Source organism: Sceloporus occidentalis, unplaced genomic scaffold (assembly GCF_023333645.1).
Source record: "Sceloporus occidentalis isolate IW3139 unplaced genomic scaffold, rSceOcc1.0.p SCAF_254, whole genome shotgun sequence".
In the NCBI taxonomy this organism is placed as follows: Eukaryota; Metazoa; Chordata; class Lepidosauria; order Squamata; family Phrynosomatidae; genus Sceloporus; species Sceloporus occidentalis.
In genome coordinates, this window is record NW_028317234.1 from 237,635 (window position 1) to 309,723 (window position 72,089).

Here is a 72,089-nt window from a genome sequence, read left to right on the forward strand (position 1 = left end):
CCTTCATGGCCTGGCTGGAAGCAAAATTCTACACCTGTGGAGTCTATCATTTCCAAAGTTGCGGCCAGCATGTCTAACCCACCAACTACCCAGCCTACACCGTCACCTTAGAAAGCCCGAGGTCCACCTTCGGAATCCGACTCAGAGAGCCTGGGGAAAAACAGAAATACCTCCAAACGCCCCTGGAAGGGCAACAGTGTATCAGCGAGGAAAGGCCTGCAAAGAAACCTAGGTCAGTGAGCACTCGAACCCTGACCAAGTGGCCGGGACATTCACTCTGCGGAGTGCATAAAGATCAAGTGGACCCCTTGGCCATCCTGGATGAAAGGCGGGCCAACTCTTCAGATGAGTCAGTGACCTCGGATCACCTGGTTTCAACCAGGGAATCTGCATTTTGCTTCGTCCACAAGTACAGGGCGGATGAGCCCCACCACTTAGAGCTATACCAGATGGCAACTACAGCCATTTCTCCTACTTCGAACCTGGCAGACCTACCAGTGCTTGACCCTGCAGGGTCTACTTTATTCGAACCCGCAAATATGCGGCACCCAAGGGCAACAGAGTGGGTCCCTCCGGATCACATTGGGCGTTATCTTCACAAATGGTTAAGCTGACCCCTCCTCAAGGAGGTGCACAGTAAACTACGGGCTGAATGCCCATGCCCTATGCTCCCAGACAAGGTAGTGGCTACACCCAAATTCGACCCCAAGGTAGTCGCTCTGCTCTCAGTCAACAAAAGAGACCCCAGAAAGGGCCTGGAACAAGGCCTCAAAGGAGCCCAGGACAAGCTACCTCGTGGGGCCCGTGACACAAATCCTGTCGCTTGCAGACAGATCCCTACTCCAAGGGGAGGCTTTGGACCCTAGGCTCATCTGAGACTGGGCTCCCCTTACCGTGTGTCTGCTGGGCAATGTGAATGTGGCTATAGTCACGGAACAATGCAAGGAGGCCCTCCTCCGTATGGACCCAAGGTTGGTGGAGCTGGGTTCAACAAACCTAGGAGCAGACGCCAATGGGCTTTTATTCAGAGACGCCTTCATTAAGGAATTGAATCGCCACGTGTCCCTTCTCACATCCTGGAATAAGGCTAAGCTTTCTATCAGGAAGGTGTTTCCCACATCGCCTCGTTTTTCCACCAGGGCTGGATGACCGCGGGGCCAGGTCTCCAGCCGCCCTTTCTTCTCAGGCTCCAGGGATTTCCCTCAGGAGGTCCTCGTAAAGAGGCAGAACAAGCGGCAGAGGACTGGTTTACCAGACTGGACTTGAAGGATGCTTACCTGGCGGTGCCGATCCGACCGGATTTCCTGCAATACGATTGGGGCGGTCAGATATGGCTGTCATGTCCCGCGGCGCAGCTCGTCACCCGAGTACCCGCTCCTGGGTACTCGGCACTTACCTTATCCGCCGCCTGTCCACCGCTGCCATTTTTCCGAGCACCCGGGTGTAGCGGGCGCTCGCGAAGAATCCTCTTCTGTGGGTCCTCTTCGTTCGCCGGGAGGGGAACAGAGGGCGGGCGCGCTCACCACGCCCCCTTCTTATCCCCTGCCTCCATGGCGACGAAGGGACGCACAGTACGTGACGTCACCTACCGGGGGCAGGGCGAGAGGGAGCGGGAGGTTTAAAACTGAGCACTGACTTGTATTCAGTGCTCGGTTATCGTGTGTTCAGCGCTCACTGCTGTATCCTGCAAGCTGCCTGGCCTGCCTACCCTCTGTGGGTCTGGTCTACTTCATGGTGCTCATTATCCAACTTGTCATACCTGTACCCTTGTGGGCCTGGTCTGCTAAATGGCGCCTTGTGTTCTATGTGCTATACCTGTTCCCCAGTGGGCCTGATCTGCTGCATGGTGTTCCTGTACAGCCTGGGTGTCTAAACAGCGTACTACTGGACTTTGACTTGCTGTAACCTTCGTGTCCAAGTGCTTCAGTCCTGCTTTCTAATAAAGCCTGTTTATTCACCACCATCTCCTGCATACTGGGTTCCTTCTCGGTTGCCAACGTTACAATGGCAATTCAAGTGACTACCTTTCGGACTCAGCTCAGCCACATGGTGCTTCACAAAGCTCCTACAGCCAGTGAGCTTGCGAGGGATCAGCAGGGACATTCTTACAGGGGCCATGATCCATTTTTAGGTGGGAGAGGTTTTTGGACACTATTTAAGACCCTATCTCACTCCCACTTCTGGCTCAGTTGTTTGGCATGTCACTACAACTCAGTCTTGTTTTGTCTGCTCCCTGCCAGTCCCATGCACCAGTACCATCTCTATTCCATCTTCCTTACTAGATGTATTACCGGTTCTGAACTTGGATTGCTGTGTCCACTTTATTGTGTATTAACCCCTGGTACCCTGCTTGGATTAATTAACTACACTGCATCAGCTACTCCTTGTTCATGGTTCCACCATTTAAACTAAGGTAGGCCCTTTCTCCTGCACCTCCTTACCTCTCTTGCAGATTTCACTGGCGGTAAAAAAGCTCCACAGCGGTAAGCTGTTGGCCCGTGTAAGGCAGCCGTTGGGCGAACAGACACCCCCCTTTAAGTACACTACTGCATCTCTGAAATCCTTCTTTAGCCTAACACATTGCATAATGTTGCATTTTAGATGTTTCCTATTATTATTATTTATTGTTTTATATAGTGCCATTAAATTCCATAGCGCTGTACAATGGGTAGACAGAACATAACAAGTAGTATGTAACATAAAAATTTGACTTACAGAAACAACAGGTGAGGAGGGCCCTGCTCAAAGGAGCTTAGATTCTAGAGGGAGTTATGGTATATTACTCAATAGGTAAAAGTGCCAATGTTAGGGATGGACCAGCCACGCTAGTGTAAGTATTGCAGGATAGAGACTAGAAAAGGTAAGCTAAAGGAGGGCGTTAATGAAGGATTTTTTGAAGGACCGAAGGCCGGGAGAGCATTCCAGAGAATAGGGGCAACCCTTGAGAAATCTTGTAAGCGTGCATGAGAGCTAGGAGTCAGAGGAGAGGATAGAAGGAGATCATTGGATGAGCGGAGAGACCGGTTAGGAGTGTATTTAGAGATGAGTGAGGAGATGTAGGTAGGGGGACCGCTGTGAAGGGCTTTGAAAGTAAGAAATGAATCCTAAAGCTCACAGGCAGCCAGTGAACAGAATGACAGAGGGGAGAGGTCTTAGTAAAGCAATGGGAGATGATAAAGCAATGGGAGATGCCAGATAAAGTCTGGCAGCAGCATTCATGGGGATTGTAGAGGGGTGAGACAGTTAAGAGGAAGACCAGCTAAGACAGAGTTACAATAATTAAGGCGGGAGATGATAAGGGCATGTACAAGAGCCTTAGTGGCATCCTGTGTTAGGAAGGGACGGATGCATGCAATGTTTTAAAGAAAGAGACAGAATGAATGTGGGGGGTGAACGAGAGGGAGAGTCAACGGTAACACCAAGACAGCGAGCATGAGGGGACAGGGAGATGATAGCACCATTAACATTGAGGGAAACTGATGAGGGAGTCTTATCATTGGAGGGAGGGAAGATGAGAAGTTTGGAGAGATTAAGTTTCAGGAAACATGCAGACATCCAGGTGGAGACACAGGTTAACAATATCAGCACAAAAGATTCACTTGGGGGCGCTCATACAAGAAAAAGAAAGGAAAAAACAACAATAATAGTGCAGACTGTTTCAACCAACAATACAAAATATCTGTATGTTATTGCACTCACAAAAGTGTTTGAATATTCAAGCTTTTTGGGTATATCTTGTATTCTCTGGTATGTACTGGAAAAAAGAATCAAAAGCCTAATGGTGCAGTATGCTTATCTGATAAGAAATATAAAATATCAGTTGCACTCACATAAGATGTTGCATATCCGACCATGTGCAAATCAGCATAATTATTTCCAAATGGATTCTCAGCTGGTGCTCCTCTTGTCCCTCTGGATATAGATAGTATGAAAAATATATACCGTATTGGCTCAGATATAGGCCGCACCCGCATATAGGCCGCACCCTAAAAGTTAGGTGTTTTTTTAATGAAAAAGGTTTCTGCCCCCCCTGAGATATACTGCCACTCTGTCCCGAAGATGTACCCCCACGAGATATGCTGCCACTCTATCCCCCCGAGATATGCTGCCACTCTGTCCCCAAGATGTCCCTCCCCACACCAGACTTACCGGTGCAGACTCCACGGGGTCTTGCGGGGCCGGCGGGGGACATCTACACATAACACTTCAACTTCCGGTGCCGGCACTTCCGCCGTGGGAAGTACCGGCAAGGAAGATTGTTCACGCAGACGTTCACCAGCAGCGGCGATGCGAGCAGAAACAACCTCCGCTGCCGGCACGTCTGCAAGATGTGCTTTAAAAATCTCCCTTCCCGGGACTCCCCCCGTGGGAATTCCCGGCAACGGAGATTGTTAAAGCACATCGAGCAGACGTGCCGGCAGCGGAGGTCGTTCACGCTCATCGCCGCTGCCGGTGAACGTCTGTGCGATGCGCTTGGACAATCTCCCGTGCCGCCACCCCCCCCGTGGGAAGTGCTGGCAGGGGAGGCTGTCTGAGCACATCCGAGAGTAGGATACAGGTCCCCTGCACCGCTGCGGGGGATCTGTATACTAACCCCGCTGCCTGCCCGGCGCCCGGGACTGCATGTCCCGGGCGTCGGGCGCTAGACCCCGAATACAGGCCGCACCCCCACTTTAAAGACTTAAAGTGGGGGAAAAAGTGCGGCCTATATTCGAGCCAATACGGTATTTATTAAGGGACTAGCCCTCACTCAATAGATAAAATCAATTAAATAAAAAGAATAAGAATAAATAAAAAGTCCATCTGATGAATTCTCGAAGGTCCTCAACGCGTTTCGCCACTGGGTACGAGCAGAGAGGTAGCAAGTGAACCAGGAGAGAACAGTGTCACGGAGACCAAGACCATGAAGAATTTGAAGGAGAAGAGGGTGGTACACAGTGTCGAAAGCAGGAGAAAGGTCGAGTAGGATTAGCATGGAGTAGTGGCCCTTGGATTTAGCAGTGAGTAGGTCATTAGTAACTTTAGTAAGGGCGGTCTCAGTAGAGTGTTGAGGGCGAAAACAGATTGAAGAGGGTCAAGTAGCTTGGAGGTGAGAGGAAGTAGAGAGATGGGACGGTAATAAGACAGATCAGTCGGGTCAAGGGAGGGCTTTTTCAAGATTGTAGTAATGGTAGCATGCTTGAAGGATTATGGGACATATCCAGTAGTGAGGGAGAGGTTAAGGATGTGAGCTAGAGTAGGGACAAGAGCAGATGAAAGACTGGGTGAGATGGGAAGGGATCGGGTCAAGGGGGCATGTGGTTGGACAAGAGGAAAGAAGAAGAGCATGTACCTCTTCTTCAGCGATTTAATGTAGTGAAGGGAGAAGAGGTCAGTGGGTAGGAGGGATAGTTTCAATTTTATTATTGAAGTATGTGGAATTAAGGTTAGTGGAAGGGGTAGTAGGGATAGGTTGAAGAAGGGAGTTGAAAGTGCTAAGGAGTCGTTTAAGGTTGTGAGACAGGGAGATGAAGTAGGTTTATTTAGCAAGGTTGAGAGCAGAGTAGTAGGAACGTAGCATTAATTTATAGTGCATGACATAGTTCAGACATGGAATGAGACTTTCCCCAAATACGTTCAGCAGTGCGGGAACAGCAGTGCCAGGGTTGGAAACGTGAATGTCATGAAGAGCGAGTAGTAACTGGGGCTACATCCTCAAGAGCAGATGTGAGAGTGGAGTTATAGAGAGAGGTAGCGTTGTTAGGGCATGACATGTTTGAGATAGGAGAGGGAGTAAATTGGTTGAGAATTTCTGAAGGTTAACCCCTTCCGGACCGGGACGTACCTGGTACTTCCTGGTCATACGTCACCACCAGACCAGGACGTACCAGGTACGTCATCCCCAAAAACCGCCCCCACATCGCCTGCAATCGTGTTTTCAGCTGCCACAGGAAGCTTCAGGAAAGGGGGTTGAGTGTTGATTGGGTCCCCACACAAGTGTAGAGACCAGCTCCAACCCTCCCCTGCTGCCTGATCGCTCCCTGAGAGCGACAGTGCAGCATTAACCCCTTCAATGCTGCAATCTTCCACTGTTGCACTTATGGTGTGCAAGAAATAGCTGCCTGAAAACTGTCAAAATTACTGTAGTTGAATACCTTGACTTGTCTACTGTTCATAAACATATAATTTTGTGGGGTAACTTACAGTAGGGGGCTTCCAAAATGTCCCAAATGAGATATGGGCCCAGTAATCCAATTTCTGAAAATTCCAAATTTGAAAACTCAAATGCGCATGTTCCAGTTTTGCCCTCATAGCTTCCTCAAAAAATGCATGAACCATGCATGTGAGGCCTTGTTGGAATCAGGGGATGTTGGTGAACAAAATTTGGTGTTTTCTTCCAGTGTTACACATATGCTGTGCAAGAAATTAATTGTAACATTGAAATTTATAGAAACATAGAAACATAGAAAGTGACGGCAGATAAGAACCGGTAGGCCCATCCAGTCTGCCCAACCTCTGAGTACTTTCCTTTAGTACTTGGCCTTATCCTATATCTAGCTTGGCCTTATGCCTATCCCATGCTTGCTTAAATGACTTTACTGTATTAACATCTACCACTTCTGCTGGGAGGCTATTCCATGCGTCCACTACCCTTTCCGTAAAGTAATATTTTCTGATGTTACCATTAAACCTTTGCCCCTCTAGTTTATGCTTGTGTCCTCTTGTTGTGGTAGTATTTCTCCTTTTAAATAAACTCTCTTCCTTTACCTTGTTGATTCCCTTTAAGTATTTAAATGTTTCTATCATATCCCCCCTGTCCCGTCTTTTTTCCAGGCTATATAGGTTAAGATCCTTTAACCTGTCCTGGTAAGGTTTATCTTGTAATCCATAAACCATTTTAGTAGCCCTTCTCTGCACTTTCTCCAACATTTCTATATCCTTCTGGAGATATGGTCTACAGTACTGTACACAATACTCCAAGTGAGGCCTTGCAATATTTGTCCTATACTGGTCAAAATAGATGAAAATCTTGGCCATACTGGGTAGTTTCCAAATCAGGACAAGTTAATGAATATATTTTGGATAATATTTTCCCATTGGTTCAATGTGTGTACAATTTGTATGTATACAAAACTGTAAAAAATGCGTTTTTTTCATTTTTTCCACACTTTTTCCAGTTTATTTCAAACAAAACAATGTACTAATATACTTAATATGGTTTCAAATGAAAGCCCTACTTGTGCTGAAAAAAACAATATATGATTTGTGTGGGTGCACTAATTGATAAGAGAGAAATTACAGTTGAAGAAAGACATAGCAAAAACACAAAAACGGCTCTGGTCCTTTAGTATCAAAATCCCGGTCCTGAAAGGGTTAATAGAGCTTAAGTTAATCTCTGGTTAGGCGAAGTTGAGGTGCAAGGGCGCCAGTAGGAGACAAGGTTAGAGTGCAGGATAAGAGGTGGTGGTCAGAGAGGGGGAAAGGGGAATTAGAGCAGTAAGTGGGAGCGCACATGCTAGAAAAAATAAGGACCAGGGTGTGACCATCATAATGAGTAGGGGAGTTAATATGTTGTTTGAGATCAAAAAAGGAGGTAATAGAAAGAAACGTTGAAGCCATTGGACTCAATGGGGTATCAACTGGGATGTTGAAGTCTCCAAGGATAACAGAAGGAACATCAAAGAAGAGAAAGAGAAGAAGCCATGAGAAGAAGTGGTCAAAAAAATGTTAGCCGGGCCAGGGGGACGGTATATAACTGCAATGCGTAAGAAGATTGGATTAAATAGTTGGATAGCATGGAGTTCAAATGAGGAGAAAGAGAGTGATGGAGCGGAGGGAATAGGTTGAAAAGTACAAGTTGGGGAGAGTAGGAAGCCTACCCCACCACCCTTCCTGTCATCAAATCTGGGAGTGTGAGTGAGGTGGAGGCCACCATAGGAGAGAGCAGCAGGAGAAGCGATGTTACAAGAGGTTAGCCAGTTGAGAGCTTGAAGGTGCAGGGAACTAGAGGTAAAGTGGTCATGTAAGGCAGTTTGTTACAGAGAGAACGTACATTCCAGAGTGCAAAGGTTAAAGTTTCTAGAATGGTGAATGGGAAGAATGGGGAAGAGAGCACCACAGGAGGGCCATGATTTGGGAAAATATCCCCAGCTGCTAAAAGAAGTAGAAGAGAGAGTGAGAGATGGTGGGAATAGGACTTATGTGAACTGAGAGATTGTTGGGAGTGACGGGAGGTGGGGGAAAGTGAGGAGGTGAAGTTGAAAACTGCTTGGGAAGAGAGAAGGGGAAGAAAAAGTAGTGAGGGAGCAATACAGACATAGTGTGGGGGTGCTGATGCCTGGAGAGAGATAACTGTTCTACTGATAATAGATAAGAGTGAATGAAGGAACAAAAGGATTGTGAGCATAGTAACTGGATAAAGATGGTGATGGGGGTAGAATGGTGGTGGAGCAAACACATTAAGCAGTAGGCAACACTTGATGACAGTTCAGTGGAGTATTGATCACAGGGAGCCTCTTTGTCCTTCCTTGTTGTCCTCCTAGGTAAACTCCAAAACAGTGACACTTAGGAAAATTGGCACTTGGATGGAAAGTGGCACACAGATGGAAAGTGGCTTGTGCCTCCAATGTAAATTCTGATATAGGGATGGCTGCTTGTTAATTATTTACCAGTTGATTAATTACCCCGCAATAAAATCACAGACACATGGGTGAGAGGAGAAGATAGCCAACAAGGTACAAATATTTCAATGTAGACAAATCAAAGGACAAACAGAGTAATAATACAAATGTAAAAAGTGGAATACCCGGACAATTAATTAATTAAGCAGGGCAGCCTGCAGCGATGCTGATTACAGACAGGGATACATTATCATACATTATCACTTGTGTTTTACATTGTTTTACACTAGTTTAAATGTTTTCACAAATCAGATGGCAGCTGTGTATCAAAAGACATAAAAAGTGGAAAAAACAGCATGGAAAGTCATCTGATTAATGCCCCTGCTGGTATCTAGGATTGGTATCTAGGATTGGTTAGCCATTCTTTGGCAATTCTAGTGGAATAAAGTCAACCACTGAAAGTGAAAATAACCAAACAGTTGTATATATTTCATCAGGCGAAATATGTTGTGTAAGGAATAAAATAGTTACATGTTTAGAGCCAAGAACATTTTCATTTATAATCAATAATAAAATACTTTTTTAAGTTTAATAATAATAATCTGTATTACTATGACATTTAACTATAAAATTGTATCTGAACTGATAAATTGCTTCTTATTGGAGATGTTCTCAGTTAGTGAATCAAACTATTTATTTGCCAATAAGTAGTGATATTTTCTGGCCTTACTATCTTCCAGGGGGGCTTTAATCAAAGCATGGGAATTACCAGGCTCTGCAACAAGCCAATTATACAGCAATTCAAAAGCACCAAGGTCAAAATGAGTTGAAGTAAAATCAATCCAAAAATGCATTTCATTCTAACAAGACTTTACTCTGAATTAAATCAAATACACCTGAAATAAATGTGGAAACTGTAAAAAAAATCATGATGCTAAATGTATATATTTTTCTTATTTATAGAGCTGTTTTGTCATTATATTGAGAAGTCTCATACAACCAGTTTTCAATGAAAATAACTGCAAAATATTTAAATATACAATGTTGCAAAGTGTATTTTTATATTTGTATAGTCAATGCTTTGATATCAATATGTTGGCTCTGTATACCAGATCTAACTTCTGATGGAACAAACAAGTTAAGAACCTGGATCATATAAGAAAAGCCTGGCAAGAGATCCCGTTGAAGGACATCAATGTCTTGCCCTGCAATTCAACCAGAGATGCTTGTGAGCACCTCAAGTTAAAGGTTAACTCGACTAATCAGACTAAACTCCAGCTGCATGTTAACACTTGCGAAACAACTTGCAAATTCCCTAATTATTATTTATCTTTTATATATAGCGTCAAAAATGTATGCAGCACTTCCTATAATGCATGTATTAAAGAGGGCTGACAAAACTAGAATTGACAGACTAAAACAATCCAAATCTTTAGGTAAAGAGGGCCCTCTTTACAAGCTTACACTCTAGAGGGAATGAGAAAATCTGTGATTGGTTTGTGAGGGCATGGAAGTGCTTCTAATTTTATAATTTTTCAATGAAAACTTGCATGATCTTGCTTGAACCTTGCAAACTAGCCCTCCCCATATTAATATAAAAATAAATTAGATAAAACAAAACAGGGGCCCCCTCATGTGCAGTAGGGGTAAATTAAGTGCCTAGGGGTATATGTCCCTACAATGGGTAGAAGGGCTAAATAAAGCCCCTAAGGAAGGTATGGACCCCCCAGTTGATCTGTACTCAATTTAGATGCTTTAGCATGACCTCAAGAGAAAAATTCACACCACAATTTGAACGGAAACAATTTTGTAAAGAGGAATTGTTCAATTCTTCTTGACCATTGTACAGGTCTGGTCCACAACTACAGAAAACATTAAGTTGATTTTATTGCTGCTAAGGAATGGTCAACTAGTTATTGAACCCAGGGTTTCACATACTTTTTCCTGTAACTGTATATCCTGCATCCTCACATACCCTTAAACTGTATGAGGACAAAGAACATTAGGTGATGAACAATTCACTTTGGTAATGCATACCATTTACAATAAAATAGTACCAATTTACACTGTCATTATTACTTAAGTAAGAACCTTTGTAAGCATCATTATATATCAATCTTAACTTTTTGTGTATTTCACTTACCATCATCTAATGGATTCAAACTGTATAGCTCCATAATCACATTAATCCCTTTAAGCATAATTTATTTTCCTGCCTACATTACGCATTCTTCTGCCTGAATGAGATTTAATAACTTTTCATGTTAAGACACTTAAACTATATGCTTTCAGCATCATATAGATTAAACATAACATTATATTTTACTTATTTGTCATTTTATGCTCTCCATAGAATTTTCTTTCCTCAAAAGCATTCCCTTTCCTGAAAGCTAATTCTTGCTTGGATCTTTTTGTCCCAAAACAGTCATATTTTTTTTGACATGGCTGTTCCTTATATAAGACAAATAGCTGCAAGCAGTCCTGATTCGTGGGCTGTACATGCAGGTAAAGGGGTACAGGCTGGATATACACAACCACATGTTATGTTTTTATATAGTTATAGCATGCAGTCCCATGAACTGCTTTTCAGTAATTATATGGCTCTATTGCCTTCCGGACCACCAGGATTTGCCAGATGATAAGTCGGAGCTTGGCCCTGCCCCTATACCAAGCCACAACCACAGAAGAGGGAGTGCTCCAGGTAGGCTTTCATGAGATGTTGCCCTTGTGTGGACATTACTCTTCCTCAGTTGTCCTGGTGTGGGACATTTGAAAACTGATTAGATATATCTATGCTTGGATCAATAGGATGTATATGAAGCATTCCAGAGCTGCTTGCTTTGGATGCCCCCTTTCATTTGATGGTTCGTTAGGCTGGCCTGGCTAATTTATCAGATTGGAGCTGGGATAGTTATCAAGCAGAAAAGACATATGTCTGGAACTGGTGATAACTAACAATGTATTGTTTTTGTCAAATATAAAATAAGGGTGTATTTGGGGAACAGTGACCATAGTACAGTGACACTTGAGATGAATTCACAAAAGCAAACGGATACCACTAAAACAATGAGTTTTAGGAAGCCAACTTTAGCAGATTATGGGCATCCCTAGAGCCAATAGACTGGATGATTTGTTCTCTGGAAGAAACACAGAAAATAAGTGGAATATCTTCAAACTAATACACTGACAAACATGTCCCTATGAGTGATAATACAAAAATACTACAAAGCAAGTAAATTAAAATCAAGGTGGCTTAATAGCCAGCCAGAACACAAGGCACTTAAAGCATATAAATCAAATCAGCAGCATCTTTTATAAAATACAAAGATGCTAACAAAAATTGGAAAAGGGCAATAATAAGAAAATAAGAAATATATAGTCATTGACAGCAATACAAACCACAAAAATATTTAAAAAGATTAATGACAAAAAAAAACTATGAAAGGAAACTGTTGGCCAATTGAAAAATAAACTGGTAAGTTGTTTATTTAAGATCAGGACAAGAGTTTTAAATCAATGTTTTGCCTCTGTGTATACAAGGAAAAACCAACATGATTGGTTCACACAGGACAAAGTAATAAAACTACTAAATAAAGTTCAAATAGGTAAGGCTCCAGGGCCAGATGATATACATCCCTGGATACTTAGAGAACTTCTGCAAGTACTCTGTCTTGTCTGGCATGGTGTCAAAAGACTGGTAAAGCAGAAGTGTTATCAATATTAAAAATTGGATCAAAATCGCAGCAAGGTAATTATAGACCTGTGAGTCTGTTATCTGTGGTGGGGGGAATTATTTTAAAGATGGTTAAGTGATAATATTTAGGAATACATATCATCCAATAAAAATGATTTTGTGGAAGAAAGACTAACTTAACCGCGTTTCACAAAGAGGCCAGCAAAAGTATAGAACTAGGTTTTTCAGTGGATGGTTTATTTGGATGTGGCATTTGAGATCTGATACTGACAAATGCAAAGTTATACATTTTGGAACAATAAATACATGTGCAAATTATACCTTAAATTATGTTGTGTTGTAGAAAAACATTAAATGAAAAGGACTTGGGGATTACTATAGACAATAAACTTAGCAAGTCATTTCAATGTCACTCAGCTGCTGCAAAGGCCAGTAAGATATTGTCATGCATAACTATGGGGTATTGACTCACATCATATTGTAGTAATTTAAACCTCAACCCTTCTAAACCCTTCTACCTATCATTCCTGCTTTTGACCCAAAAAGTATTCTTTTTCAAACTTATGTTTAATTCATATAGTGATCACATTTATTTACACTGTAATATACAATATTCAGTTGTAACAACTGGAGTACATTTTAAAATAATTCATTATATTAGTCTGCATTCATATTAAAGTGGAGGTGATACATACATTCACTTGCAAAATAAATAGAATGCCATAATTTATTATCATTTACCATCTGTACCAAAGATAATTCTTGAGGACACAATAGGAACCACAAGCATCTGATTACTAAAGTAATTGCATGCAAAGTATAATATTTTTCAGAAATACATACACTTTCATCCAAGTGTATAATTTAAAACTAACGATTTGAAACGGAAAAACTGTACCTTCCCTATCGTTGAAGTACAGAGAGACCTTTTTGATTTGCATTTTATCAAAACATTTTGTACATCTGTTTTATACACATGGGAAGAGCGGCACAAGTTCACAATGAAGTATGAGAAATCTTAATATAGTGCAGCCGCAAGCCATCTGTTACAATATATCATTACATCCAAATTGTGCATTGGATCCAGTCAAAATGTAAAGTTAAGCCAACTTTTCATTGCAATAATAAGGCTGTCTACGTCCGTACAGTATCTACAGGGCTTGCTGCCCTAGGCCTGGCCAAGGCAAGCTAGCTGGCCCTAGCTGTTCCTGGATCTAGCTTATACTGAGGGTCATCTGCTTACAAGCACATTATGCCCCTGAGCTACATTTATGAAGAACACGTGGGGAAGACTGATACAGTGTCATGTGCACATCATGTGCACAGAAGCATTTTTGCTAATATGCTGTGGCCATTTTTTTCTTTTCTGAAACTGACAGCTCTAACTGCCGTGAGAGGCCACTCATCACAGACCACCCTAGGCCAGAATGTTCAGCTGCCTACAGTTACAGAATCCAGTAACAGCAATCTTTTCTAACAGCTACTCCAGATGTGAGAGATAAAAGTATTTTCCTTGTTCCAACAGCTAGCTTACTGTAATTCAAGCTATGTTCAGAGGGAAAACTACATATCTCTAAAATATTCACAGGTACAAGCTATGATTTAAATACGTGAACCTGGTTATCCTGCAGGCTTTGATTTTGATAATAACATTTCATTATCCTACTCAAACCCTAACAGCAATGATCTAGTCTCTGGGCTCGGATTCAGAGTTTGGGCACACCACGACTGATCACTTCCCTCCTAATCCCCACCCACTCTCCTCCTACTCCCCACCTACTAAAGCTATATGGGGTGTTGGCTAGCCCTGCCCCTGCGTCTGTCTTGCCCACCTCTATGAACAATTATCCCCATACCTATAGCATGGCTAGTCCTGCTTCCACACACAACTAGATATGATCCGTCACAAAGCCAGTACTCCAGAAGAGGGAGAACTCCACATAGCTTCCTCAGGAAGGTGTTCTTGTAGACACATAACAATATTTGGAAAACTACTGTACTGCAGCATACAACACCTTGGGAACTTCAGTGTGGCAAATGTATGAAATATAAATATTCTTCAAGACTTTCCCCAAGTTTTCAAAGCCATCCCTTGACAATGCATTAGCCTAGTTTAGGTAGGAATATGAAAACTTTATGTCACTGCAAGATTAGAAGTTTTCAAGTTAACATAAAAAATGGGTTCAGCAAGAAGGGACATTTCACCAATGGTGTTCTGTACCCCCAACATTTCAGGTGTGCAAACTGTGGCATCTTTGTTGGGGAGGTGGCTTTGGTGCCCAGAGGTGGGTAGGAGAAGGACTACCCACCAACTTTATCCCACAGAGCCATATCACAGTGCTCCACTTCAAAACATCATAAGGTAGCAATGTGGGATGAGCGATTTTGCCTTCCAATCAGGGGAGATCAGATTTCCCATATGGCCCAAAAGCAGGACAGCTTAACAGTGGGCCTGCTCAGCTGGACAGTGTCTGAATATCAGGACTGCCCCATAGAAAATTGTATGGTTGTGAGTTAAGCTGTTTTGATTCAAAAATTTTGGATCACCGCCTTAAAGGCCTGCTGCAGGCCTATTTTACATACCCTGCAAGCATGCTTGACCTCCCAGTTATTGACCTTTGGCTTGCTACCTGGACTATCCTGTCTGTCTCCTGTTCCACAACCTTGGCTTGTTAACTCTTTGTGATCCTGTACTACCTGCCATGACTTTATTGTGTGACCCCGAAAATGACGTTGACCAAAGATTTCTATTGCAACATATTACACAAAGAGACTGCGGTTACATTTCTCTGACACCATAATCTGAGCCATTGGATACATAGTTGTGCCATCTTTTGTTGAGCTACCATGCAGGAAAAAAATATAGACAAAGATGAAACAAAAAAGAGAATTTTATAGAATTTTATGCTGTCAACGAAAAGGATGCCAAACTACATGCTCAGTGAGAAGCAGTAATGTGTTTTTCCATTACACAGATTTAAATGGAAAACTTCATTGTTTTCGCCCTGGAGATGCCAACAAAGGTGGTGAGTAACTTTTTGCAACTGTGACAGACTGGTTTAACATGTGCAGAGAAGTTTGCACTGCTTTGTTGAAGCAAGGGGTCAAATCATCCCGTTCAAATAGGTGAAACCAGGCAATACAATCATGGGTGGACTTTAAGAGGTGAAATTTGGAGGTTTCAGTCGACCCAATGACAGGAGCTGACAACGAGGCTATCTTGGTTTGAGGTGAAATCGACAATTTTAAGGAAAATGAGGTATAAGTCAACAACTTTTCCAATCGCTTGTGCTGGAAAATTTTAAGTAAAAGACCGAATGAAGATTTATGAATTTTATAACATTGTTCTAATTTGGGTGTTTTTTGGGTGTTGTTGAAATTTGTGAAACTAATAAATATGTTCCAATAACACATGCATTTTATTGGCAGTAGAGCCGGTAGAGTGCACGATGTATGCAAGGTTACCTTGTGGATTTGACATTTTTCACCATCTAAATATAATGTTTTGTATGGTTTCTTCAAATATAAATGTTGATTTTGGTCTACTGTGTTAGAACTTATTATTTTTAAATTATATTTGTTAAATTCTGCATCTTCACCTAATGGAATACAATGTTAGATACAATGTTCAAAATTCAACAAAATAATTAATGCATCCCATCTACACTACTACCCCTATATTTACTAAAATTGCATGTAATGAAAATAGATAGCAGACTGAAGGTAATTTCATATATTCACCCATAACTGCACCCATATATTTATATATGTAATAGTGTAGTTTTTAATGCTGGTATATGGCTAACATCTATTTTTCCATCATATGGTTCACATTCTACCTATATAGCATACAGGTTATAATTAGGTTTTCAGATGGCCGGTTTACTTAAGGAAAATATCACAATTCAAAAGCTGCGTTTTCATAGTACTTATATGTTATTAAAACACAAAGCACATAAACTACAGTGTAGGTTGAAATAACACCATCTATATTACTTATGCTCTACTGTACACAGAATGATATATAATTAGATGCCCAAAATAGAACAAACATTTAAAAGAGACAGAAAATAATAAAAATAATAAAAAGTTTGCATCTATGAATAAAAACACTAAATAACAGATTAGTAAAGGACACAAAGCATATGCAAAATGATGTACCAGAGAATAGGTCCAAGTACAGGTCCATGAGGTACCCCACTGGTAACAAGACCTTGCTCCGAATATACACCATTGACTACAACCTTCTGTTTTCTGCCACTGCCTAATCCATTCAACAATATTGGGATCTAAGCTCAGTTTATTGTTAAGTATTTTATGTGGGACAGTGTCAAAGGTCTTACTGAAATCCAGATACGCAATGTCTACTGCACCACCTTGATCAACTACGTAATAATCAATACGATTAGTTTGGCATGATCTTTCTGAGCTAAACACATGTTCTTCAGATGTTCAACAATCCTATCCTTTAACGTAGTTTCCATTAATTTCCCCACTACAGATGTAAGACTTGCTACTGGCCTGTAGTTGCCCGACTCCTACCTACTGCCTTTTTTTGTGAATGGGCACAACATTCGCTAACTTCCAATCCTCTGGGACGACTCCCGTTAACAATGATTAAATTCATCTCTTAACTGTTTTGCTAGTATACCACCAAGCTCCTTTAATAACTTGGGTTGTAACTATCTCCCTCTAGATATTGCTGTGGATTTGGAGCAGCCACAGAATTTCCCTATAGCAGCACAGAAAATTATACCTTGCACTACAGCAAGTACTGTAAATATCCCAATTTTTGCTACTCGTGGACTTGTTGCCAAATAAATGTCTCGGTATGATCTCATAGCATCAGGATGTGGCAGTTTGCTACAGATATGTACATGCACATGGCACCAAAACAAAATCACTGTTAGTGATTTTCATTGTTCACCTTTGGCCATTACACCCCGACTGTTAAATTTATCACCCACACCAGTGGGGTTGATCACTCGCCTGGGTTAATAGGAAGTGATGAAGACGGGTGTAGATCTTGTGAGTTTCAGACAAGGACATACAAGTTATCTTACATATAGTCTAATGGAGCAGACCAACACCTTTGCATTGTGAAGGATGAATGTGACCACATTAAATGTTAACAAAAGCCATCTGTTCTTGCCAATTGAGGTAAGGTGTTTATAAGCTCCTGTTATCATTATTACTGACTCTGATATGATGTTATCTGACAACTATGCTCTTTTGTATATTATCCATTACTTATTCTGTTCACTTTACTATTTAACTATACAGAGTTATGCAGAACTGGAGAAAGCAGGTAAAATATTAATTTTACCTATGTTACATTACATGCAATGCCTGTGTTTCATACATATTTATTGATCCTGGATTAATACAGTACAGACTGTTGGCTGTGTATGATAGGAAAACAAAGATATAATGGAATAAAACAGTAATGCTGTAATATTGCATTAATGTGACTGAAAGCAGGAAAAGATGCAATAAAGTTTTTTATTTGTGTTTTTTTCCATCAAATGGTCTAGTTATCACCTTAAGTACCATATTTATAAAGCAGAGGGAGCACATTATAAAAAATAGATTGTGTGTACTATTAAATATTTTAATGAAAGCATGGTAGGCTCTTTACCACTGCTGTATATGAAATATAACAATAGGGAAGGATCATACAAAGGATAGAGTGCCTTCCATATGTTTATTTTTCATATACTCTCCTGGTCATTCCCTGTTGGCATTTACCAAACATGAGGGTTGGCAGAAATTCTAATTCACTATTAACAACTAGCATCTGCACTTGCCTAAATTAACAATCAAACTCCCTTGATTGCAGGAGAGTCGAGTTGATGCAAGTTAAAAACAAGCAACTTATGAACACATTTTTGTGACGCACTGTTAAGCAAAGGTGACAATTGCCCTATTTGATTAAATGAAAACCTTGGGGTATAAATATTGGCTCCCTTTTTTAAAAAAAAACTAAAAACTTTTAAACAGTTTAAAATGTTTTTTAAAACATCTTGAAAATTTGCCATTTTAGGTAATGCAGAATGCCATTCAAAGTATACCATCGCCTGCAGTTCATGTGCTCATGTGCTATAAAAGCAAGTTATATGCTAGTAAATTTACAAATTGCTTTTTGAGTGTTACCATGCGAGGGCAAATGACCTTACTTGAATCTGATCAGTCAAATTAATCTTTTACAGAATAGACTTGAGATAATTAATCAACGTGTTGTTACTCACCTGCCCTCGGCTCCCATGTTGCCGCAGCAGCCTCCACGCAGGAGAGGGAGACCCCCCTCCCGCGCACGGCCATCTCCGCAGCAGCCTCAACGAGGGAGAGGGAGACCCCCCTCAAACGCACGGCCACCTCCGCAGCAGCCACCACGAAGGAGAGGGAGACCCCCCTCCACCGCACAGCCACCTCCGCGAGGGAGAGGGAGACCTCCCTCCACCGCACGGCCACCTCCGCCACGAAGGAGAGGGAGACCCCCCTCCACCGCACGTCCACCTCCGCAGCAGCCGCCGCCGCCGCCACGAGGGAGAGGGAGACCTCCCTCCACCGCAAGACCGCTTCCACTACCTTCCTCTGAAGTGCCGCGCAGGAGAGGCAGACCTCCTGGTACACGGCGTCCTGCTGCTGAATTTATGAAGGGAGATTACGCCATCCACAAGATGGCCGCGATTCACTGACACCGGAAGTGATGTCATGAGGGGCTGATGGGAGATTCAGACTTCCTCTGCGGTTCTCCATTTAAACCCCTCAGACCAGTTTCACCTTGACTTCTGATGGTCGTCTATGCCTTGTGCTAGCACCCAGATAGCGTTTACCTTCTTGATTCCTGTGTTTGACCTCGGCTTGCCTGACTACGTTGTTATCCTGTATCCTGACCTCGGCTTGTTTATCGTTTATCCTGATCTCCTTAATCCTGACCTCGGCTACGTATACCGGCTATCCTGTTCTCCGGAATCCTGACCTTGGCTTGTCTGAACTGCTCTGTCCTGGAGTCCTACCTGACCACGGTGTCTCCAAACTACTTGTACGTGACACGTGTTCTATATATTCATATATGATTTTAAAAACCAAAGAGACTCTTCTGGGAGTATGGATAAGCAGGGAAAAGAAAAAATGTCGGTGCGCTAAGCTAGTCTCAGGCTCAAATAATACAAATGTATAATATAAGGCCTACCAAACAGTGTGAGCATGCTGCAAATACAGTGTGTTGGCTGTACAATGTATACAAAAAACAAAATACTGTCTGCGCTTCTCACCCTAATAAAGTTGGCAACAAATATATAAACATAATATAAATGAGAGGTTTTGGTTATATGAATTGGCCAAAGCATAATTAAGCTCACCCGCCACGTCAAGGCACACTCTCAATAGGGTGAGATCCTACTCTCACCTCCTACATAGTGGGCACACAAAGCAGTTTATACTGCTACCAAAACCAGATTAATGTGTTGGGGGAGGTGCAATTAAACCTCCTCCCATTTAACCCCTGGACAGCAAGCTGCAACCAGACTGATGAGGAGCCAACAACCTCAAATATGTGCAAACAGGGAAAAGAAAAAATGTCGGTGCGCTAAGCTAGTCTCAGGCTCAAATAATACAAATGTATAATATAAGGCCTACCAAACAGTGTGAGCATGCTGCAAATACAGTGTGTTGGCTGTACAATGTATACAAAAAACAAAATACTGTCTGCGCTTCTCACCCTAATAAAGTTGGCAACAAATATATAAACATAATATAAATGAGAGGTTTTGGTTATATGAATTGGCCAAAGCATAATTAAGCTCACCCGCCACGTCAAGGCACACTCTCAATAGGGTGAGATCCTACTCTCACCTCCTACATAGTGGGCACACAAAGCAGTTTATACTGCTACCAAAACCAGATTAATGTGTTGGGGGAGGTGCAATTAAACCTCCTCCCATTTAACCCCTGGACAGCAAGCTGCAACCAGACTGATGAGGAGCCAACAACCTCAAATATGTGCAAACAGGGAAAAGAAAAAATGTCGGTGCGCTAAGCTAGTCTCAGGCTCAAATAATACAAATGTATAATATAAGGCCTACCAAACAGTGTGAGCATGCTGCAAATACAGTGTGTTGGCTGTACAATGTATACAAAAAACAAAATACTGTCTGCGCTTCTCACCCTAATAAAGTTGGCAACAAATATATAAACATAATATAAATGAGAGGTTTTGGTTATATGAATTGGCCAAAGCATAATTAAGCTCACCCGCCACGTCAAGGCACACTCTCAATAGGGTGAGATCCTACTCTCACCTCCTACATAGTGGGCACACAAAGCAGTTTATACTGCTACCATGTATGGATAAGCAACCTGATAGACCACCTTGACATTGTTACTCTACAACATTTATATCTTATGGCACTGTCACCAGATCTGCAGAAAGCTGCAATCTGTCGCCTACAGCAGCTGTCACAAGCTTGAGTTCATACGATGTTGATTTAGAGTATTCTGCACCATCTGGTGAAAATTTTATATATGCAGTTTTGTATGTTATTCCTTTACCGCAGTGGCGTACCTAGCGCGGGGCGGGCGGCCCGCACCGGGTGCCGCTCTTCAGGGGGGGTGCCACGTTGCCGGCACCAGGCACCCCTCCACAGACGGACAGTAATGTCCGCCGCTGGAGGAGCAGGCTCGGTTGGGGGTCTCCCTTTAACCGGCCTAAAATCACTCAAGGGAGCCGGAAGTCTGTTAAAGACCTCCGATACCGCTCCCTTGCGATGTGTGCGGCAACTGCTGCTGTGCGCCGGGGTTTGTTGTCAGATCCCGGCGCACAACTCTGAAGCGCGCACCGCCATTCGTGCCCTCTGAACCGGAAGAAGACAGAAAAAGAAGAGCGAAAAGGAGGAAAGGTAGGAAAGAATTCAGGGGGAGGGGGTAAAGAGTGAGAAGGGAGGGGGTAGAAAGTATATTGGAATAAATAAACAGTGAGAATGAGTGAGAGAATAAATGTGTGTGTGGATGCATTGTGAGAATGAGTGAGAGAATGGATGAATTGTATGAATGAGGGATAAAATTAATGAGTTTGTAAGAATGCATTAAATGTTAGCAATCATACTCCTATCATGCCAAGTCAGCTAGTACATGCAGGAATCTGGGTATGCCTGGGCATGATAGGAGTGTGATTGCTGTTAACAATCATATATATATATATATATATATATATATATATTGTTGTTTTTTTTTTTTGGTGTGTTACTTACTTTAAATAAAAGTGTGAGATTTTTTTTTTTATGGTGGGGGTCATAATCTGTTTCGGCCGGGTAAATGCTGCATTTTCGGTTTCAGTCCAGAATTAGTTTCGGTGCATCCCTACTACTAAGCCAGACAATGAAGTGGTAGGCCTACACCACATCAATGTTTGGCTTAGTATATAGTGATAAGAGATATGCTGCACTATTGTCAATGTCTGGCACAATGTATAGTGATAGGGATTATGCTGTACCACCGTCAATGTCTGCCTCTGTATATAGTGATAGGTGTTATGCTGTACCACCGTCATTGTCTGCCTCAGTATATAGTGGTAGGTGTTATGCTGTACCACCGTCAATGTCTGCCTCAGTATATAGTGATAGGTGTTATGCTGTACCACCGTCAATGTCTGCCTCAGTATATAGTGATAGGTGTTATGCTGTACTACCGTCATTGTCTGCCTCTGTATATAGTGATAGGTGTTATGCTGTACCACCGTAATTGTCTGCCTCAGTATATAGTGGTAGGTGTTAAGCTGTACAACCGTCAATGTCTGCCTCAGTATATAGTGGTAGGTGTTATGCTGTACCACCGTCAATGTCTGTCTCAGTATATAGTGGTAGGTGTTATGCTGTACCACCGTCAATGTCTGCCTCAGTATATAGTGATTCGGTGTTATGCTGTACCGCCGTCAATGTCTGCCTCAATATATAGTGATAGGTGTTATGCTGTACCACCGTCAATGTCTGCCTCAGTATATAATAATAACAGTAATGCTGTACCACCTTCAGTGTCTGCGCCAGTATATAACGATAGAAGCTATGCAGTTTTAAAGTGTGTGTGTGTGGGGGGGTGCCACATACAGGATCTGCCCCAGGTGCCAAATACTCTAGGTACGCCCCTGCTTTATTGGATATTTTTGTGTTAAATATATGATCTTACACCTCTGGTGTGGAAACATGTCAGATGGAATCCAACCAGTTGATTTATCACCTGAACAGTAATGTTATTATGCTATAGCTGTCACTTACCATGCAGAACAATGACATTTAGACTCCGCTCCAAACACAAACTTGCTTTGTTGCTTAACCCCTTCGTGACAAAGGCTGATTCTATTTTTTGTACCCTTCGTGACAATGGCTGTTTTATCGTTTCTGCGGTGTTTGTGTTTAGCTGTAGTTTTCTCTTAACCCATTTACTAAACCCACACAAGTTATATATTGTTTTTTTCAGGACAAGAAGGGCTTTCTTCAGACACCATAATTTTTTTCATATGATGTAATTTCCTATAATAAAAATAATAAAATATGACGAAAAATTGAAAAAAAAACACATTTTCTCACTTTTATTTGAAAAATCTTTTATTCATCATAAAAAAACTACTGAAAAAACCTGCTAAATAGATTCTACTATTTGTCCCGAGTTTAGAAATACCCAATGTTTTTATGTTTTTTTGCTTTCTTCTACACGTTATGGGGCAATAAGTACAAGTAGAGTTTTGCTAATTCAAAACCATTTTTCTCTGAATCTGGTAATTCTGTCTCTATGTGGTATTTGGGGCATCTTTGAAGCCAGCAAATTAAATTTACCCCACCAAACCATATATTTTTGAAAACTAGACACCCCAGGGTATTTTAGATGCTGATAGTTTAACCCTTTCCATGCACAAATCCTACCACCAACCCTTGTCAAAGTTTGTGATAGTAATTGTTTTTGGTGTTTTTTTCACATACGTTGTACTTCAGGTGTGAAATTACAGCTCCATCTCCATATGTGTTCAGCAACATCTCCTGAGTACATTGATACCCCACATGCATGGGTTTGTCAGATTGTTTGGGGGCAAAAGGGCCACATTTGGAACATGAGCAATTCAAATTCAGTAGGAATTTTACATCTGGGTAAAGAAAAATGCTTGTACCCAACTATCAGTAGGGACAGGTTACAAGAAAGCCTGGCCTATCTCCAAGAAGGGATTTGATCTAGCACCTTAAGTGGTCCCTCATGCCATGGAATGGACACAGGGTTCACTTGACAGTGCAAATAAAAACGCTTAAAAATGGAGGAGCAAATAAAAGCTAAAAAACTGTAAATGTAACAAAAAATAAAATAAAAAATATACAAAAATGGAGCAGGAACAAAAAAAAATTAAAAATGGGAAACTGTGTGATACAGCTTGAAGCAGTCACCGACACAGAGTGCAGGTTTTCCAGGGCAATCTGGACAGTAAAATGTAGTGTCCTTTCTTTGCCCTCTGCTGTAGCATACCCTGCATCTCTTTTGGGGATTCTGCTTCTTTGCTGTAGGGGGGATTTTAAAAATAAAATGGGTAGCCCCAATTCTGTTGGTTCCCATCACTACTTGGGGACCAGGCGCATCACGGTACAAGATACCTGAAATTACTTCGAGCTGAAACTGCAAAAAAGACAGCTTCAGCCCAGTGTCTGCTTTTTTGTGCAGCAAAAAAGCGTTATAGGTTGCAATTTGCATTAGATAAATTGCAACCTTCTTGTACCAGGCCTTTGTCTTCCTCATAATGAGGTAGGGCTGTAGGAGTTGATCTGACAGATCAACTCCACCCATGTGCTTGTTATAGGCCCTGATGCACACTGGCTTTGTAGTGACCCCAGCTCTGCCACGGACAGAAACCTCCACGGTTCTTTCATCGTGGATGGTGCTCAGCATGCACACCTCTTTTCTGTCCCTGAACTTCAATGCCAAAAGCTCCTCTTGGCGTAGAGCTGAGGTCTCCCCCTTTCCTAGCCGGGTTCGTACCAGGTGTTGTGGGAAACCCAAGCGGTTCTTTTTTATAGTACCGCAAGCTACCGTATCGAAACAATACAGCAGCTTGAACAAAGGGACGCTTGTATAGAAGTTATCTACATACAAGTGGTAGCCTTTGTTCATAAGGGGGAATATTAGGTCCCAAACAATCTTGGCACTGGTGCCCAGATGGTCTGGGCAACCTGGAGGGTCAAGGTAGCTATCCTTACCCTCGTATACCCGGAAGGCATGAGTATATCCTGTCTCGCTCTCGCAGAGCTTATACACCTTCACTCCATACCTAGAGCGCTTGGAAGGAATATACTGCTTGAATCCCAACCTTCCTTTATATTTCATCAGGGATTCATCCACGCAGATATCCCTTCCAGGTGTATAAACCTCTGGAAACCTGGCAGCGAGATGGGTAATCGGGGGCGGATTTTGTAGAGCCTATCAAACTGGGGGTCCTCCTTAGGGGGGCACAGGCTGTTGTCGCTAAAGTGCATGAAACGAAGAATCATTTCATACCTTTGCCTAGTTATAGTTTGGGCATAAATGGGGGTACTAAAGATGGGGCTGGTGCTCCAGTAGGAGCGGATGGAGGGCTTTTTTATAATGCCCATTAACATTGTGAGTGCCCAGAATTTAAGAAATTCTGGCACGTCAATGGGAGTCCATGGCTGTTTTGCCCAAAAAGAATTAGGGCTAGCAGCACGGTGCTGCTGGGCATAAATGTTTGTTTGTGTGACAATGTCTCCCAAGACATCGTCTCCCAAAAAAACCTGCACAAATTGCAGTGGAGTGAATCCTGTAACATCAATATTGATGCCAGGAATTCCAGAAAAAGGAGGGATAGCTGGCTTGTACCTATTAGGCGCTACCCATGCCTCTGGTGCACTGCCACGACTACGTGTGGCAGGCGTCCTAACAGCCACAGATACATCACTAGATGTATCTGTGAACTGACCAACGTCAAAATCTGACGCTGTATCTGTGGCCAAAAAGGCATACGCCTCCTCAGCCGTATACCGCTGCATGGTAACAATTGCAGCAAAAATAGTGGGGAAGGAAAGGGTTAATGGCTATAATAAAAACGAAAAAAAAAACTAAAAAAACTAAAAAAAATATGTAAAAAAAAACAAACCCCAAAAACAATTGCCACTATGCAAGATCACTGTTTATGCAGTGATCAATGGCAATGAAGGGGTTAATATTATATGGGTGGCTCTTATAAGAGCCTTTGGATCAATATATATATATATTTTTATTAGAGAATACCTGAAATACCAGAAAACACACCGATCTGTCTCTCTCCCTCACTAGAAACAAGTGAAGGAGGGAGGCAGATCCAATACTGATCAAAGGCAATGTTTAGAAAACATTGCCTTTGATTTAGCAAATCATGATCACTCTTATGAGTGATCTGACCACTAGGGGTGTTATTCACTGGATGTCCATGACATCCAGCAACACCCCCCCCGATGATGACAGCAGGCTCCGCCCCCCGGCTTGATGGGCTCCGCCATCTTGAAACACCGCGTGTGTTTCGAAGACGCCGGCACCGGGAAGGTAAGTTGAGCATTTAGGAAGCGATCGCGAGTCACTTCCTTTGCTAAACAGGTGTTGCAAAGATGCCTCGATACTGAGGCATCTTAGCAACACCAGCTAAGCAAAGGAAGCGACTCGCGATCGCTTCCTAAACCCGTTTTTTCGGCGGCGGGCGCCGCCATGTTTGAAAGACGTGCAGTCTTTCAAACATGTTTTTTTATTTGCTCCTAGGAGCGATCGGGGGGGGGCGGGAATGTTTTTTTTTGGTGTTGCTCAATGCCTCGATGTCGAGGCATTAGAGCAACACCGTTTGAGTGAAAAAAATCGATCACGGATCGATTTTTTTCACCCGTTTAAAGACGTGCCGGTCCTGGCACGTCAATTGTCATAATCGTCACGATTTTCGGTGACGTGCCCGGACCGGCAATTGTCATCAAGGGGTTAACTATTAATCATTCTTAAGAAAGTGACCCCTTAGATATGTTTCATTTTATTTACTTCTTCTTGGGGTCCAAGAGTTAAAGGTTTTTAGCTCCTGATGGCAAACCTACGGATTTCTGCTCCCGTTATCTACGCAGCATTGCAGGGGTTTACGGGAGCGGAAATCCGTAGGTTCACCGCCAGGAGTTAAAGGGCCATAAGAATGACTTTATTGGTCCCTGGCAGGGGCCTCCTCTAGCATCAACCAATTGGTTGACGCCAAAGGAGGCCCCTGCTGGTGACTAATAGAGCCGCTTGCACAGCCCTTTAACTCCTAACGGAGAACCTATGGATTTCCTATCCACCATGTTCATATGTTCAGTATTCAGATTTAACAACTAAAACGCACCCTTCTTGTTCGTTTTCATGTTCGCCCGTATACAAATGTACAAGTCTACTTTTCACCCTGTTCCTCAGAACACTCCCTTGGGTGTCACTATTTCGACCTAGGTTGTCCGAGTCAGTAGCACTCCTCTATGTGCCAGTTATCTCAGCTTAGGTGTGCTTCCAGTGTGCTGATTGTTTCTGACGTCAGCTAGCTTTTTAATCTGGCTTGTCCATTACAAAGTCCAGGCAAATGCACAAACTCAAGGGCATACCAAGACATTTTTGGTAATGCTATGCTTCCAACATTTGGGAATGGTTTTGGGAAGGTCCTTTTCTATTCCAGCATGAGTGTGCCCCAGTCAGTGGCGGAACATCCAGGGTTGCAGGGGGTCGAGACTGTGACCAGGCCCTGGAGTTCTGCCAGTCAGGGGGGGGCCCAAGTGGTGCCGAGCGGTCATTTTCAGCAACCACTCGGCGTCCTTCTATCTTCGCTTCTCCCTACAGCCACCTGCCTCAGCGCTGCCCCAACTGCAGTGGTGGGAGCGTGAGGCGTCTGTCTCAGTGGCGGCGCTCAGCAGTGAACCGCGGCAGAGCAGCGAGACAGAGGCCTCCCGCTCCCACCACAGGACTGCACGGTAAGTGACCTACAAAGGGGGGTAGGGGGAGGGTAGATAGTGAAAAGGGAGGGGGTAGGAAGAGGTGGTGCGAGAAGGGGGAGAGGCGGTAGGTAGTGCGAGAAGGGGGAGAGGCGGTAGGTAGTGTGAGAAGGGGAAAAGGGGTAGATAGTGTGAGAAGGGGGAAAGGGGTAGATAGTGTGAGAAGGGGGAGAGGCGGTAGATAGTGTGAGAAGGGGGAGAGGCGGTAGATAGTGTGAGAAGGGGGAAAGTGGTAGATAATGTGAGAAGGGTGGAGAGGGGTAGATAATGTGAGAAGGGAGGAAGAGGGGTAGATAGTGTGAGAAGGGAGGAAGAGGGGTAGATAGTGTGAGAATAACAAGTCTCTGCTATTAGGCGCTGATTGATTCCTGTGTCAGGCTGCCAGGTGTCTGAAGGCAGATGTGCTGCAGTGAGTTTGCCATGTGGTTCCAGTTGGATTACGGGATCCAGTATACAACAGAAGGCCTACATCTATGGAATAAGAAACTAAAGCTTCCAGACTGCACCAGATATCAGAGGAAGGTACTCAGGATTAGTTACAAGCACTGAGACCATCACTACCCATTTCAAGGGAAGTATTACCTCCATCAAGGGCCCCAACATCTATGTGCACCAACATTACCCCAGGGGACTGACAAATATACAAGGTTGGGCTCCTAATTATTTGGCGAGGCAGGTGATTTCCCTGGAGTAATTAATAGGTGGAGGCACTGCCAAACGGTCATATTAACCCCTAACTCTCCACTATGCAGAGGCCAGGATCTCCTGTAGGCACCAGCCAGGATGTACACACCATGATGGATGTCAGGCCCAAAGTAAAAAGTGTTACATAACAAATGAAATGATGAAGTCCTCCTGAGGCTTCTAGTTACGCCCCTGGCCCCAGTGCACAAAACAAGGTCCATAAGGACATGGTTGCATGAGTTTGGTGTTCAAGAACTTGACTGGCCCACCCAGTTCCCTGACATCAACCACATTGAACACCTTTGGGATGAACTGGAACGGGGATTGCAGGCCAGGCCTTCTCGTCCAACATCAGTGCCTGACCTTACAAATGCTCTGTTGGATGAATGGGCAAAAATTTCCACAGAAACACTCCAAAATCTTACGGAAAGCCTTCCCATAAGAGTGGAAGCTGTTATAGCTGCAAGGGGTGGGCACTACATATTAATGACTATGTACTTAGAATGTGATGTCATAATATGCAATATATATATATCTTTTTTGGTTCCTTGTATGTCTCTACGATTTTTATGTGTATGCCTTATCTTTAAGTAACACAGATATAGGGGCGCATGTACATGTGGGGGGGGGAATAAAGAATAATAGTGCAATAATGTCAAATAAAAATTATAATATGAATGTGTAGTGGGTGCACTCACAAAAATACATATGGTATACAGGCTCTTCAGAATAAAATTTTCTTTATTTCTTCTGTTTCTAAAAAATCTATATAAAAGAGAAAAGGCCAATGGTGCAGTATTTTCCTGTGATATTGTAGGAAAGTTAGATTGCACTTACAAGGTAGTAGGTTGTGTCAGGCACTTCAACTCAAAGTCCGGGGGTAAAAAAATAATAATTTCAGCTTTTATCCGGAGTAAAAGTTTTGTAGTATCCGTGAAGATTAAGCGTCTATTTATATATCCTGTCCATGTTCCGTTCCGTCCGTCGTCTTAGCTTCCGGGTGTGTCGTCATCACGCTATCTCCGTCGCTGCCAGGCAACCGGGACGCTTTCAGAGTTCCTCCCTCCTGCATCTCCGGCGTCTCCAGGCAACCCAGATGCTGTGTCTGTCCGAATCGTGACTCCTCCTAGTGGGCGTACGTTAGTCCTTTCCCCTCACTGATGTAGATGTTTCGGATCATCGCGGTAATTCTCAAGCGGATCGTCAATAAAGATCTTTTGATGTTGCTCGTTTCAAGAGTATTTTTTGGGGGGAGAGAAGGGATATGTCAGGGATCTTATTGTAATGATGTATATTCAATTCCAGGGTGTGTAAACGGGAGCCCGGAACGGTGTAAGGAGAGAAAAGAGAGAGACTATACTCAGTGGCGTCTCCAGGTTTCATATTTAGGGGGGGCACATGGGGGGCCAGGGACCAAAGTAGGGGGGCCAATTATAAAACGGTACATATACACTATATATATATATATATATATATATATATATACACACATTAGACGTGCATTTTTAACTACATAATATGCACTTATCTCTTTGAAGTAAAGACTGTGATTAAAATATGATTTCAAAATAACAGCTAAAGTGACAGTTATTTTTCATTCTTTAATATTAGCCCCTGCTGACAATATATATAAATATTAGACCCTGCTGCAGATATATAGAAATATTACACCCTGCTTCCGATATATATTAATATTAACCCCTGCTGCGGATATATTAATATTAGCCCCTGCTGCGGATACATACTTATATTATACCCTGCTGCCGATATACATAGAAATTATACCCTGCTGCCAACATATATTAATATTAGCCCCTACTGCCGATATATAGTATTAGTCCCTGCAGCCAATATATATAAATATTAGCCCCTGCAGCCAATATTTATTGATAATAGGCCCTGCAGCCAATATATATTAATATTAGCCCCTGCTGCCGATATATATAAACATTAGTCCCAGCTTCCGATATATATTAATATTAGCCCCTGCAGCCAATATATATTAATATTAGACCCTGCTGCGAATATATTTGCCACACTGACTGCAGATCAGGGGAAGACAGTGAGAGTCAGTGCAGTGTTCCCTCCTTCTGACTGCACCGTGACATTGAGAGGTCCTCTCCCCTGTAATCATTCCCAGAGTCCCTTTGTCCCCTCATTCACTAAACCATAGCGCTCTTTTACTTACACCCTGTAGTTCAGGTATAGATCAAATAAACAACACAAGGAAACAGCACATGCAACTGAATGAGATTAAAAAAAAACTTGTATTTGCAGGTATACATAAATAATGTATGGAAACATAGCATTGCAGGTATAAACCAACAGAACACACAAACCCAGCATTGCAGGTATATATCAACTGGAAATCACATGTACACTCAGCACTGAAGGTTTAGATCAAATAATCAACACATGGAAACAGCACTCCAGGTATTGATCAACTGAATAAGACATGCAAATCCTATATTTCCATAAACATTAATAATGTATGGAAATATAGCCGATACAGATGAACAGAATGACACAAAACCCAGCTTTGCAGATATAAATCAATTGGAAATTACATATAAACTCTGCATTAAAGGTATAGATAAAACCCCCTAAATTACAGGCATAGATCACTGGTCACACACCCCAAAGCCAACCCTGGTGTCCACGCTGCCCACATAGAACCTGACCAGCACCTAAGTTACACATTATGTCAACTTTGTCCCCAAACAGCTGAACGTACGCCGTTTTTGTCCCATAAAGACCTCTCCCTCCCAATCTATCCTATCTACCCCCTCTCCCTCCCAATCTATCCTATCTACCCCCTCTCCCTCCCTATCTACCACATCTGCCTCTCTATCTACCACATCTGCCTCCCAACCTATCCTATGTACCCCTCTCTCCCTCCCAATCTATCCTATCTACCCCCTCTCCCTCCCAATCAATCCTAACTATCCCCTCTCCCTCCCAATGTATCCCATCCACCCCCATCTCCCTCCCAATCTATCCTATCTACCCCCTCTCCCTCCCAATCTATCCCATCTACCCCCCTCTCCCTCCCAATCTATCCTTATCTATCCTTATCTACCCCCTCTCCCTCCCAATCTATCCTTATCTACCCCTTCTCACTTCCTATCTACCTCTTCTGACTCTCTAACCCCCTCCTAACTTTGTAACCCCCCCTTTGAAGTTCACTTACCTTGGGCTTGTCCAGCGGTGAGATCGCGAGGTCTCTGTATCCCTGGTTCTGCCGGCTTCACTGCTGGGCGCCGGATATGACGACATATACCGGCGCTCGGCTTGAAATGCCGGCACTGCGAACCAGGAAGAGGCCTCTCGGTCGCGGAGAAGAGTGAGAGGCGCCGAATGGTTGCTGAGAATTTATTCCTCAGCAACCTCTCGGCGCCTCTCACTCTCTCCTCCGGGTCTAGTAAAAAAAAAAAAAAAAAGACGGCGTTTCGATTGGGGGGGCACACCGGGGGGCACAGCATGATGTAGGGGGGGCCATGGCCCCCTCTGGCCCCCCCCTGCCGACGCCACTGACTATACTCCTACGTATAGTGTGGAGATAAGACAAAAAGTATAGCAATAGATCTAATGTGAAATGTGTTTGTAGAGAGACATATACTTGAGACATTTAAGTCTCATTTAGGTCTGTAAATAGAGAGACATATACTGAGACATTTAGGTATGTTATTAAGTATTATAACTAGAAAGGGAGATATATACTGTTTATACTTATATATTTTATGTAGTAATTAAGTAACCTATTGATTATTAAATCATATTTAAAAATAAAATTCATATTTGAAAATAAAACAAAACAAAAAATGAGCCAAAGAATAAGGGTAAAAATATTTATATATATTTATATATTTATATTTATATATATAAGACAAGAGCAACAATGATATTTCCTAATATTTATTTCTAATCAAGTGTAACCTAAAATTAAATTTGTGTGATATTTTAAATATTTTCATGTTTTAAAATATTTTAAAAATTAGCAGCTATTTTAAACTATTTTAGTAAATATTTATTAAAAATTATATCTTTTAGATCTTACTATAAACGGAAATGAATTAAAATGGATTGATTAAATAAATCAAAATTAATTAAAAAATTAATTATTAAAAATACATAAATTAAAAATATATGTTAATAATCAGTCTATAAAAGTGAGTGTATCTAGATCCGTATTTAAGCCTCCTTTTTTATATGTCTGAAATTTAAAAATCCATTCCGTCTCTTTTTTGGACAGTACTGAATTTATGTCACCTCCTCTCCAATGTGTTTTTACCAGATCGATGCCTATAGTTTTAAATGGTAATGAGAACGTTTTGCATGTGTTACAATATCTAGGTACACTGTGTTTTATATTCTCATTCCGTATTCCTCCTAGATGTTCTAATATTCTGACTTTAAGTTCTCTTGTCGTGCGGCCGATATATTGTTGGCCACATTTACATTCCAGTAGATATATCACATTTTTAGTATTACAATGAATAAATTTTTTTATTTGATATTCCTTCCCTGTGTTATTACATTTAAAAATTGTTGTTTTCTTTTGTTGGGCACTACAAGTTCTGCACACTTTACACCTTCCACATCGGTGAAAACCGGGAGATTTGTCTGTTAGGAAGTTCTGATGATCTTTCTTTTTATCTATAGTAGGTAACACACTAGGGGCTAAGATGGTCTTTAGGTTGGCTAATTTTTTATAAATGATTTTCATCATAATCATAACCATCCTTATTTGTTTGTTTTCTATTGTGATTTATAAATTCTTCTCTTCTTTTTTTTCTGTATTGTTTGTAAACTATCTGTTAAGAGATCTTTTGGATAATTCCTTTCTTTAAATTTATTTAGTAGGAGGTGACTTTGGGTCATGAAGTCTTCTTCATTCGTACAGTTTCTGCGTACTCTAGTGATTTGCCCCTTTGGTATATTTCTAAGCCAACTCGGGTGGTGGCGACTAGAAAAATAAATAAAACCATTGCCATCTGTGGGCTTAAAAAAAGTATTGGTATTTATTTTATTATCCTTGATAAAAAGGGTAAGATCTAAAAAGTCTATTTGTTGTTTATTTACACATGATGTGAAGTTAAGATTATATTTATTTTGGTTAATATACGTTATAAAATTCTGTAAATCTTCAGTATTTCCTTGCCATATTATGAGTACGTCATCGATGTACCTTTTCCAGAGAACCAGATTCGCGCCGAACGGATTGTTGTTCCAAATGTTGTTCGCTTCCCAATCCGCAACATAGAGATTGGCATAGCTCGGCTCGAATCTGGTTGCCATGGCAGTACCGCATGTCTGTAGATAAAAAGGTCTCATTAAAAGAAAAATAGTTGTGTGTAAGAATAAAATGTATACAGTCAGTGATGAATTTGCTCTGTAATGTGTCCATATTAGTATATTAGTATCTCCAGAAATAGCCTTGGTGTTTGATGGCACAGATCCATTGTCAGATTATCCATTAGCCACACACATTCTAATAGATAATTTAGCAACTACCTTACCACCTGCTTAACCCCTTAACCCCTTGATGACAATTGCTGGTCCGGGCACATCACGGAAATTCAAGTCGATAACGACAAATGACGTGCCAGGACCGGCACGTCTTTAAACGGGTGCAGAAAGCGCTTTCTGCACCGAAACGGCGTTGCTGTAATGCCTCGACCTCGAGGCATTCAGCAACGCCATTATCGGCACAAAGGGGCCATCTCTGGCCCCTCCCCGGGGCGTCAACATCCGCCATACTTTGTATGGCGGCGGACGCCCGTTTTAAAAGCGTTTAGGAGGCGATCAACGATCGCCTCCTAAACTTAAATGGTGTCGCTGGAATGCCTCGATCAGGAGGCATCCAGCGACACCAAACACTTACCTGGGGATGGACTGTGAACGCTCCGGAGAGCGGTCACAGCCGCAGCTGCCGGTGATCTTCGCCATCAGCAAGCCCGGGAAAAAAAAACAACAAAGACTAAAAAGTTGGCTAGACGGTCTCCAGACCCTCTAGAGAACTCTGGCTCCACTTGCAGGTTTAATATAGGTACTGCATTCAACCATGCAAGTCAATGGAGCTCAGCTTTCTAATCACAGTGTGATTAGAAAAAATAAATTAAAAATAAAATAAAATTAATAATAATTAGAAAAAAAATAGTAAAAAACCAGTAAAATTTAAAAATAATTTCCCACTATGTTAAAAAAATAAAAAAAGGCAAAAAAAATATATATATATATATATAAAAAATATATTTTTGTGAGCAAGTCCTAAAATTAGCACATTAGCTTAAAACAATTCTCGCATGGAAAGAGTTAAAATACTGGCATATTAAATGCCCATGGGGTGTCTACTTTTAAAAAATTTATGATTTGATGGGGTAAATTGAATTGGCCGGGTTCAACAAGGTCCCAATTAACACGGGGGGAAGGATGGCCACACATCTAATTTCCAATTAGAAAAATGCACACGTACCAAATGTGGCCTTTTATTGTATTTATTAGTTTTCAAATACAGACAGACAAACGAGCAGGCAAAACAAGATCATTCCAATAGCTGTAACATAAACTCATTGATATTTTAGGAATAAATTCTAAAATATATGTAAACAAATATGAAATTTATCTATACACATTCATAACTTAGATGGCTAGCTTGCAGCCCTAGATTTAAACAGGGCAGTTGAGGCTTTCGAAAGGTATAGAGAGAATATAAAAGATAGAAAATTGCCAAGGAGTCTAAACTATTAGGATCAGACCATATCATAATAAAAATTTCGCCAAGGTAACCAGATCTTATCATACTTTTTTAAGTTATTATGAGTTCTGAAGAAGCCTTTCTCCATTAGATGTTGATATTCGATTTGCTTCAAAATTTGAAGCCGAGCTGGAACTTCTTCTGATTTCCAGTTACGGGCCAAACATATTTTTATTGCTGCTAATATATTAATGGATAGGTCGAAATTAAATTTATTTTGAAGGGGAATATCTATATGAAATAAAAACGCTTGAGGGGTTAACTCCCATTGTGACCTGAAAATCTTCTGGAACAAAACCATAATTTCTGATTTTAGATTGGTTAATCCGCTACAATCCCACCAAATGTGAGTCATAGAACCCAGTTCCCGATTACATCTCCAACATAGATTGGGGGTAGTTCCTAGCATTTTATGTAGGATTGAAGGCGTATAGTACCATCTATGGAGTATTTTATAATACTGTTCCTGAAGGTTAATACAGTGAATGGCTTGCCTTGTTTTGGTCCAAGCAGAGTACCAGGTTTCTGACGGATAAAGAATATCAAATTCAGCCTCCCATTTCACAATGGTATTAGGCTTATTCGAGGTTGAATTTTTTTCTAATAGTTTTCCTAATTTGGCTATTATGTTTTTTTTGAAGTGGCCCTCAATAAATAAATCTAAATCCGTTGCAGGAGTCCAAGTCTTAGATTTAATAAAACTTATAAATCTTCGAAAAGAAAACTGCACCCTATTTGGAAGGGAGAACTTCTCTTGGATTTCTGAAAAAGATATAACTTCTCCTGGGGAGAAAATATCTGCTATTTTTTTTATCCCATGGACCTGCCATATTTTAAAATCTATATCATTCAAAAATAATTGTAACACTTCTATAGGCATGCTAAGTGACCATAGATCTAGAGAAGCAAATTTTGCTTTGAAGCTAAGCATATTTTTTAGGATATTTAATATTAATGGGTTAGAGATATTTAATTTCTTTATAGCTTCAGGGTCAAGCCAATAGGAATAAGCTAGATCGAGGTCATTACATTTCCATCTTTCATAGATTCGCCAAGGTAATTCTTGGTCCCGTTTGGTATCCCAGGCTAAACAATGACTGAACAGACAAATTTTATATAGATTAGAAATATTAGGAAAATTTAGTCCAGCCTGAGCCTGGCTTTTACTTAATATAAGTCGTGAAACTCTAGACTTCCTCTTTGACCAAACAAATGCTGAAAATATTTTATCAAATTGATTCAAGATCTTACTGGGCACTGCAAGTGGAATAATTCTAAATAAGTAAATTAACTTAGGTATCATATAAGATTTAAGTGTATTTAGCCTGCCCAACCAAGAGATTTCTAAACGTTGCCACTCATTGAGTTGGATTTTCATACTATCAAATAGTGTCAGATAATTATGGGTTATTATATCACTAAAGTTATTATAAATTTTAATACCTAAATAATTGATATATATCCCTCTCGCAAAAAAGGGAAACTTTCCCTTCAAACTCATTAAGTAGGAAGGGTCCATATTGAAATCAATAGTTTGTGTTTTGTCAATATTCAATTTATAGTTAGAGTATAAACCATATTCTTTTATAAGGTCAATAACTTCAGGAATCGATGTATGTGGCTCAGTTAGAGTAAGCAAAATATCATCTGCATATAGACTGATTTTATGTTCGATTGGGCCAGTTAATACACCTGTAACCTTAGCCGATTGGCGAATTATAGCCGCAAGAGGTTCTATAGAAAGGATATAAAGCAGGGGAGCTAGTGGGCAGCCTTGCCTAGTCCCATTATTAATATTGAAAATATCGGAGCTTAGATTCATGCCTAGGATTTTAGCTTGGGGATTTTGATATAAGGCTAAAATATTATATAAAAAGTCCCCTTTCATGGCAAAAATCTTAAGAGTTTCTTCTAAAAATGACCAATCAACCCGGTCAAACGCCTTTTCGGCGTCTAAGGCGATAAAGGCTGCCGACGATCTGGACTCGTTTATTTCATATATAAGATTTAAAATTCTGCGAGTATTATCTTCCCCGTTCCTTTCAGTTAAAAACCCAGTTTGATCTGGGTGAATTAAAGCTCGTATTACCTTTTTTAATCTCTCAGCTAGAATTTTTGAGAAAATTTTGATATCTAGGTTTATCAGCGATATGGGACGATAGTTTGTCACTTTGCTTGAATCTTTCCCTGATTTAAGAATGGGTATTATCGAAGCCTGAAGCATTTCTAATGGAAAGCATTTATTCACTGGAACCTCTTTAAACATTTTCAACATTAATGTAGCAATAATTGGATTTAATAGTTGGTAAAAAGGAGCGGAGAAGCCGTCTGGGCCGGGAGCTTTAGCCTTTTTTAAATTTCGTATAGTATTAGTTATTTCAATAAGTTGAATTGGATCACTTAAAATATCCGATTGTATAGGGGACAATTTAGGGAGATTCAAACTGCTAAGAAAGGTTCTAATCTCTGATTTATCTTTAGTTAGACCTGGTAAATTATATAATGATTTATAATACAGCCTAAAAGCCTCCCCTATTTGTTTTGGGGATAAATAAAGTTTATCATTAAGGATAATTTTATTAATCCTATTTTTACTAGTGCGGCTTTTGATCTTATTTGATAATAATTTGCTCGCTCTATTGCTGCTGTAATACCAATCTTGTTTTAGTCTAATTAAATTCCTGTTAGAACATTCGATTAGCTTATTTTTTATTTCAAGTTGTATTACCTTTATCTCTCTAATCGTTGGTATAGATGGATTTAATTTATTAATCGATTCCAGTTTTGCCAATTGGATATAAAGATCTGAGAGCGTCGCACCTTTAGCTTTCTTAATAGCAGCCCCTTGTTTTATTATAAAGCCTCTCATCGTGCATTTAAACGCACACCACAGAGTTGTATCGGAAGTTTCCCCATTATCGTTAATTGCTATGAAATCTTTGGCCAGAATACTAAGTTTTTCTTGAAATAATGGAGATAATAGCAATGATTCATTAAGTCTCCAGTTTGACCTAGATTTAAATTCTTTCTTATTTTTAATTTCAATCATTACTGGAGCATGGTCCGACCATGTCCTGACTCCAATGGTAGCAAAGTTACAGATTTCTAATGTTTTGCTATCCGACAGAAAAGTGTCTATTCTTGAATAAGATTGATGTACGGCAGAGTAAAATGTAAAATCTTTTACCGAAGGATTGTTTGTCCTCCACATATCAAATAAATTGTTCCCTGCAATACATGATGAAAATGATTTGGCCAAAGATTTCAATTTAGCATCGGGATAATTCCCGTGTTTCATAGTTTTGTCCAACTTAACATCTTGGATACAATTCATATCCCCCCCTATAATCACATATCCTTTTGCAATTGCATATGTTCTATCAATTATCTTTTCAATATATTTAACCATAGAAGTATTCGGGGCATATATGTTTACAAAGGTATAAGTAACATCATTCACATTACATACAAGGATCCCATATCTACCTTCTGAATCACACTCATAATGAATTTTATCAAATTTGATTTTGTCATTTATGATAATTGCAACTCCTCTTTTCTTCTTATGATCAAGGCTAGATACAAATACAGATGAAAATTTTTTATATTTCCATTGAAGGGGGGATCCTTTTATCCAATGGGTTTCTTGTGCAAAACAAATGTCAATATTATCTCGGATCAGCAGATCATACAGAAAACTTCTTTTATGCGGAGAATTTAAACCTTGGCAATTGATAGACATCAATCTAAGTGTCATTTAGATTGCTTGTCTTTCTCTCTATCAGCCTCTGACATCTCGTCTTACATGTAGATTCAAAAACATATACATTCATACAATTAATACATATACAACTTCTATGTATTTTTTGCCCCGTCATTATAAAGGGCTGATCCATGCGTAGGTGCCGACCATGGTCCTGGATCTTAAATTTTAGGGCAGGAGGAAAAAAAAAAAAAAAAAAAAAAAAAAAAAAAAAAAAAAAAAAAAATGTATATATGTATATAGTGTATAGTGCATCTTCTACTTATTGGGTTATTCCCACTTAAATGTGTAAGATTCATAGAGATATGTATGTATTACTTGTAATGAGTGTTATCGTAAATTAGGTCGTGTACTACGTCTTCGACGTATAACAATAGTGTGAAATATATAGACCTGTGTATAATTCATAAGTGAAGAAATGTATGCAAAAATAAAAAAAGGAAAATGTATATAGTGTATAGTGCGTGCATCTTCTACTTATTGGGTTATTCCTACTTAAGTGTATAAGATTCATAAAAATATGTATATATTACTTATAGTGAGTGTACTGATAGATTAAATCGTGTACTACGTCTTCTACTTTAGCGGGTTAATCCCGCATGAAAATAATGTGAAATATATAAACCTATGTATAATTCATACGTGAAAAGTATGTATGCACAAAAAAAAAATAAAAAAAAAAATAAGTAAATAAATAAATAAATAAATGAAGTTTGTATGAGCGTGTCATATATATGATATATAATAATCTTCTACGTTAGGGGGTTATTCCCACGTGCAAATATGGTAAAAATTGTATAAGACTGTGTATGATTCTTAACGTGAAAGAATGTGTGAGTAGAGAGAGAAAAAAAAAAAAAAAAAAAAAAAAAAAAAAAAAAAAAAAAATGGAAGCGGACTGTTTTACTATCCTATAGGGACCATAATATACCTAATCTTTTCATTTTACATTCAATAATATAAATTGCTTTGCTTCTACTGGATCGGAGAATGAGAAAAACTTTGAGTCATGCAGAATATGAAACTTCAAAGGGGAGCCCCATTTATATTTTATATTAGCATCGCCAAGCATCTTAATGCAGTCCTTGAATTGCCTCCTAAAGGCTCTTGATGTATAGGAAATGTCTGAAAGGAGAATTATATCCTTGTATTTTTCTAGGCGTGGATTTTTCCTAAATTCAGATACAAATAGGTTTTTTATATAAGGATTATGGAAACGAGCTATAACGTCTCTTGGGGCTTCTGAATTCTGTAGATCTTTTGGTTTGTTCATCCTATAGAATTTTTCAAATGGGGCATTCCCCACTTTATCTTCATTGACAAAACCCAATACAAGTTCCTTTAGGTAATCTATTAATAGTGAGCTTTTAATTTCTTCAGGGATCCCTCTTAATCTCAAATTTTTACTTCTAGATAGATCTTCAAAGTGAATTAATTTAATTTCCATTGCTTGCATATTTGATCTAAGATCCTTATTTTCTTGTTTCAGGGACTCAATTTCAGATTGTAGCCCCTGCATTATCGTAGATTGAGCAGTAAGCTTATTTGATATGTCTTCCATCCCTAGTTTTAGGGCATCTGTATTAATTTTCATCTCTGCGCTTAGTTTAGAGTATAGCTCATTTATATTCAAAACTCTAGTAAATTGTAGTGGCTCAAGCTGTGAGGACTCCAATTGAGCGTCCGTACAAATATTATTTTGTGGATCTAGAAGAGATTCAAGCGACGGTTTTGATGTGTTGTTCCCAGCTTTTGGAGAGTAGTAATTTGTCAGAGTCTTTGATTTATCGATGCTTAACCGTTTTTCTTTGTCTCTTTCCTTTTCCCTCTCTCTGTCTTTCTTGGGCGCCATAATTTAAATAATGGATTAGAAGAGACCAAATTAACTATTGATCTTTCTTTCGTGACACATAAATATATTCAGATGGCTCTTAAGAACTTGATATACCAAGCCAAAATGTTAGTGGAGAACAGTATCAATAGGATTGTACAGGTTCTTAGTATGATCACCAAGATATTAGAGAAAAAAAAAAAAAAAAAATCGTTTGAGGAACATCAAATCAATATAAAATAGCTTGTTGTACTTCAATATATCATAAAGCGGCTTCGGAGGGAAAAATAAAGTTCTCTTTAGTGCTTAGGTGTGTAAAGGCATAGTGTGGAAGTCCTCAAGACCAGGGTTCAATGCAGTATTACATATCCCGGTGTTTACCGGTATAACTATTATAACCAAATCTGGATAACTCTTGTACCAGAATAGAGAAAAAAAAAAACACTGCTCACCCTTCTGTAGCGATATTGTGGCGATGTCAGATATAATCAAAACGCCTTAAAGATCAGGCTATCTTCTGTTGGCGCCACGCCGCTCGCTCTTACCGACAGACGCCACAAATATTCTTCTGGCGGCTCTACACCGCTTAATCTGCCTTCCCACGGCGTTCATGCCGTGCTTACTTCACTTGCCGCGGCGTTCTCACCGTACTTGCCGCGGCGTTCTCACCGCACTTGCCGCGGCGTTCTCTCCCACACCGCCTCCAATCCTCTCCTACAGCCCGCTTCACTGATCGCCCAGGTCCAGGCTCCCACGGTCCCGGCGCCAGCAGCGATTAATCGCTAGATCGCCGCTCCGATCATCCGCCCAAGGTCCAGGTCGGCACCAGCCGCCGTGTTACGCAGCACGTAGGACGTGCAGCGTGCTACGTCACCACATCCATCATCCGAAGTTAGTGTATTCCTAATGGTCTCTATACCCAATTCATGAGGGATAACTGTATATAGTGAAGTAACATCCACTGTTGCCCATATATAGTCTATCGACCATGTAATATCTTCCAAAGTTTTTAGTATATGTGTTGTATCCTTTATATATGAAGGGCTCGTGGTAACATATTTCTGAAGAAAAAAAATCCACGTACTGTGATACATTGTTAGTTAGTGAGTCTATTCCACTTATAATTGGACGTCCAGGAGGGCTTGTCATATTTTTATGTATTTTCGGTAGAAAATAAAATATAGGTATTTTTGGATATTTTGTATCCAGAAAATTAAACATTTTTATTTAGAACTTTGTTGTTGTGTCCTTCCTGTAACAATACTCTCAATTCATTTTGGAATGTTTTTTTTAGGGTTAGTATGGAGTTTTTTATAGGTATTTTCATCATTTAGGATACGTAGGGATTCATTTAGATAGTAAGTTCTATCCATGATAACCGTGGCCCCTCCCTTGTCGGCTGCTTTAATTACTATTTGTTTATTATTTTTTAGGGCCCTAAGACTTTCCTGTTCCACTTTTGTCAAATTGTGTTGTCTCTTATTCTTTTGTTCTATTTCATTAAATTCTTTAAGCAACATATCTGTAAATACTTCAATATGGACACTTTTATCCTGTTGGGGGAAGAATTTTGACCTAGGTTTTAAAGATGTATGTATAAAATGATCTCCCTCTTGGGGTTTTATGTTATTAATGTTTTCATTTTTCAAGAAGAATCTTTTAATTGTAAGTTTCCTTAGAAATTTCTGGGCATCTATAAATGAAAGCTATTGGGTCCTCTGTTTGGTGCGAATTTGAGGCCTTTGTTCAAAAGAGACAGTTCTGTTTGACTTAGTTCATGCTTTGATAGGTTAACTATTTCATTCTTTTTATGTTCTTTTTTAGATGTTAGTTTATTTCCCTGTCCTCTTGATCCTCTGAATATCTTATAGCTTTTCTTTTCTTGACTGGAGAACCCGTGTAGGTTGGAAAATTCCTCTTGCTGTCCTGAAATGTTGGATAGTGGGACTGATCTGTCTCCAAATGCCTTGTTCTTCGGGATTGCTCCCTGTCTAAAAAAGACTTTTTTTTAAAAAATATTTTTTTAAAATATTTTAAAACATAAAAATATTTAAAATATCACACAAATTTAAATTTTAGGTTACACTTGATTAGAAATAAATATTAGAAAATATCATTGTTGCTCTTGTCTTATTAATATTTTTACCCTTATTCTTTGGCTCATTTTTTGTTTTGTTTTATTTTCAAATATGAATTTTATTTTTAAATATGATTTAATAATCAATAGGTTACTTAATTACTACATAAAATATATAAGTATAAACAGTATATATCTCCCTTTCTAGTTATAATACTTAATAACATACCTAAATGTCTCAGTATATGTCTCTCTACAAACACATTTCACATTAGATCTATTGCTATACTTTTTGTCTTATCTCCACACTATACGTAGGAGTATAGTCTCTCTCTTTTCTCTCCTTACACCATTCCGGGCTCCCGTTTACACACCCTGGAATTGAATATACATCATTACAATAAGATCCCTGACATATCCCTTCTCTCCCCCCAAAAAATACTCTTGAAACGAGCAACATCAAAAGATCTTTATTGACGATCCGCTTGAGAATTACCACGATGATCCGAAACATCTACATCAGTGAGGGGAAAGGACTAACGTACGCCCACTGGGAGGAGTCACGATTCGGACAGACACAGCATCTGGGTTGCCTGGAGACGCCGGAGATGCAGGAGGGAGGAACTCTGAAAGCGTCCCGGTTGCCTGGCAGCGACGGAGATAGCGTGATGACGACACACCCGGAAGCTAAGACGACGGACAGAACGGAACATGGACAGGATATATAAATAGACGCTTAATCTTCACGGATACTACAAAACTTTTACTCCAGATAAAAGCTGAAATTATTATTATTTTTCTCCTGAGGAAGCCGAGAGGCGAAACGCGTTGAGGACTACTTATCTTAGCAGTTTTCGGATTTTTTACTTTTAACCCCGGAATTTGAGTTGAGATGCCTGATACAACCTACTATCTTGTAAGTGCAATCTAACTTTCCTACAATATCACAGGAAAATACTGCACCATTGGCCTTTTCTCTTTTATATTGATTTTTTAGAAACAGAAGAAATAAAGAAAATTTTATTCTGAAGAGCCTGTATACCATCTGTATTTGTGCACCCATTACACATTCATATTATAATTTTTATTTGACATTATTGCACTATTATTCTTTATTTTTTTTCCCCCACATGTATCTGTGTTACTTTCTGTTGAACACTGAGAGGAGTTTTGTTCTGGGCCGCTGCAGTACTGTGAGGAAGTACCTTTACATATTTTTTACTTATCCTTTCACCTTAATCTTTGATCTGGTGTTTATTTCTTTACCTTTTGGTATGCCTTATCTTTGCATGATGGGGTGTATATTGTACAAAATCTTTGAATTCTATTATCACTATATCTGCCAGTGCTTTATATTTAATAGCTTCTTGTGGAAATTGGCCTTGTCGTTAGAAGCACCACTTCATATGTATTTGTTTCTGCTTTTTGATGTCCTGTCTTTTTTCTGATTTGTCCAAGTGGTCTTATTATCTCAAAGATCCATAGATTGCAATATTGTACAATGTATTTTAACAGAGCCTGTTTTATTTGCTCAGCATATTTTGGATATAGTGGTATCACAGACAATGTATAACTTGTGCCATACAGTTTTGAAAATTGCTGAATATTTAGGGAAGATCCAACAACATAAGTAATACAGTATATTGTAATGTTCCGAGAGAGAGGGATCCCATATGCAGAAAGGTGGGGGTAGTCATGGGACTTAGGTGAATCCACAATAGGAAAAGGCCAATAGAATAAACAGGTCACTGTCAGAGAAAGTAGTCAGGAAACCAATTTATCAGCAAGCAACAACACAGAGTAAAGTTCTATAGTATGTACCACACAAGGGCTTAGAATAGAGTGAGCAGGCGATTTAAATATGGTGCCAAACAACTAAGCCTGATGATAAGCCAATCACAGCAAGATTGAGTGAAGCCTTGCCCCCAGAACATGATTTTGCAACCTTTTTATCACAGCCCGTGCGCTCTCAGCAGACCCGCAGCACGGGGGCAGGACAGGACCTCCTCCAGGACCCCCGCAACACAGGAGGTCGCCTCACCTGAGGGGGTCGAGCACGAGATGAACCGGCGGCTGAGGTCCCGGGCGGACCCGCTGGTAAGAGTTGTTTTGCTATTGTCACGACTAGAGGACCAGCAATGCAGGAACTTGGCAACATCCATCGGTTACAGGAGCCGAGCAGGATACAGGTAGCAAAAGGCAAAAGAGTAGTCGTTACACGGAGCCGAGGTCAGGAGTAGGCGAGGACAGGTTAATCAAAACAAGACGGGTCAAACGCAGGAGATAAACAGGAACGTCAAAAACAAGCCAAGGTCAAAAGCCAAAATCACAAAGTAAGGAATTTAATAAGCACAGCCAACATGCACAAGGCACTATCACAGGCAATGAGCTAGTGCAACAGCCAGGTTTAAATAGGCATACTAATTGTATTTCCCGCCCCGCATAAAACAGAGGCTTGGAACGCATAAGTGTAGTGTTTATAAGAGGCCACACGGTGGCGCGCGTGTGTACAGAGCGAGTCCATGCAGTCTGTGTTCAGGAAACCTGCCAGCGGCTACAGGTGTCGAGGGGCTTCAGTAGAACGGCGGTTCGGGCGGACAGAAGGTAAGTACCCCGTAGTTACACTACCCCCCCTTAAAAGGGAGCCGTGCTAGCGGCCAGGAGCTGGTTTGGTAGGATGACAGCGATGAAAAGCACGAATCAGATGGGGCGCATGGACATCAGCAGCATCAATCCAAGATCGTTCTTTTGGTCCGTATCCCAACCAGTGGACGAGATATTATAGTCTGCGTCTGAATATTCTCGTATCGATGATAGTCTCCAGCTCATACTCATCAGGACCTTGGACCAAAACGGGTTTCGGAGTGGACAGCTGTCGAGAAAATCGATTACGTACAACAGGTTTCAATAACGATACGTGGAAGACGTGTATTCGCATGTTGGACGGAAGTTCCAGGGCGTAAGAGACGTCATTTATTTTAGCCAGGACTTTGAAGGGACCAATGTACTTGGACCCTAAGGTCTTTGTGTTCTGTCTGAGATATAAATGCTGTGTAGAAAGCCAGACAAAGTCCCCCGGTGATATCGGTGGTCCTACGGAACGACGATTATCCGCAGCCCTTTTTTGAAGTAGCTTGGCTTTAGTGATAGCCTCCGAAACTTCTATCCAATGTTGTAGAGATTTGTGATGGGAGTCGGCAGCAGGAACATCAGAAGGGAAACTGTTGGGTGGCCATAAGTTAGGTTAAAATCCCATGGCCGCGCAGAAAGGAGAGGTCTTGAGAACTTCATGGTATGAGGAATTGTAAGACAGTTCAGCCAGGTGAAGTAATGATGCCCAATTGGACTGATCCTTAGTGACATAGACGCAAAGGTATTGTTTTAACATTTCATTAGTCCGTTCGGCTTGCCCATTGCTTTCAGGATGATAGGCAGAGGAAAATTGCAGACAAATGCCCAGGTGGACACACACGGCCCTCCAAAATCTGGAGATAAATTGCGAACCTCTGTCAGAGGTGATGCTTTGAGGAATCCCATGAAGTCGAAAGATCTCTTAAAATTATTGTTGCTAGTTCCGCAGCAGTGGGTAACTTGTCTAGCGCAATAAAATGGGCTAGTTGTGTCCAAGGCCGAGTAGGGGTTGGCAATGGTTGGAGAAGGCCAGTGGGCCTCTTTCTGGGTACTTTGTATCTTGCACAAACGTCACAAGACTGTATGAATTCCTCAATGTCAGTGAGCATAGTGGGCCACCAAAAACGTGGTTGTAGGAGAAAAACGCACATTACGGATTCCGCGATGCCCAGCTATAGGGGAATTGTGGGCCCATGACAAGACTTTGTTGCGATGTATAGGTGGTACGTACAGACGATCAGGAGGAACTGCCAGATCTTTGGGTCGGTAGCGCTGAGAACGAGAGATGGATTTGGAGAATGGCAGTCGAGATGTTGGTAACGATACGACTGGACGGAAAAAACGTATTTTTGTTCATTGGGTTACTTCCCAGATAAGCTTTAATGTGTTTTCAGTGCACATTTACAAGTTGCATGGCAGCTAAAGCTGTATATTCTATTTTTTACTCTACAAATGTAATTAAAGTGGCAGATTGGTTCCTGCATTTCACTGGACGGAATGATGGTCTCATCTTTTACAACAGTATTCGGACCCTCGAATTGTCTAGATAAAGCATCAGCCTTGATAGTCTTTGATCCAGGGCGATAGGTAATTCGAAAATTGAAGCGAGTAAAAAATAAGGCCCAGCATGCTTGGCGAGGATTGAGTCTTTTAGCCTTTTCCAGATAAAGTACATTTTTATGGTCGGTAATTATAGTGATCGGTGTCTCCGTCCCTTCCAGGAGATGTCTCCACTCTTCTAGAGCCATCTTGATGGCCAACAATTCCCTATTTCCCACATCATAATTAGTCTCTGCGGCTGAGAATTTTTTAGAAAAAGAACCGAACAAGGATGAATTCTGTTGGTCTTGCAGTCTCTTTGAGACAGAATGGCACCGGCACCCGTCTCTGACGCATCCACTTCGAGAATAAAGGGCAAGGAAGGGTCAGGTCTGTGAAGAACTGAAGCAGATAGGAAGACTCTTTAGTTTTTCAAAAGCCGCTACAGCCTCGGTAGGCCAGTTGTTGGGAGTGGCTCCCTTACAGGTTAAAGCAGTAATGGGAGACACTATGCGAGAGAAATTACGAATGAAGTGGCGATAATAATTGGCAAAACCTAAAAAACGTTGAATTCCTTTGAGATCAATGGGCCTCTTCCACTCCTTGATGGCTGTAACCTTCTCCGGATCCATCTCTAATCCGGTGTTGGATATTATATATCCCAGAAACTTGACATGACTGAGTTCAAACTCACATTTCTCAGCTTTGGCGTACAGGAAATTTTCTCTTAAACATTGCAACACCTGCCGAACATGTCTCCTATGGTCTTCTAGAGTGGCAGAGAAAATCAGGATATCATCTAAATAAATCATGACATGAGACAGAAGCATATCACGGAAAATGTCGTTGATGAAATTTTGGAATACCGCGGGGGCATTACAAAGTCCAAATGGCATCACCAAACACTCATAATGTCTGAATCGGGTGTTAAAAGCGGTTTTCCACTCATGTCCCTCTCTGATCCTGATTAAATTGTACGCACCACAGAGATCTAATGGGCAATGGGTATTTATTCTTTACGGTTACTTTATTCAGCCCCTATAGTCTATGCAGGGTCTAAGGGATCCATCTTTCTTTTTACCAAAGAAGAACCCTGCACCCGCTGGGGAGGAAGAAGGGCGTATGAATCCCTTTTCCAGACAGTCCTTCATATATATCGATAAGGCCTGGTTCTCAGGGCCAGAAAGTGGATATGTGCGACCTGAAGGGGGAAATGTCACTGGAAAGAGTTTGATGGCACAATCATGAGTGCCATGAAGGGGTAAAGTATCCGCCTTCTGTTTCGAGAACACGTCCAGATAATCCCAATATTGAGTAGGAACTAGGCCTTTAGGATCAAGTGAGGGGCTTTCAAGAATAGAGTTCACCTTTATGGGACGTAAACAGAATGTTTGAAAACAGCTGGAACCCCAAGCTGTAATTTGTCCCTCGCTCCAGTTAATCGTGGGGTTATGTTTCCTCAACCATGGTAATCTAAAAATAACCGGAAGGTTCGGACTGGAGAGAACGTCTAAGCAAATTTGTTCGCTATGAAGGAGACCCACAACCAGACGAATACTAGGCGTCTCGTAGGCTATGATGCTGGGACCGAGAGGTGTCCCATCCACTGCTGCCACGGTACTGCTGTGAGATTTGGAAACCAGTGGAATACCCTGGAGCAGAGCCCAGGTCTGGTCAATGAAGTTTCCTGCGGCAGCGGAGTGAATAAAAGCTTGTGTGATGGGTACGAGAAATCGGGTATCAGATGGCAAAGTCGAGGCTTTAACATTGCTCAGTGGAATGCCTCGGTTGTCCATTAAGCTTGGGCGTTTTCCTGACTTCCTGAGACAGTTCAAAGCCATATGACCCTTTTGCCCACAATACAAACAGAGTCCCAACATACGTCTCCGCTGTTCCTCAGAATCACATAGATGGAGAAGGGGACCAATCTCCATGGGTTCAGGAAACGGGGTAGTAGATTCTATCATGATGGGTGCGGAATGAGGTCATGGAACCGGGCGATATTTTCTTTCATTCTCTTTCTCAAGACGTCTCTCCTGACCCCGTGCATCTGACTCTAGACACAAGGCAATAAAGTCCTCCAGTTTCTCGGGAAGATCTCGATAGGTAAGGGCATCTTTGATTGAGTCATTTAACCCCCTGCTTTCAAAGCTTGAGTGTTCCAATCAGTCTCATAGGCGAGAGTACGGAACTCAATCGCATACTGGGCCACGGACCGTTTGTCCTGTTGAAGTTCCATAATGTTTGCCTCAGCAGATTCAACACGTCTAGGAGCATCAAACATGGCACAAAAAGCAGTGAGAAAGGCATCCGCATCTTCCAACAGTGGTGAATAATGTTCCATGAGGGGAGAAGCCCAAGCAAGGGCCTCACCTCGGAGTAAGTTAATAATAAACGCCACACGGTTGGCATGAGAGTAAGAAGTCTCTGGTTGGGTTCTGAAATGAAGTTGGCATTGATTCAAAAAACCCCTACATTCACGAAGATCCCCAGCATACTTTTCAGGAACAAGCATCTTAGGAGGGTTCCCACCTGTAGCCTGTCGGTCTCTGAAGGAATTGAATCTGCAGGGAGTGCCGCTGAGGACACAGAGGAGGGCAATGGACCGGAGGTGGTTAAAGATCGGAGTAACTCCGTAATAGAGTCTATCTTTGGTTCCAGCGACTGAAGGTGGGAAGCATGCAAAGCCAGGACTTGATCTTGGTGGTCTAGACGAGAGGACACACAAACCAAGTCTGCGGGGTCCATGGTATGGCCTGTGATAATCTGTCACGGCTAGAAGAACAGCAATGCAGGAGCTTGGTAACATCCACCGGTTACAGGAGCCGAGCAGGATACAGGTAGCAAAAGGCAAAAGAGTTACACGGAGCCGAGGTCAGGAGTAGGCGAGGACAGGATAATCAAAACAAGACGGGTCAAACGCAGGAGATAAACAGGAACGTCAAAAACAAGCCAAGGTCAAAAGCCAAAATCACAAAGTAAGGAATTTAATAAGCACAGCCAATATGCACAAGGCACTATCACAGGCAATGAGCTAGTGCAACAGCCAGGTTTAAATAGGCATACTAATTGTATTTCCAGCCCCGCATGAAACGGAGGCTTGGAACGCATAAGTGTAGTATCTATAAGAGGCCACACAGTGCCGCGCGTGTGTACAGAGCCAGAGTCCATGCAGTCTGTGTTCAGGAAACCTGCCAGCGGCTACAGGTGTCGAGGGTCTTCGGTAGATCGGCGGTTCGGGCGGTAGAAAGTAAGTACCCCGTAGTTAAAGCTATTGACCACATGTAATGGCATGAGGCCTCAGTTGACCGTCCTCTTAACTTCTTAGTGAGTAGACCCAAATTATTTAAACAAGTGGTGTTTGGTAGCTATTTATTTGTTATAACATGAGGCAAGGTTTGGTGAGAGGGTTTAAGACCTAAGCAATTAGGAGAACCATACACATCCATTCACCAAAGTGCTAGTGTTTACGAGTTGGCAGAAAATGTACGTTTGCAGCAGCAAAGTTGCAAGAGTCCAAGTTATGAATGTCACCTCTCTAACTACTTAAAATATCTTTAAAATAAATATATTTAAAGGGCTTTTTAAATATTATTTAACCAGCATCCCCATTAGCAAGGGATTGGGATACAAAAGAGCATACACCCTCTCCATGGTTGTTTGACCACTTGACCTCTTAGCGAATAGACCCAACAACGTACCTGGGTTTCAAATAACATCAGTCTTGGCTTGGTATCCTTATTATGAAAAATGTTTTGGACTTAAAAACCTTATCCCAGAAAGGCCTTCTTTAAAGCTCTCCTACTATTGGAGATTATCTACAATTTGCATTTGTATGTTCCCGTCGAAATTGTTCTTCTTAATGTGCTTTCTGGTTTTTTTATAGGTTAATTTAGGGATTTTTTAGGTGTCTGGCTGTCATGATAATTGATTTTAAGGATCTACGAAAAACACACAGAGAGAAATTAATACAATTCAGCCTTTTAAAATCTTGATAACACCAGTCTGGCTGCAACTTCTTTTTGGTGTTATCATTTTATTTTTGTTCATTGGGTTACTTCCCACATAAGCTTTAATGTGTTTTCAGTGCACATTTACAAGTTGCATGGCAGCTAAAGCTGTATATTCTATTTTTTACTCTTCAAATGTAATTAAAGTGGCAGATTGGTTCCTGCATTTCATGTGTTTTATTGTGGAACCTCCAACTGTTTTTTTTGTTCTGGCAAATATTATGTTTTAGCTCCCAGTAACTTGACTTGGGTTTAAAAACATTTTTTTTTTGTTTTTGTTTTTTTTAGAGCTGTGCACTAAGATTATTGGGCATTTATTGGGGATGCTGCACTGGTAGGCCTAAAAATAAAGCAGTGCACCCCCCAAAAGAAAGAGAGTTGAGTTTATGTGCGTTGAGAAAAGCAAGCAATGTGCATATTCATTGATCTACAAGTTGCATCTCCTCCACTCCCTAAACATCAATAAATGAAATAATTTTTAAGTGAAACATGGGTCTTCATTATCACCTATTAACCAAGGAGAAGATGCCCCCCCATCATTTTGCCACCCGCCTGGAATGTGGACAAGGGACTAATTAAATAAACCTCGCTGGTATTGTCCCCCACCCCATGTCCTGCTGAGAGATGGGGGGGTTAAAAATGTTAAAGTTACATTGTGCATTGCTTAAATGGTGTCCATAGACTTCACTTGGGCCCTTCCAAGCTGATGGAGAATGCAATGCATCTTCTGCTCAGTAATAGCTGCTGGTGAATGGGAGTCCATATACATGCACCTGCAGAACCAGAACCTATTTGTTTAGTCTGCTATTGGATGCATAGAAATCTCTTTTATCTGAATGTGCTGTGCAATACTATACAAACGAAAGCAATATTCTTACTTTCAGAAAAAGTTAACTATTAATTCAAAAACTGTTAAACATAAAACTGTGTTTATTCTTAATATAATAAAAATAAGTTGGACTAAAAAAACAGTCTTATAAAAAACATAATGGCAGTTGCCTTTGTGTATTCTAACCCATTTACTTAAATCATGTAAGGATTACAAAGAAAGAAGTTTGTCTTTTTACTAGAGTTTGCAATTGGTTTAATCTGTATTGGTCACTACTACTTGTCAAGAAACAATAGTAACTAAAAAGTCATAAAGTAAGGTGACCACAGTGATGGACTAAAATATCAGATTAGATTAATCTCTTTCTTATTTATCCATATATATCTATATCCATATTTGGTGAAAAATTGTTTATTTGATATTTATACACTTTTAGTTAACAAATGTTAAATAAGTTTTGCCAGTTTGACCATGCCCTATGCCATGTAATAGCTTGCCACCATCCTTCTAATTCCAGCCTATGATATTTTTGTTTCAAATTCTAAGCATTTTTTGGGGTGCCGGTGGAGTCTTTGTTTTTTGTTTTTTTTTGTGACAAGCAATCCTTGCAAAAAAGACCACTTGTCAAACTTTGCAAACATAATCTTCAATGTGGTCAGAGGGGGGCTATAATGCGTATATTAGATCATGTATCATGGGAAGGCTGTCAAATTTAGCCTAGGGGGAAGGAGCAATCACAATTAATTAGGTCAATAATAAAGCCTGACATGAGGCCTATGTCAGATACAGATATAGAAAGCGATAAAATAGAAAACTCACTAAACAAACACATAAAGAATCCAATTATCAATACAACCTGACTGTCACGACCGCTTACACAATGGCGCACACCGCAGAAGTTTTTCTGCCCAGAAGCCAACCACCAAAGGAAACCCTTAGTGACAGGTTGCTGGGACTTAGATGATCCCAACAGTGAGGAAGCCAGGTGCAAGCGGATAATAATAGGAATGAGTTGGATGCAAGGGATATGAACAGCAAACGCAGAAGCCAGGAGCCAATACAGCAATACCAGGGAAATAACGGTCAGGATGGTCAGGGAAGCCGGGTCAAAACACGAAAGTGGGTAGTCCTACAAGCCGGGTCAGAAACGGAGCGGGTAGTCAGACGAGCCAAAACTGGAAACCAGGAGACACAGGATACGGTACAGAATCGTCAGGCAAAGGATGGTCAGGCAGGCAAAGGGTCAAAAATCCTGAGATACTCAGAGAACAAAACGACAGGAATCAACAGCAACGAAGACCACAACAGGGTGCCAGACAAAGCATATCCGGAGTTTTTAAATCCAGCGCCAAATCACAGGCTCCGCCCTCCAGCCCGTGACACAGTAGTTCTGGAGGATCTCCCAGAACCCCGCCTCTGAAGCAGACCGGCCACACCCCCTTCCATACTACCAGGAGGAATAGCACCGGACCGAGCGCGGGTAAGTACCGAATGCTGGGAGTCACTGCTTCGTCAGGCAGTATGACGCCCGTCGGAAGGAAGACTTCCAGCTCCCGACTTCGGTCCTCGATGGCGGTGGTTGGACTCCCGACCACCCGCATCGGAGGAGTTAATGGATACCTTTGGTAACCGCCGTGTGCCAGCAGAATTCTGTATGCGCGCGTGCGGCACCGAAGGGGTGATTGTGACACAGACATCCTAGTGGCCAAAAATCTTAAAACCAGAGCATGCCAGCCCATCCTTCCTCTGCATACGCAACTGAACATGAACTAGAATGGGGAAAACCATACATGTTTATTGTAACAATATGTATGTTTTTCTCCTTTATTTATTTCTTTTTATCGGAAAGGCTTGTCTGAAGAACTGGGGTAGTCCCACAATGGTTGTTTGAGCTGATGGGAGGATATAGTATCATTGTTAGGTAAGAGAATGAATAATGAGCATTATAAATTTGAAGAAATGTGCTAGTTAGGCTTTTATTGAGGTTAGAACGTTTAATATCCTTTGTTTACATTATTTTAAGAATACAGTTAAATTGTGGCCAAACTTTTTTTTAGTATCAGTTTTGATTTGGTTATTTTAATTCTCCATCTATTTCACATCACCCGATGTTATGACACAATGTCAGTTCTTTATTGACAGTAACACCCATCATTTGTTTTTCTTTTTTTCCTGATAGAGTTGCCTAATACAATGCACTGATACTGGATTTTTCTTCCTACTATTATTGGTTATAATGCCCCTTACTGATAATGACTGGCTGCATCATGTGACCGTTAATAGAACGGTTTGGTTCAACTAAAGATCACAGTCATGACAATAGGATTACTTTTTTTCCAAATAATTGTTCTATTTAAAAAATTTAATTTAAATCACTGTTTTTTTTTCATGTGATATCAATTAAAATATCCTACTCTATATCTAGTGTCACTCAAATATTCTGAAGTAAATGTGTATAATATGCACCCTCCAGATTACGTCACTGGCTAAAAGAGGGAAAGAGTGTGTTGTCCCAGGAGCACAAGTCAGCGGAGGTAGTCGGTCGCACTATCCAGCTACGTGACAAAGGACCATTGCCTTGAATGTTAGAAGATGCCAATAGATGCCTCACAACCAACCCTACTACCACCAAAACTCAGACCAATTAATTGATATATGCTACAGCCAGTGGCGTCTCCAGGTTTCATATTTAGGGGGGGCACATGGGGGGCCAGGGACCAAAGTAGGGGGGCCAATTATAAAACGGTACATATACACTATATATATATATATATATATATATATATATATATATATATATATACACACACACACACGTTAGACGTGCATTTTTAACTACATAATATGCACTTATCTCTTTGAAGTAAAGACCGTGATTAAAATATGATTTCAAAATAACAGCTAAAGTGACAGTTATTTTTCATTATTTAATATTAGCCCCTGCTGACAATATATATAAATATTAGACCCTGCTGCAGATATATAGAAATATTACATCCTGCTTCCGATATATATTAATATTAACCCCTGCTGCGGATATATATTAATATTAGCCCCTGCTGCGGATACATACTTATATTATACCCTGCTGCCGATATACATAGAAATTATACCCTGCTGCCAACATATATTAATATTAGCCCCTACTGCCGATATATAGTATTAGTCCCTGCAGCCAATATATATAAATATTAGCCCCTGCAGCCAATATTTATTGATAATAGGCCCTGCAGCCAATATATATTAATATTAGCCCCTGTTGCCGATATATATAAACATTAGTCCCAGCTTCCGATATATATTAATATTAGCCCCTGCAGCCAATATATTTGCCACACTGACTGCAGATCAGGGGAAGACAGTGAGAGTCAGTGCAGTGTTCCCTCCTTCTGACTGCACCGTGACATTGAGAGGTCCTCTCCCCTGTAATCATCCCCAGAGTCCCTTTGTCCCCTCATTCACTAAACCATAGCGCTCTTTTACTTACACCCTGTAGTTCAGGTATAGATCAAATAAACAACACATGGAAACAGCACATGCAACTGAATGAGATTTAAAAAAAACTTGTATTTGCAGGTATACATAAATAATGTATGGAAACATAGCATTGCAGGTATAAACCAACAGAACACACAAACCCAGCATTGCAGGTATAGATCAACTGGAAATCACATGAACACTCAGCACTGAAGGTTTAGATCAAATAATCAACACATGGAAACAGCACTCCAGGTATTGATCAACTGAATAAGACATGCAAATCCTATATTTGCAGGTAAACATTAATAATGTATGGAAATATAGCCGATACAGATGAACAGAATGACACAAAACCCAGCTTTGCAGATATAAATCAATTGGAAATTACATATAAACTCTGCATTAAAGGTATAGATAAAACCCCCTAAATTACAGGCATAGATCACTGGTCACACACCCCAAAGCCAACCCTGGTGTCCACACTGCCCACATAGAACCTGACCAGCACCTAAGTTACACATTATGTCAACTTTGTCCCCAAACAGCTGAACGTACACCGTTTTTGTCCCATAAAGACCTCTCCCTCCCAATCTATCCTATCTACCCCCTCTCCCTCCCAATCTATCCTATCTACCCCCTCTCCCTCCCTATCTACCACAACTGCCTCTCTATCTACCACATCTGCCTCCCAATCTATCCTATGTACCCCCCTCTCCCTCCCAATCTATCCTATGTACCCCCCTCTCCCTCCCAATCTATCCTATGTACCCCCTCTCCCTCCCAATCTATCCTATCTACCCCCTCTCCCTCCCAATCAATCCTAACTATCCCCTCTCCCTCCCAATGTATCCCATCCACCCCCATCTCCCTCCCAATCTACCCCCTCTCCCTCCCAATCTATCCTATCTACCCCCTCTCCCTCCCAATCTATCCTATCTACCCCCTCTCCCTCCCAATCTATCCTTATCTACCCCTTCTCACTTCTTATCTACCTCTTCTGACTCTCTAACCCCCTCCTAACTTTCTAACCCCCCCTTTGAAGTTCACTTACCTTGGGCTTGTCCAGCGGTGAGATCGCGAGGTCTCTGTATCCCTGGTTCTGCCGGCTTCACTGCTGGGCGCCGGATATGACGACATATACCGGCGCTCGGCTTGAAATGCCGGCACTGCGAACCAGGAAGAGGCCTCGCGGTCGCGGAGAAGAGTGAGAGGCGCCGAACGGTTGCTGAGAACTTATTCCTCAGCAACCGCTCGGCGCCTCTCACTCTCTCCTCCGGGTCTATTAAAAAAAAAAAAAAGCCGGCGTTTCAATTGGGGGGGCACACCGGGGGGCACAGCATGATGTAGGGGGGGCCATGGCCCCCTCTGCCCCCCCCCTGCCGACGCCACTGGCTACAGCTGCTGTAATCCTAAAAATGCTCAGCTCCACAGAAGGAAAAATACAAGTTCATGTAACTTCATGTGAAGCTATAAAGACTGCTAAACAAAGGATTACAGCAGTGGCTACCAGACTAAGGAGATACTAAGGACAGCACCTAGCCCAGACATGCTCCATACCTACTGGCTGAAGAAACCGACAACAGTACATCAACGCCTGGCAGCACAGATAGACCACCTGCTAGCTACAAGCTTCCACTAAAAGCGGCTAACACAAGGAAGGACAGTGCTGATCATGAAAGACCATCATAAAGGTACAACACCGGCCAATAACCTGCCTCCCAAAAACATGTAAAGTCCTATCAGGCATTACAGCCACCAAGCCAGACATGAGCACACATCAGGGCATTGGGAACAACATCAGAGGCTCCAGACACCAGTTGACAGAAACTGAGCAGTCGCACAACCTCGATTGAGTACAGGAAAGCCTAAGACTTAATTGAGAATATATATATATATATATATATATATTTTTTTTTTTTTTTGTAAATTGTCAAAAAATGATAGGTAGGTAATAACATTTGAAATGAGGATAGATATTGTTATATATTTTTTTTTCTACCTTTTGATTTCCGTTGAAGTAATATATTATATGAAGCAATACAAATGTTATAAGCAGATGGGAAATTAAATGAGTTCCTAGAAATCTTTCCAAAGACTACATAGATGAAGTAGTTTTGCACATTTATATTAGCTGATTCAAACTCTTTTATGATGATGCAGTTTTCAAACTTTTCTTGTTTCATTTTCTGCTTTTCAGACTTTTCATTTTAAATTTGTTCTTTTTTTATTCTAGGAGAAATAGAAAAAAAACAAATTTTTCTTATGTTAAGGTTTTTTTGTGAACTGAAAGATGAGGACACAATAAAATCCAAACATGGGAGCACTTCTATGGCATCTGGTCAGTCATGCAAATTCCAGAAATTATTATTTATTGTTTTATATAGCGCCAACAAATTCCGTAGCGCTGTGAAAGTTGAATTATCTCCAGAAATAGCCTTGGTGTTTGATGGCACAGATCCATTGTCAGATTATCCATTAGCCACACACATTCTAATAGATAATTTAGCAACTACCTTACCACCTGCTTAACCCCTTAACCCCTTGATGACAATTGCTGGTCCGGGCACATCACGGAAATTCAAGTCGATAACGACAAATGACGTGCCAGGACCGGCACGTCTTTAAACGGGTGCAGAAAGCGCTTTCTGCACCGAAACGGCGTTGCTGTAATGCCTCGACCTCGAGGCATTCAGCAACGCCATTATCGGCACAAAGGGGCCATCTCTGGCCCCTCCCCGGGGCGTCAACATCCGCCATACTTTGTATGGCGGCGGACGCCCGTTTTAAAAGCGTTTAGGAGGCGATCAACGATCGCCTCCTAAACTTAAATGGTGTCGCTGGAATGCCTCGATCAGGAGGCATCCAGCGACACCAAACACTTACCTGGGGATGGACTGTGAACGCTCCGGAGAGCGGTCACAGCCGCAGCTGCCGGTGATCTTCGCCATCAGCAAGCCCGGGAAAAAAAAACAACAAAGACTAAAAAGTTGGCTAGACGGTCTCCAGACCCTCTAGAGAACTCTGGCTCCACTTGCAGGTTTAATATAGGTACTGCATTCAACCATGCAAGTCAATGGAGCTCAGCTTTCTAATCACAGTGTGATTAGAAAAAATAAATTAAAAATAAAATAAAATTAATAATAATTAGAAAAAAAATAGTAAAAAACCAGTAAAATTTAAAAATAATTTCCCACTATGTTAAAAAAATAAAAAAAGGCAAAAAAAAAATATATATATATATATAAAAAATATATTTTTGTGAGCAAGTCCTAAAATTAGCACATTAGCTTAAAACAATTCTCGCATGGAAAGAGTTAAAATACTGGCATATTAAATGCCCATGGGGTGTCTACTTTTAAAAAATTTATGATTTGATGGGGTAAATTGAATTGGCCGGGTTCAACAAGGTCCCAATTAACACGGGGGGAAGGATGGCCACACATCTAATTTCCAATTAGAAAAATGCACACGTACCAAATGTGGCCTTTTAGTTCCCCCCAAAAATGACAAACCCATGCATGTGGGGTATCACTGTACTCAGGAGATGTTGCTGAAACATATTGGGGTGTCGTGTGACAGCGGCATATACCAGGAGCTGTAAATTCATACATAAAGTAGGTGTGTGTGGGAAAAATAAACACACAAAAATACTACTGCAAACTTTGAAAAAATGCTGGTGGTAAAATGTGTGCATGCAAAGAGTTAAAATACCAGCATTTAAAATACCCTGTGGTGTCTAGTTTTCAAAAATATATGGTTTTGTTGGGCACACTGAAATGGCCCGGCTCAAAGATGTACCAAATAGGGGATGGGCAGTGGATCCCCAAATGCCAAAGTTCAACATTGAAAAATGTGCATGCCCCAAATGTGGCCCTTTTGCCCCTGAACAGCCAGGCAAAATCATTCATGTGGGGTATCACTGCGCTCAGGAGATGTTGCTGAACACATATTGGGGTGTTTTGTGATAGTGACATATACGAGAAATGTTTAATTCATACCTGAAGTAAAATGTGTGTGACAAAACAAATGCAAAAAAATGACTACCACAAAGTTTGACAAAGACTGGTGGTAGATATGGTGCATGGAAAGAGTTAAAATACTAGCATTTGAAATACCCTGGGGTGTCTAGTTTTCAAAAATATATGGCTTTATTGGGCACACTGAAATAGCCCGGCTCAAAGATGTACCAAATAGGGCATGGGCAGTGGATCCCCAAATGCCAAAGTTCAACATTGAAAAATGTGCATGCCCCAAATGTGGCCCTTTTGCCCCCAAACAGCCAGGCAAAATCATTCATGTGAGGTATCGCTGTACTCAGGAGATGTTGCTAAACACATATTGGGGTGTTTTATGATAGTGACATATACCAGAACCTGTTTATTCATACCTAAACCAAAATGTGTGTGAAAAAACAAATGCAAAAAAATTACTACCATAAAGTTTGACAAAGGCTGATGGTAGAATAAGTGCTTGGAAAGGGTTAAAATACCAGCATAATTTTTTTTATTTTTTTGTTCACACAAATTGTACTTTAGTTATAGATATACAGGTTCTGGTATATGTCACTGTCAAACAACACCCCAATGTGTATTCAGGAACATCTCCTGAGTACAGCAATACCCCACATGCATGGGTTTGTCAGATTGTTTGGCTGGTAAAAGGCTACTTTTGGGGCATGCGTAATTCAGGTGGTCATTTGGTCATTCTGCCTCCATCTCCTCTTTGGGATATCTTTGAAGCCGGTTAACTCAATTTAACCCAGTCAAACCATATATTTTTGAAAACTAGACACCCCAGGGTATTCCAAATGTTATTTTAACCCTTTCCATGCACCAATTATACAACTACACTTTGTCAAACTTTGTAATAGTAATTTTTTTTATTTTTTTCCCCACACAAATTGTACTTTAGGTATAGATATACAGGTCCTGGTATATGTCACTGTCAAACAACCCCCCAATATGTGTTCAGGAACATCTCCTGAGTAAAGCGATACCCCACATGCATGGGTTTGTTAGATTGTTTGGCTGGTAAAGGGCTACTTTTGAGGCAACACAGACTTTTAGCATCTGGTCATTCTGCCTGCATCTCCTCTTTGGAATATCTTTGAATCTGGTTAACTCAATTTAACCAGTGGCGTCGGCAGGGGGGGGCCAGAGGGGGCCAATGGCCCCCCCCACATCATGCTGTGCCCCCCAATTGAAACGCCGTCTTTTTTTTTTTTTTTAATAGACCCGGAGGAGAGAGTGAGAGGCGCCGAGCGGTTGCTGAGGAATAAGTTCTCAGCAACCGTTCGGCGCCTCTCACTCTTCTCCGCGACCGCGAGGCCTCTTCCTGGTTCGCAGTGCCGGCATTTCAAGCCGAGCGCCGGTATATGTCGTCATATCCGGCGCCCAGCAGTGAAGCCGGCAGAACCAGGGATACAGAGACCTCGCGATCTCACCGCTGGACAAGCCCAAGGTAAGTGGACTTCAAAGGGGGGGGGTTAGAAAGTTAGAGGGGGTTAGAGAGTCAGAAGAGGTAGATAGGAAGTGAGAAGGGGTAGATAAGGATAGATTGGGAGGGAGAGGGGGGTAGATGGGATAGATTGGGAGGGATAGGGGGATAGATTGGGAGGGAGAGGGGGTAGATTGGGAGGGAGATGGGGGTGGATGGGATACATTGGGAGGGAGAGGGGATAGTTAGGATTGAATGGGAGGGAGAGGGGGTAGATAGGATAGATTAGGAGGGAGAGGTCTTTATGGGACAAAAATGTCGTACGTTCAGCTGTTTGGGGACAAAGTTGACACAATGTGTAATTTGGGTGCTGGTCAGGTTCTATGTGGGCAGTGTGGACGCCAGGGTTGGCTTTGGGGTGTGTGACCAGTGATCTATGCCTGTAATTTAGGGGGTTTTATCTATACCTTTAATGCAGAGTTTATATGTAATTTCCAATTGATTTATATCTGCAAAGCTGGGTTTTGTGTCATTCTGTTCATCTGTATCGGCTATATTTCCATACATTATTAATGTTTACCTGCAAATATAGGATTTGCATGTCTTATTCAGTTGATCAATACCTGGAGTGCTGTTTCCATGTGTTGATTATTTGATCTAAACCTTCAGTGCTGAGTGTACATGTGATTTCCAGTTGATCTATACCTGCAATGCTGGGTTTGTGTGTTCTGTTGGTTTATTCCTGCAATGCTATGTTTCCATACATTATTTATGTATACCTGCAAATACAAGTTTTTTTTTAATCTCATTCAGTTGCATGTGCTGTTTCCATGTGTTGTTTATTTGATCTATACCTGAACTACAGGGTGTAAGTAAAAGAGCGCTATGGTTTAGTGAATGAGGGGACAAAGGGACTCTGGGGATGATTACAGGGGAGAGGACCTCTCAATGTCACGGTGCAGTCAGAAGGATGGAACACTGCACTGACTCTCACTGTCTTCCCCTGATCTGCAGTCAGTGTGGCAAATATATTGGCAGCAGGGTCTAATATTAATATATATTGGCTGCAGGGGCTAATATTAATATATATCGGAAGCTGGGACTAATGTTTATATATATCGGCAGCAGGGGCTAATATTAATATATATTGGCTGCAGGGGCTAATATTAATATATATCGGAAGCTGGGACTAATGTTTATATATATCGGCAGCAGGGGCTAATATTAATATATATTGGCTGCAGGGCCTATTATCAATAAATATTGGCTGCAGGGGCTAAAATTTATATATATATTGGCTGCAGGGACTAATACTATATATCGGCAGTAGGGGCTAATATTAATATATGTTGGCAGCAGGGTATAATTTCTATGTATATCGGCAGCAGGGTATAATATAAGTATGTATCCGCATCCGCAGCAGGGGCTAATATTAATATATATCCGCAGCAGGGGTTAATATTAATATATATCGGAAGCAAGGTGTAATATTTCTATACATCTGCAGCAGGGTCTAATATTTATATATATTGTCAGCAGGGGCTAATATTAAAGAATGAAAAATAACTGTCACTTTAGCTGTTATTTTGAAATCATATTTTAATCACAGTCTTTACTTCAAAGAGATAAGTGCATATTATGTAGTTAAAAATGCACATCTAACGTGTGTGTGTGTGTATATATATATATATATATATATATATATATATATAGTGTATATGTCAGGTTTTATAATTGGCCCCCCTACTTTGGTCCCTGGCCCCCCATGTGCCCCCCTAAATATGAAACCTGGAGACGCCACTGAATTTAACCCCGTCAAACCATATATTTTTAAAAAATAGACACCCCAGGGTATTCAAATTGCTGTTATTTTAACCCTTTCCATGCACCAATTATACAACTACACTTTGAAATAGTAATTTGTTTTATTTATTTTTTTCACACAAATTGTACTTTAGTTATAGATATACAGGTTCTGGTATATGTCACTGTCAAACAACACCCCAATGTGTGTTCAGGAACATCTCCTGAGTGCAGTGATACCCGACATGCATGGGTTTGTCGTGTTGTTTGAGATTTAAAATGCCACATTTGGGAAGTGCGCTTTTTTTCTCCATTTTGGTCAGTCTGTACCTATGCCCTATCTTTGAGCTCTGCCACTCCAATTTACCCCATCAGCCATTTTTTTTTTATATTAGACACCCATTGGGTATTTGAAGGTCTTTTATTTTAACTCTTTGTTGAGATTTTTGAGAAATTTTAGCACTTGCTCAGAATAATAAACTTTATTTTTTTATTTTATTTTATTTTTTTAATACTTTTTTTATATTTTTTTACACATTTTGCTGGCACTGGATGGTTCATCTAGTGACATCACTGCATAATTATTTTTAAATGTTAGCACATTTTTTTTTATTTTTTTATTTTATTATTTTTTGAATATTTTACTAATCACATTGTGATTAGAAAGCTGGGCTCCATTGACTTGCATGGTTGAATGCAGTACCTGTATTCAACCTGCAAGTGGAGCCAGAGTTCTCTAGAAGGTCTGGAGACCATCTAGCGAACTCTTTCATCTTTATTGTTTTTTTTCCCGGGGCGCCGCCATCTTGCTGATGGCGAAGATCACCGGCAGCTGCGGCTGTGACCGCTCTCCGGAGCGGTCACAGCCCATCCAGAGGGCTGATCGAGGCATTCCAGCGACACCATTTAAGTTTAGGAGGCGATCGTTGATGTATGGCGGCTGTTGACGCCCCGGGGAGGGGCCAGACATGGCCCCCGATGCCGATCTCGGCCTTGCTGAATGCCTCGACATCGAGGCATTACAGTAACGCCGTTTAAGCAAAGAAAGTAGACTTGGGCACCAGGGGGCTCTTCGTGTTCGTCTTCGTGCTCGTCTTCGGGGAAAAAAAAATCTTCGTATTCCGCGAATATTCGCCCGTTCCTGTCTTCTCTTCGGGCGAATATTCGCGGACATTCTTCGTGCTCGTTTAATCTTCGTTTTCCTCCTGGTTGCCTAGCAGGGGTTAATACGGGGTTAATAACACATCACAGCAGCAGCAGCTGCCGTGAAGGTACGTGTGTGCAGCTCTATTGGTCGTTTCGGCAGGGGGCTGGTCTGGCATCAACGAGTGAATTGCAGAACTGCAGAATGCACTTCATTCGTTGATGGCAGGCGAGCCCCCTGCCGAAACGACCAATAGAGTTGCACACACATACCGAGGTGTACTGTCCATAGATGTTTAATAAAAGAATAGGGAATATTTTACATTTTTAAATTGATTTTGGACCACTTTACATGCCTAACATTTGCTACCTATTTACAATGGCATACTTTGCAACAACCCAACTTACTTATTGGACAGGACTGGAAAATAGCAGGACTGTCCACCAAAATCTTGGGTGTGTTGGCAGGTATGCTGATGGAAAAATGTTGGACAAGAACTAAAAAATAGCTTAGGGTTAATGTACGGTTATGTTTAAGATTAGTAGCAGTGCACTGGTTTGGTTAAAGATGGATTATGTCTAAATAATAATAATTTAATTTTAATGTTTTTTTTTTAAAAAAAATAGGGGTTTATTTAAATGTATTTTAAAGTTAGATTTATTATTTAGTACTTGATTATATTTATTAAATGTTTATAGTAGCGTTACCTACCGAGCTATAACTACCTATGTGTATTTGCATTTTGCATACCTAGTTTAGCTAAATTAGATGGGACAGGACTGGAAAAAAGCAGGACTGTCCCTGAAAAAGTTGGGTCTGTTGGCAGGTATGTGGATGGAAAAATGTTATAGGGTGAAGTGTGAGTTATAGTGTTAATGTAATGCTATTAGTGAGTGAAGGCCAGGGCAAATAACAAGGAAAAGGTCCTTGTGTTTTGTGCATTGTAAGTGTGTGTGTATGTGTGTTATGTGTGATGTCACTGTGTGTTATATGTGTTATATGTGTTATTGTGTGTGTTATGTTTGGTTGGTTGTGTATCAGAAGGAAAATAATGAAATGGAAAAGGAAATGGGAAAGGCAAATGAGTGGGCAATTGGCGACCCGCTCACCTGTTTCACCCCAGGGCAAAGCACCCAAACACTGTCAGTCTTAGACGTTTGGCAGCAGACTTCCAGAGCTCAGACACAAGGCCCTAGCGTAAGCTGGCCACTCCGGCGGAGGTAGCAGGCGTTGCCACACCGCAGACAGAGGCAGCCAGGGGGGAGAAACTGCCCTTACAATTAGGGACATTTGAGGCATGACACTAGCCAGGAAGCGAACTGGCAGAGAAGAGATGCTGGCACCACCACCAGCAGCAGCATTGAAAAGGCGAATGAGTGGGCAATTGGCGACCCACTCACCTGTTTCACCCCAGGGCAAAGCACCCAAACACTGTCAGTCTTAGACGTTTGGCAGCAGACTTCCAGAGCTCAGACACAAGGCCCTAGCGTAAGCTGGCCACTCCGGCGGAGGTAGCAGGCGTTGCCACACCGCAGACAGAGGCAGCCAGGGGGGAGAAACTGCCCTTACAATTAGGGACATTTGAGGCATGACACTAGCCAGGAAGCGAACTGGCAGAGAAGAGATGCTGGCACCACCACCAGCAGCAGCATTGAAAAGGCGAATGAGTGGGCAATTGGCGACCCACTCACCTGTTTCACCCCAGGGCAAAGCACCCAAACACTGTCAGTCTTAGACGTTTGGCAGCAGACTTCCAGAGCTCAGACACAAGGCCCTAGCGTAAGCTGGCCACTCCGGCGGAGGTAGCAGGCGTTGCCACACCGCAAACAGAGGCAGCCAGGGGGGAGAAACTGCCCTTACCATTAGGGACATTTTGGGCATGACTCTAGCCAGGAAGCGAACTGGCAGAGAAGAGATGCTGGCACCACCACCAGCAGCAGCATTGAAAAGGCGAATGAGTGGGCAATTGGCGACCCACTCACCTGTTTCACCCCAGGGCAAAGCACCCAAACACTGTCAGTCTTAGATGTTTGGCAGCAGACTTCCAGAGCTCAGACACAAGGCCCTAGCGTAAGCTGGCCACTCCGGCGGAGGTAGCAGGCGTTGCCACACCGCAGACAGAGGCAGCCAGGGGGGAGAAACTGCCCTTACAATTAGGGACATTTTGGGCATGACTCTAGCCAGGAAGCGAACTGGCAGAGAAGAGATGCTGGCACCACCACCAGCAGCAGCATTGAAAAGGCGAATGAGTGGGCAATTGGCGACCCACTCACCTGTTTCACCCCAGGGCAAAGCACCCAAACACTGTCAGTCTTAGACGTTTGGCAGCAGACTTCCAGAGCTCAGACACAAGGCCCTAGCGTAAGCTGGCCACTCCGGCGGAGGTAGCAGGCGTTGCCACACCGCAGACAGAGGCAGCCAGGGGGGAGAAACTGCCCTTACCATTAGGGACATTTGATTCATGACACTAGCCAGGAAGCGAACTGGCATCGAAGAGACACTGGCACCACCACCAGCAGCAGCAGCAGAATTGGGAAAGGCGAATGAGTGGGCAATTGGCGACCCACTCACCTGTTTCACCCCAGAGCAAAGCATCCAAACACTGTCAGTCCTTGGCGTTTGGGAGCGGACTTCCAGAGCTCAGACACAAGGCCCTAGCGTAAGCTGGCTACATTGGCGGAGGTAGCAGGCGTTGCCACACCGCAGCAAGTGCAACCAGGGGGGAGAAACTGCCCTTACCATAAGGGACATTTGAGGCATGACACTAGCCAGGAAGCGAACTGGCAGAGAAGAGACACTGGCACCACCACCAGCAGCAGCAGCAGCAGCAGCATTGGAAAAGGCGAATGAGTGGGCAATTGACGACCCGCTCACCTGTTTCACCCCAGGGCAAAGCATCCAAAAACTGTCAGTCCTTGGCGTTTGGGAGCGGACTTCCAGAACTCAGACACAAGGCCCTAGCGTAAGCTGGCTACACCGGCGGAGGTAGCAGGCGTTGCCACACCGCAACAAGTGCAACCAGGGGGGAGAAACTACCCTTACCATCAGGGACATTCGAGGCATGACACTAGCCAGGAAGCGAACTGGCATTGAAGAGAGACACTGGCACCACCACCAGCAGCAGCAGAATTGGGAAAGGCGAATGAGTGGGCAATTGACGACCCGCTCACCTGTTTCACCCCAGGGCAAAGCATCCAAGCACTGTCAGTCCTTGGCGTTTGGGAGCAGACCTACAGAACTCAGACACAAGGCCCTAGCGTAAGCTGGCTACACCGGCGGAGGTAGCAGGCGTTGCCACACCGCAGCAAGTGCAACCAGGGGGGAGAAACTACCCTTACCATCAGGGACATTCGAGGCATGACACTAGCCAGGAAGCGAACTGGCATTGAAGAGAGACACTGGCACCACCACCAGCAGCAGCAGAATTGGGAAAGGCGAATGAGTGGGCAATTGACGACCCGCTCACCTGTTTCACCCCAGGGCAAAGCATCCAAGCACTGTCAGTCCTTGGCGTTTGGGAGCAGACCTACAGAACTCAGACAGAAGGCCCTAGCATAAGCTAGCTACACCGGCGGAGGTAGCAGGCGTTGCCACACCGCAGCAAGTGCAACCAGGGGGGAGAAACTACCCTTTCCATTAGGGACATCTGAGGCATGATTTCAGCCAGGAAGCGAACTGGCAAAAGATACTGGCACCACCACCAGCAGCAGCGTTGGAAACGGAAAAAGGTGAATGAGTGGGCAATTGACGACCCACTCACCTGTTTCACCCCAGGGCAAAGCATCCAAAGACTGTCAGTCCTAGGCGTTTGGGAGCGGACTTACAGAGCTCAGACACTAGGCCCTAGCGTAAATTGGCTACACCAGCGGAGGTAGCAGGCATTGCCACACCGCAGCAAGTGCAACCAGGGGGAGAAACTACCTTAAACATTAGAGAGAAAAAATTTAACTTTCCAAGCTAAGAGCTGGGTAACCCAATTTGGGCAGATTGAATTTAAGAAAGGCAATCTGCTCCATCAGATGAGGTGCCATGCGTGAGCGCTGTGGACTCAGTATGTTTCCAGTCATAGAAAACACGCGCTCACTTTGAACAGTGGTTGGCGGACATGATAGAAGCTGCTGCGCAACCCATGAGAGTGCAGGCCACACACTCTTCTTTTCATCCCAGTAGCTAAGAGGATCAACATTAGGAGCAGAAGGAACTTCACAGAGGTAAAGTTTGACCATTTCAGCAGCACTACTCTCCTTTCTGCTGCTAGCTCTGTCAGATGGTCCAACTATACTGCCAAGTGCCTCTTCCCAAAACGCAGCTGCTCCACTCAGCTGTGTTGTGCTGCTTGTGGCACTGCTGCTGATGCTGCTGCTAGGGGTAGCAGACCACATCATCTCTTCCTCCTCCTGCACCTCACCCTCCTCGGACAGCATTCCCATTTTACGCTGCCAGTCACGCACCTTGTTGACCAATTGCTCCCGGTAGCTACTGAGAACATTGAATTTCAAAGCTAGCTTTCCCTTAATTCTTGGATCACAAAGGCACGCTAGCATCATTTCGGGACTCTCTTCCATTCGCTTGCGAAGGTGTACTTTTAGCAGATCCTTCAGCTTCCTGACTATGGCTGCTACGTCAGGATGTAGAGTGCCACCTTGAACAGCCTCACGGTTTCCAAGGAACACATCCATCTTGCTGCCTAGATGGGAGAACACAGGGATTACCTGGGCCAGACTGGCAGTGTTTGAGCTTAAATTTTCTGTGGCATCCCTGAATGGTTTAAGGACTGCCACTAGCTGGGCGATCACTGTCCAATCCTCCCTATTCAATGGAGAGGTAATCCCAATATTGTGCTCTGAGGCAAGATTATGGATTGCCCTCTGCTGCTCCAAAATCCTCTCTAGCATGTCTAACGTGGAGTTCCACCGTGTACTGACATCCTGACGTAGGCAGTGTACGGGAAGACCTGACCTCGCCTGCTCTTCCCTCAAAAGTTGGCTAGCCTTAACACTATGGTGAAAGTGCCCAGCGATCTTTCTGCAGCGGGACAGAACTACTGCTGCCACATTAGTTCCTTCTGACATTGCTGCCTTCACTACAAGATGGATGATGTGGGCTGCACAGCGCACACCAACAATATGACCATCTCGCAGCGCTTTCACCATATTGGCACCTCCGTCAGTTACCACAAAACCAACTTCAACATTGGTGCCCGCCTCTGCTCCCACCCAAAGGCTAAACATTTTCCTAATCGCATGCAGAATATTTTGGGAAGTGTGCTTTTCATCCATCACTTCTGCATGGAGAAGGAATGATCGGTAGCCTGCTGCAGCAACTTCCTTAGACACACCGGGCTGCCACCAGTGTGCTGTCAAAGAAAGAAAGGCATGCTGGGCGCTAGGTGCACTCCACAAATCTGTAGTGAAATGAACACACTGACCAGCAGCCTTGGAAAGCTCCTCTTTCACTGCTGCAACACAGGACCGATACAGCGAGGGGACAATGTTCCTGCTGAAAGTGGAACGTGACGGAACTGTGTATTGTGGAGCCACAGCCGCCATCAATTGTTTGAAAGGCTCCCCTTCAATCATGGAGAAGGATGCCCCTCCAACAGCAATGAACTGACCAATAAGTCGCGTTACTTTATTGGCCTGCTGTTTGGGCATCGTTCTCTTGGAGTGGAATGCCCCAAATTCTTCCAGGGTGGGCTGGGCATGCAGTGCTCCAACCTGCCTTGGTCTCTGGCTGCCAGCACTAGTTGCTGCTGCTGCTGCTGCTGCTGCTATTGGCTCAGAAGAAGAAGCTGTTGGGGTTTTTCCACGGCCACCAGCTATGCTGCCTGCACTAAGTTTTACCTCTGCATCTTTCCCCAATAGCACAGCGTTGTGTTGAGTGCTGAGGTGATGCTTCATGCTAGCACTGGTAAAATGGCCAGACACTTTCCCTCTGCTTATTAGCTTCCCACAATGTTTGCACTTTCCATAGCGCCCTTCTTCAACATTTTCAAAGTGCTCCCAAATTGGGGCGCGCATAGCCTTGGAGTGTGCCTTGGGTGCTGCTCTTACTGCTCGGGGTGGATGAACAGAGGCAGAACTAGTGGTGGTGGGACTGGTGGTAACAGTACTGGCCATAGTGGGACTGCTAATTGCTTTAGATTTGCTAGGTTTTGCTGCTGCTGCTGGTGGTGGTGATGGTGATGATCGTAGCGGAGAAGGTGGAGGCTCAGGGGAAAATTGTGCACTAGTCATTTGGACACTGCTCCCTGAGGAATCTGATTCCTGACCACTCATCTCCTCTACTTCCTCTGGCTCATAGTCTAGCTCTTCATTAGCCAGATCGAATGGAATTCCTGCTAGGCTGGAGCTAAGACTGATATCGTCGTGAGACTCGTGACTAGTAGTAGTGCGAGCAGGAAGAATAGACTCTGCACTTGGCCTCTCAGTCTCAGGCTCCTCTGCTACCTCGCTAGGTGGAGTTCCACTATGTGTAGCCCTCTCTCTAACTGTCTTTACAAAAATTTTGTAAGGACTTGGTGGCTTGCTAGAGGTACTAGGAGGACATGGCGTGGCGGTACCAGTGGGAACAGTAGGCGCAGCACTAGTGGTGGTAGAGGCGGGGGTGGTGGTGGTGGTGGTTTTCCCTACAAAGGAATGAGATCGCTTTGGTTTGGGACCCCTCTGAGTCTTGCTGCTAATTTGGCTCTGCTTGGTACCTTGCATGCTGCTGGTGGATGGGGAAGATGCTGCTTGGGGCAAAAGGCACTTCTTTTTAGTCACTGGGCTGGTACTACTTGTGCTACCCTTTAACTTTGAACGTGCTTCTGGTGCTTTAGGCTTTCCGTAAAAAACCATAGAGCTTGTGGGCCTAGCCGCACTACTACTGCCTGCTTTTGGTGCCTTTCCTTTACTTGATGATCCTTCAAGCAATGCTTCCCCAAATGATAAGCGAGAGCTTGGCCTACTTGGCCGACTAGACTGACGCAAAGGCTGCATCTTAGAGCTGGTGGTGGTGCTGGTGGTGGTGCTGGTGGTGGTGGTGGTAGATGGAGCTTGTCCCTCCTTAGTCCCAAAAGGAGGATCCATTTCAAATTTTGTGTTGTGTGTGTAGTGTAGTGTAGTGTAGTGTAGTGTAGTGTTTAAAAAACTATAAAAAAAAAAATAAAAAAATAAAAATAAAAAAAAGGAAAAACGAATTAAAGACAAAAAAATTAGAGGAAGTTCTCTTCAGTGCTACTGCTTAAAAAGTAAAACTATGCACTACTGCACTGTGCTGTGTGCAATCTGCCAAAATCCTAAAGTTATTGAAATTATTAACTCAAGATTAACTATTTAATAACTAGCAGTATTTTATTTTTAATTTGAATTTACACGGACCTAAGAGCTTAGCCTACCACTATGCTAGCCTAAAGCTATATTTCCTTACTATAAGTCTACCTCTAGGCAGACGCTCTCAAACCCACTAAGCTAAAGTGAGGTTAAATCAGATTCAGTATATGATTTATTAATTAATATTAAGTTATATAATATTAATAGATTAGAACTAATTTACTTATATATTATGTATTATAGATAGAAGAATATAGATTATGAATTAGAATTTAGAATTAGAATTACTTATATTATAGATTATGAATTAGAATATTATTATTTATAATATATTATAGATTAAGATTAAAGAAGATTAGAATTATTTTAGTACTACAGCTAGTAGCTTGAAGCTTTGCTTAGTACAGCTCGTCACAGTCAATTTTTCTTGAAAAGAATTAGAAATAAAATAAAATGTCACAGCAAAACAGTTATCTTCACTGCTTGCTGCACTCACTAGCCCAACAAGTTCACTTCACTGATGGACTGAGGTGAGCAAAACACTAAGGGTACTTTTAATAAAATTGAAATAAAATGTAAAATAAATGAGAAAATCTTTGCAAAACAGTTAACGTCACTGCTTGCTGATCAAAAAAAAACACAGCACTTATGCGGCTGCACTCACTAGCCCAACAAGTTCACTTCACTGATGGACTGAGGTGAGCAAAACAAATGAAATAAAATGAAAGATTAATTAAGAAAAATTGACTTGGTCTCTTGCTGTTGCTAAAACAAAGCACAAACTATAGAGCTGCAGCACCAGTACTAATAAGATTAGCTGAACTATACGCTAGTAGTAATTAATTAATATTATTACTTTTATTTATAGCTAATTTAATTAACTATTAAGATAAGAAAGAATTAGAGAATTATTGATATTACTGATTTTAGATTAGACACTAGTAGATGTTCTGAATGTCTACAGTACACTCTACACTAGTATACTATTACTAACTATAACTGACAAATATATATATAATTTTATAATGAATTCAATTATTAATTATATTAATTAATATTACTGATTTTAAATTAGACACTAGTAGATGAATGTCTACAGTACACTCTACACTAGTATACTATAGTATATATATATATATATGACTGACAAATATATATATATATATATAATATTATAATGAACTATTAAATTATAGATTCTATTAAATTGTAATTTATAAATTCTATTTAATTTATTTAAGCAGGACAGGCAATAGGCACTAGTGCCAGCCCAGGGCAAGGGCACCCCAGTGCCACTGAGGCACTGGGTGCACTGTCAACTCAACAGCACTTACACTAAAGTTGATGACAAATTAATTTTAAAAAAATTAAATTAATCAAATTATTATTATTAAATATATTAATTAAGTAGCACTGAAGTGAGGATGAAGTACACAGTGAGAAATGGCAGGCTAAGGCTTACCAGTCTCACACAGAACAGAACAATC

The 72,089-nt window shown here is 41.7% G+C and overlaps 1 non-coding gene across 1 annotated transcript; it reads right to left on the bottom strand.

Moving 5' to 3' along the window:
* Positions 1–23,444: 23,444 nt before the first annotated feature.
* Positions 23,445–23,574, bottom strand: LOC149275963 (small nucleolar RNA SNORA35). Its single transcript, XR_016279369.1, has one exon. It is a non-coding gene; the product is annotated as a small nucleolar RNA SNORA35 (small nucleolar RNA).
* Between the last annotated feature and the right edge of the window lie 48,515 nt (positions 23,575–72,089).